This window comes from Saccopteryx bilineata, chromosome 4 (genome assembly GCF_036850765.1).
Source record: "Saccopteryx bilineata isolate mSacBil1 chromosome 4, mSacBil1_pri_phased_curated, whole genome shotgun sequence".
Taxonomy (NCBI): domain Eukaryota; kingdom Metazoa; phylum Chordata; class Mammalia; order Chiroptera; family Emballonuridae; genus Saccopteryx; species Saccopteryx bilineata.
This window is the reverse complement of record NC_089493.1, coordinates 101140806-101212894: the sequence shown is the minus strand read 5'-3', so window position 1 is coordinate 101212894 and position 72089 is coordinate 101140806.

Genomic DNA, 72089 nt, shown 5'->3' with positions numbered 1-72089 from the left:
ACTGTAACAAAAAGAAATTAAAATTGCATAAAAACTAGAGCATGCACCAAAAAACAGATTTTAGATTTGGAATCAGTGATGCAGAAATATATAGAAACAGTTCTAAAACCTTATGCAACAGAAAATGAAAAAAAAATTGTTTTCCAGTGTTATCGACTTGAATAGGTTGTAAAAATTTTTTTCCCTAAAATCAATTCAAACCTGCAGGATATAGTATAACTGTCATAGTAATTTATTTATTTATTTTTTTGTATTTTTCTGAAGCTGGAAACAGAGAGAGACAGTCAGACAGACTCCCGCATGCACCCGACCGGATCCACGACGCTCTGCCCACCAGGGGGCGATGCTCTGCCCCTCCGGGGCGTCGCTCTGCCGCGACCAGAGCCACTCTAGCGCCTAGGGCAGAGGCCAAGGAGCCAACCCCAGCGCCCGGGCTATCTTTGCTCCAATGGAGCCTTGGCTGCGGGGGGGGAAGAGAGAGACAGAGAGGAATGGGGGGGGGGTGGAGAAGCAAATGGGTGCTTCTCCTATGTGCCCTGGCCGGGAATCGAACCCGGGTCCCCCGCACGCCAGGCCGACGCTCTACCGCTGAGCCAACCGGCCAGGGCTGTCATAGTAATTAAGATACTCTTGTGCTTTGAAACTTTTTTTTTTGACCAAGCTAGCATCTGGATTTATTTTAACAATTGTAATTCCTTAGTTTCAGAACTTTTTCACATTATTCTTCATAACACGATTTTATAGTGTCTCTCAGTTTTCATGGTTTGCAAGTATGATGCCTACTGGACGTTTTTTACTGGAAATTACAGATTTTTATTTTACATAGTAAGTTTTTAGAAGGGACATAGTTTGCAAATCCATAAAAAATGAATTTATTTTCATTCAGACTTCTAAATTATTTTACGGTCTTTATTCTGCAAAGATGCATTTGTCTCCAGGGCATTCAAGGGTGCATTAGAAAACAAATAGTATATATGTTGCCACTTGTATGTAAGTTTTGAAGATATTTTACATGATCCAGAAAACAAGCCACAAAAAACAAAACAGAAATATTATAGTTATATTGTTCACAGGCTTTATCCTCAAACTTTACTGCCTTAATATTATTGTAAGCCTTATTTTCAGATTACTCCTTTTATATAGATTATCAACAACAGACCAGTATCACTGCGGTGCTATTACTAGTCTCTAGTATATACCATTTAACCCCTTCCTACTTAATTATGGTTTCTAAATGATGCTAATATAAAAATACTGTGACTTCAAAACATTGAAAATGCCTGGCCTAGCTGTTATAACATCATGTCCACAGGATACAGCTATATGCCTGTTTTATACTGTACTTATGTTTAAATTTAATGCCAACATTTCATTGCTAAGAAACATGTTAAATGAGGATGGAGATGCCATATTTATTGAAGGGCACATCTACATTGGCAGGTGTTTTCTGAATTAAACATTTGTTTCAGATAATATTTTATTCAGGAGCATTTTATCAGCCAAAATGTTTTCTCTCTTTTTTTTCCCCCGAGTTTTGAAAATTCCAGTTAGCTCACCAAATATTCTAAGCTGGAAATGTTTGGGGTAAAGTGTCCTTTTCTTTTGGTCCCAAATGCCTCAAAACTCTCATTTCCTCAGTGAAAATTTTATGTCCAAGATTGGTACTAACACATCATATTTCAACTCTTTAGGCATCAAACTTAATTTTCCAAATGTTTTTCTTCCAAAAAAAAAAAATAGGCTTTTAGATAGGAACTTCTCACTTGGAAATAGTTGAAGGAGTATGTAAGCTCACAGGTCAAGGTGAAAGGATTGGAAAAGCACCATTTAGAATAGCATATGTGTCTAAGGCAGTTTTTACAGTATTCTTAGAAAGATGACTGATTGAGGTTCTCAAAGAAACTGGTAGTACTGCAATGTCTGGAATTAACACAATTCTAAATCCGTGTAATTTGACTTTAGTTTTTTTTTTTTAATAAAGTTACACTTTGCATTAATTTGCATTGTTGCTACTTTCATTTTAGATTGTATTTTTTTTTCATCATCCAACTGTAAGATACCTTACTAATTTCTTATGTGGATTCCCTCATTAATATGAAATTCACAACTGCATAGATTAAGAATTATCTGATCATATATGGCTCATCCCATGTTATATCATTCTGTTCCTATAATTGATAGTGGTTTTAGCTCTGGCAATATTAGTAGATAAATATAATGAATCAGATAGTAATATTGGAAAAATAAAGTTTTATTTGATTTGATGGTGCAAGATTTAAAATTATTAGGTGCTGTTTTCTTTTTTGGCCATTTTAATAAGGTAGAAAACAGAAATTTTATATTTTTTAGTCCTATAAGTAGTCAATATTTATATCTAAATAGTGTCAAAATTTAGATTTATATCTAAATAGTGTCAAAATTTAGATTTATATCTAAATAGTGTCAAAATGAGTATCAATTGGTTTCTAATTAAATATATATATCTGAGAAAAATATTTGTATTTTTTTATTAATTATTTTGAAAGCTCTTTAAACAAAAGAAATTTCTGTTTATAATAACAACCTTTAGAAACACACGCCACAATACAAAAAACCCCCACAAATAACCCCCCAAAATATTGTTTTTAAGAATATATGAATACCAAAAATTGAACTAGTGATAGAATAAAAAACCTCTGAATTAATCTGTCCACAGAAACCTAATTGTTCTTAATTATTTTTTATATCAAAGACAAAAAAACAAAACTCAACAAAACACATGCGTGCTGTGAACTGAAGATCCCATGAAGAACTGAATTATTATCTATATTAAAGCATCGACAGAGATCTCAAGAATTCTCTATGATTTCAAACGTAACTCTACCTGAGTTGGTCAGTGCTGAGACCAGGGGTTACTTTGAAACTCTTAGCATCTGGTCCTTGATTTGCTGAAAAAATTTGAACATCTCTAGCTATTAAAACTTTATATTTAATATCAAGGATAATTTACTGATGGACTAAAGGACTCTTACTGCTCTCTGGTTTCAGAAATTATAATAAATTCTGCATAGGGCTGTATATTTTTAATCTCTATTCTTCCCTTCACCTGCTTCTTCACACCTATTATCTGGGCTGCTCTTTCCCAACCTGCTCAGGTGGGAAGAACCCTGCAGATGAACATACCCCAGTGCTTCCTGGAAACTATGCATCATTTTTTCTTCTGGAAAATAAGAACGACACTACCTACCTTCAAAACTGGTTAGAAAATAAATAAAATAATGTTTGTAAAAGTGTTCAGCCCAGCACCTTGTACATAGAAGGTGATACTACACTTTGGATCTTTCCCATCTATTTTTTTCCCTACACCTCCCCACCACCCTGTGTGATGAGAATTGCTGGTACCCTGGAGAGCTTTTGGAGCCAGTGGATGTTTAATGCTCTCAGTCCTGCTATATGGGGACTGCCTGACCCACATAGACTCTTCTCTGATGTCACTGGACTTTCAATGCCTTAGCTCTCAAGCTTCTGCATAGTTCTTGCTATTTGATTTAGTTGAGACCTGAAGCCTAAGCTATGTATTAGAAGCTATAAACAATTTCTGACACACAGCAAGTGAAGGTAAAAACTAAAAAACACAATAAAAAGTTTTAGTGTGAGAACCATGATGACCACTGAGACTACAGAAAAGTTAAAAAAAAAAAAAAGAATTTGGCCTAAGTAGTCAAAGCCCTTTGATATTTCCAAATTTTAATTGTGGCATGCTGGTAAGATACTTTAACTTGTTATTACCAAATAGAGTATTTGAGCATCCCAACTAGGTCAGGTGCAAAGATTTTCCCAGAACACTAGTGCAAGATATTCTATTTATTTATTTATTTGTTTATTTCTGTATTTTTCCGAAGCTGGAAATGGGGAGAGACAGCCAGACAGACTCCCGCATGCGCCTGACCGGGATCCACCCAGCACGCCCACCAGGGGCGACGCTCTGCCCACCAGGGGGCCACGCTCTGCCCCTTTGGGGCATTGCTCTGCGGCCACCAGAGCCACTCCAGCACCTGGGGCAGAGGCCAAAGAGCCATCCCCAGCACCCGGGCCATCCTTGCTCCAATGGAGCCCCGGCTGCGGGAGGGGAAGGAGGGGGGGGTGTTGGAGAAGCAAATGGGCACTTCCCCTATGTGCCCTGGCCAGAACTGAACCCGGGTCCCCCACACGCCAGGCCGACGCCCCACCGCTGAGCCAACCGGCCAGGGCCTAGTGCAAGATATTCTAAAGAAACATAGTCAAATACATTTGAAAACTACTGTTCTTCAACCCCCTTCAATTTTCTAGAGTCCTACTCTGACATTAACAGAGTGTCTTTTAGTTCCTGAAAAATAAAATTTGCTTAATATTATCTAATCCAGTGTCCCCAACAAATTATTGTTTTCTAAAACTCATTTAGGAAGATACTAGACAGCTTTAGTGAGAAAGCTAACTTTAAGAGCATGACAATCTTTGTATTTTAACTCGCCATTCTTCTTTATGTTAGAGGAGTATATATCATTAAACGCTCCAATTTTTTATTGAATCTATTTCCCTAAAAAAATCATCATTTTTAGGCCATTAGAACTTATTCAGAATTAAAAATGACATTAATTAGTGTTGACAGATAAAAGCAGTTTAACAGGAATGGAGGCAACCTATCATCACAGAATACATATTCTTTTGACTTGATCTTAGTATATGAGATGTGTTATTAGAAAAATTTTATTACTAAGGCTTATTATGTAACAGTTTTCCTCTTCTTTGTGGATTGAATGTAATTTCTTATCAGAAAATATTAATTCGGTTCAATTCTAGTCAACTCCTCTTCCGTGCCTTCCATTTGTAATGCACTGTGCAGGAATGCCTGCTGTGCCTGTCTCATGATTGTAGCTAGCTTGGTACACTTGGGGCAGCAAATAGTGGTTCATAAAGGTGTGTGCATACCCTGTGGCCCAAGATGTGTAGAAGAACCTGTGTGGGGCTAACTTTGTACTCTAGCGCATGAGCAGGGGCAGAGTGACTGAGGTGTCCTTGACCTTTTTGTACCAAGTGCAGCTCAGGTCCCTCTGCCCTTTCAGTGTCCCATTTCTTCGTGTGACAAATGAGTTAAACTAAAACCAAGCGTTTCTCAGGTCCTTTAATGTTACAATCATCCAAAGATCTCTTCAGCTGGTTAATCATTCCTTTTCATCATCATAGATCCTCAGAGCCTAATTTCGGTCACGGTTAAGCACAGTTAAATGAAGCAGAGTTAATTAATAGGCATTTCATATTTCATATTTCAAGTTGTTTCATAGATGAGGAGTTAAGTTCTGAAATAGGTGGCATAGAAATATTAGTGTGGGGTGTGTATATATCTGTGTCCAGATTAAGAAGGAACAAACAAGGACAGAAAAAAATGTCAAAAAGTAAAAAGAAAAAAAATTTGGAGGAGCATATGAAGGAAGGTGACTGTGGCCTGACCAAGGGTTCTTTAGAAGGGGAACCACAGTGTATATTTGTGACGGAGAGAGGTTATGCAAAGTGCTGAGCTGAAGGAATGTGTAAAGTGTGCATAGTGATGAAAGGTAGTGGTTTGGTACTGAAAGTGTCTGGTGGGAATGGAATACTGGCTGGGGCATGTTTTCAGTCTAAGTGACAGAAACGTAAGTAAGTGTGGTTTTGCTATTTCTGACCTGCAAGGACGAATGGTGTATATGTGCCAAGTAATGGAAAAGCAGATTTAAGTTCAATTTTGAATTTCAGAGGGGTTATCAAAATAAATACAGCATTATTCCCCAAGAAAGCTTCAGCAAACACATAGAGTACTTTATTCCTTTAAAAAAAATGATTAACGGCTTGATTGTTAAATATTAAACTTGACACTTTGATTAGCACGACTGTCAAAATGTTCTTTGTGTTCAGGGTAATTAAGCATTCGGTGAGAGCATATTTCATTTTTAAGGCTAGCTTTTTAATCAATATTACAGAAATACTAAACATATAGGAAAAACATATATAATTTGTTGATATACAAGTCAGAAAATTACATTAATGGTTTTAATTTACATTCCACCCTAGTCTTCTATTTTACAGGCAGAAAATGTGTGCTTCCTTTAATTGCCCAAGCAATTAGGCATTTACACTATCAAAATGAAAAGAAAATGACTAATTGTGTATGCAATATCTGTGCCCACCACTACCAGTGGCTACAGACAGTCCTGCTACCAAAATGAGAGCGTGGGATAAAGAGCCGGCCCCGAGTCATTGCCCTTTGTGAAGACTGAAACATGTTTTGCTCACAACTTCACTGGCTTTGAAAGTTCTATGTTTTTGACAGACATAAGCATTAGCCTCTAGTGCTCCTTACGATCTGAAGTACAAATTATTATCATTTAAATAAAGTGGAAATGGTGACAAAATTCTGAAGAATTTTATTATAAGATATATTATATTTGAAAATTTTCTCTGGAGTATTTTAGACCAATCATGTTGGAAATTTAATATGAGTGCCTGATTTTTAAAGTTACATTTCCTGCTCTTACAGCCCACCCAGAATTTGTCTCTAGTCATTTTACACCTCTTCAAATGACACCCAAATATTTACAGCCCCCAAAGAACCACAGGAGTTCCACTAAATATAGCACATTCACAAAAATTGCTGTGGATGTGAACAAAAGACGAGTCTCTGTCTTTCCATCTACAATGTCTGTTTCATTTGTATACCACTGAGTTTATGTTGCTTTTTCCTCACTGAAATATGCAAAATACACTTTCTATGCTCAATGTCTATCTTTCAAAGTAAGATTGTTAGAAAACAGTGTCTATTTGCTACTGAATATTTTTATTCAACCTCTCCAAATAAGAGCTAAAGACTTTTAAAGACCCTTACACAAGTTGAACACCCTCCGTGCAGATCAAATTCAGCTATTTTAAAAATCATTAATAACAGCTGTTAAGCACAAAAATCTGTGAGATTAAATTTTGTTATAACCATATACTGAAAATCTCTCATTTTGCTCAATCTATTTAAAAACCCAGAAGAGTAGTAAAATGCAGCCAACTAACTCTTAAATCTACTTTCCTTTCCCAGGCTGATATTATAGCCATTATTTTTGTTGTTTTTTCAAAAAATCTATCTACTCTTGCACTATGTCATAAAAAATTCTTCCTTCTTTCCCTTTTTTAATATTTGTATTCAAGACAAACAACAGGAGGTTGAAATCAGGCCATTTAAAAGAAACATCTGCTGACATTTATTCATATGCTACATGTTCCACTTTCATCATTGAATGTAATGATAAACACACATTCCAGTCAATAATGGCAATTCCCAGCCAAGCTTTACAAATGGTCTCTTTAACACCTAAATTGACAGCTCGGGAGATTTTGAGATAGAAGCTAAATATGGTACATTTGGACACTGTTTGCCTAAGTCTAGGATGTCTTGAAGATTTTAATCAGCAGACATACATTATAAAACAGAAGAAACTCTTGACTGTGCAGGTATTAGAGCAGTTGAGTTTGAGGCTTTTTGAGCAGGTTAAATGCAGCAAAAAAGAGAAGCCTTCCAAAACAAAGGGCCCCTTGAAAGAGTAAAGTGAAATAAAGGTATGGCCCAGGCTATGTAGAACATTGTTTCACTTAAGAGAGAACACTAAATTACATCTCATTTAACTTATAGATCTTAATTGTGGAATGCTAAATAAGTGAAATATTTATTTTGCTTCCCATGTTAATTGAAATAAACCCTGCTCTGAGTTTAAATTATTAGAACATGTTAATATAATATTAAATATGTTTCATTTATTGCTTGCAATGAGTGATTATGTCAGCTAAGGATTTCTTTCAAGTCTATGCCATAGGTTTTGATACATGTTTCTCACTTTTCCTCAGAGATATCTCACAGCAGAGTGAATTTACAACACTCAAGGTAATCATTAGGGATTTCATGAAAGGAATGAAATCAGCTTGAGTCACTACTGTGAGAACATATAAATACATGCTTCTCTAGGACATTAAGGATCCCATTTTATCTGTATCTTTTATGCATATTCCTTTACGTTTTAGTTCAGATTGATTAACCTTGTAACTGAATCACAGACTGTGTTTCAGCCAAGCAGAAAATCATAGCTTTAGCCAGCTCCATCATGTGTGAAGAGTTTTTTCTTTTCAAAACTTTGCCTTACTGTGGTTTAAAACAGGTCACTCACTACTTATCTAAAAAGAATCTAGACATTTAACAAACTATCTTTGAAACATAATGAGAGGTTTGTAAAGTTATCTCATACAATGTCATCTAAGAACAAGTGCTGCCAATCTGTAGTACTCCGATTAACGTTTTGTTTTGTGTTTTTTTTTTCTCTGAAATCAGCTCAATTTAGGAGACATCTTGAAATTGTTTTTTGTTTTTTTGATTTGTTTCTCTATACAGGACAAATGGAGCTAAATTTGGAATGTCATATTATGATGTTTTCAACTGCTTCCAAGGCATATTGAGCAAAGTAGCCAGACAAATGATAGTGCCTTATTATTGTTCTATGTGGAAAAATAAAAAATTCACAGTAGAAATTTATAGTACTGTGCAGTATTATACAGCATTTCTTGCTCACTGTAGGTGGAGGATAGGTCACAGGATTTCTCAGTAAGTATCATATAGATCTGGTTTGAAACCATGATTTTCAGAGTCATAACTCAGATTAGAAAAATTTTAACACCATAATGCTCTTTTTTTATAATGTCACCTCTGCGATGAATCCATTGAGTCTAGTTAAATTAAATTTTCCTCCACTGCCCACTCTCACATATTCATATCTTTACTGTGCAGAAAAATGATGGTGGATAAACCAATTTGTTAGAGCTTTTGAGCAGAGTTTAGAGGAATCAGTTGATTTATACTGATTCTCTGTCTTAAAAGCTTTCTAAACGTGAATGTTTGGCAGGAGTGTAACCCAGACCTGCAGCAACTATACTTGCGCAGAGTGTGCTTAATGGCAAAAGGAAGAGAAAGTAGTATGTGCTCTCTCCCAGGCCCCCAAAGCCAGAGCGGAGCGAAGATGGGACGCCAAATAAATCTGCCAGTGATTACGCTAAAGGAAATTATGATCTTGTTATAGAAACCATTAAAGAAAAACCGGAGTTGGTATGTAAATATTGTTGCATCATTATACCACTGAAAAAAACAACCTAGTGCAACATTAGTATGTTATGCAATTAACAAAATGAAAAATGAGCTGCTTGAATTTAAAGCTTTTAATGTTTTTCAAACAGATAATAAGCATTTTCAACACCATTGTACAACATAATAGAAAAGGTCTCTCAAGAGTGACATATTTCATCAATACTTACTATGCATCAAGAGTTGATATACATGACCATATCTCTGTTATTTGTTATTTTCTAAGTTATCAAATAGCAATCATGTAAAAACTAAAGCAGGATGAAGATAGAAGACTTGTGAGAAGACCAGGAAGTGATATTTGTGATTGTTTTAGAAATGTTTTACTGATTTTGAAAAAAGATCAGCTTGGATAGACAACTTTGTAGGATAGGCAAAAGTCCTATTATTAAGTCCATGTGAAATATTTTACATCTAGAAGAATTTTTAAAATATTAATATGATTTTTCATAGCCCTCGAATTATAAAATATAATTAATATTTAATCTATTATTTACTATTCTTATTGAGTCTCAAAAACCAGCAGTTTTAACTTAGTAGTCAATTATGCTAGTAAAATATAAAAATAATTTAGCAGAGTTATTTCCATGGAAAAACAAAAACTTCTCCAAAATATGCCATAAAACATTCTAATGCATTATATTATGCAGATATTGTGCAAGTAATATAAAAATTTATAATATATAAATTATAACTATACTATTTATCTTACTGTGCTAGTATTTGTAGCTGAACAAAAAAATCACAATTATTTACTGTTTGAACGTCAAAAAATTGCTCAATCAAAAACAATTTTATAAATATGAACTTAAATTACCAACAATGAAGCAATTTTACTTTGCAGATGATGAGTGATTTCAGTATCAAATTCAGAATAGTAAGGAAAAATTTATATGGGGACAATGCAACTTTTATCATTTCTAAATGGATATAATTTACTGTAGGCATTGGAAAGTTAATATGTTCTCTAAAGATTTCTTTAATTTAGTTGTTGCTAATTTATGCACACTAATACAGAAAAAAATACTGCAAAATTTTTCATAACAAAAAAACTGTGCATATCTCTGTGTTTTAGCTGGCATGTGGTTCTACACAGATGGTTTGGGGCTTTCTTTGCTGCAAAACAGATGGGCCTGCACTGTCCCTTACCAATCAAAAGAGAACTTGAAAATATAGGAATATCTTTACCTACATTGCGTCCTTTAATTCAAGAAATTAAAATGCCTAAAAGTATAAATAACTGCCTATGGAAAATAATTTTTGAAATGAGATGTCATATGTTGAAATTATACAGTAACCCAGTTCAGGTTAAATACGAAATATATTAAAAGTTTGGCTCGTACTCGATTTTGTTTGTAACATACAACTATTAACTTAAGGAATTTACAACTATGGAATGACTGTTATCATGTGTTCACCTTGACTAAAAAACACTGCTGTTTTAAAACTTGAAGTGCTGTTACTCATATTTCAATACAAAGTGATCATTCTAGGCAGCAGCATCTGTAGAACCAAGTTAGCAAACACATACGAATTTGTTATACTTATAACTGACATACTTTTAGAAATAAAATACAAGTGAAAACAAAGTTCTGAATTACCTTAATGCTTCAAGTATTACTTTATTTACAACAGAAATTATAAAGTATTTTTTACCTTGAATTAGAATTTCAATCTGCCTTCAGTTTTAAGGTTTCCTTTGAAATGTGAAAGTATGATTTCATGACTATTAAAAGCACTCTCTGTTTTGTATATATCAGTAAATTGTACAAAGCAATGTGGCAGCACACTCTCATATCATCACCATGTGAGAGACAGACATAGTGGGCTCATAACCTTAGATTACAGTGTGGCTTTTTGGGAGAGTGCATACCCCTTTTATCTTTACCATACAAATGAAACTGTCAACATGTAATGCTGTGACCAATTTTGAATATTTTGTAAATAACATTGCAAATAACATTTTGCTGAGTATAGTCAAAGCTATTGTTAGCTTTTAGAAGCTGGCATTTCTCTGTGGCATTACCCTCAAAGGGCAGTTTAGCTGTCTGGTCTACCTTTATTTACCCTGGATAGGTGGTTTCAGAGCACTACATACCTTGTATTTTACTTTTCTCCCAAACTATGCATTTATACATTGTATAACCTTTCCAAGAAATGAGAGGCAATGAAGCTCTAATGCTTATCTATAAAAAAAATAAATCTAAAATCACTTCTATATAGGTCTATAACTATATATCTATATATAAACATATATTTACATTTATATTTGCAAGTAGACATATAACTATATAGAACTGTATCTCTATATATCTATACATATATATATTCTTTCTATATATGTTATATAGGTCTTTTTTCCTTTCAAATATTTTACCAAAGAACATAGAAAAAAAGCCTTTTTCTACATCCAAGCAGCATATCTTAAATTGAATTCTTTTTTAAATGTTCAAGATTTCTAAAAGCAACTGAATAATTTTTGTTTTGTCTGTGTGAAACAAAAATAAGTGTTGCTTGTATTTTTTTCAATTACGTAAAAAACAGTGTCTCTCATAGCTCTGGGTCAGTGATTTTTCAACCGGAGTGCCTCAAGAATTGGTAAAGCATACAATACCTGACTATTTAGTCAGAGCACTGACCTCTTTTCTCTTAGCTTGTCAAATGAAACAATGATAACAGCCAACAATAGCCATCTGGTGTGAATGAATCAAAATTATATATAATTTTTGTCAGATCAAGAAAAAATATAATGTATTATACCTTTGGTCTACAACAGAATTTTACTAATTAGTTTATATGTGCCATGAGATGAAAAAGATCAAAAATAGCTGCTCTAGATAAAAGGTTTTGCAAGGTTCTTAAATATAAATAAAACTGTAAAATAAATATATTTAAGAAACTATTCTCAAGTACTCTTAAATACTTTAGCATCTTCTATATAAACAAACAATTGATATGGTAATTACAAATAATTTTTATTCATTCTTTAAAACCAGTTTCTAAAAATGTCTTATAGCCTAAACCTAGATCAAATTACTACAGTTGAGTGAAGTTAAGACTCAACTCTTAAAAATGTCATGTACTTTAGTTTTTAAATAATTTGAGTCTCCCTTCCTCCCTTCCTTCCTCCCTCCCTCCCTCACTCCCTTCTCTTCCCTTCCCTTCCCTTCCTCTCCCTTCTCTTCTCTTCTATTCCCTTCCCTCTTTCCTTCCTTCCTTCCTTCCTTCCTTCCTTCCTTCCTTCCTTCCTTCCTTCCTTCCTTCCTCCTTCCTTCCTTCCTTCCTTCCTTCCTTCCTTCCTTCCTCCCTCCCTCCCTCCCTCCCTCCCTCCCTCCCTCCCTTCCTTCCTTCCTTCCTTCCTTCCTTCCTTCCTTCCTTCCTTCCTTCTTCTTCTTTCCTTTTTTTTTACATTAGTAACATTTGCTGGAATAATTTTCCAGTAACATATGAGTTATGAAGTTCTCTGGCTTAACATTTATTCAATAGGCATTAAACCTACTAGAAAATCAAGAAGCACAATTAGCAAAATTTAATTTTTGCATCATTTTTCAGAAAGATATATGAATTGTTGGGCATATTCTAGCCATTGAGGGGACCCAATACAGACAAAGTTAAAAAAGCCTAAGGAACTAGATGGACATTTTATGCATTCTTCCTGGATTTCATAGACAGTGCATAAAACTCTTTAGCATTAGAAAATTTTGATTGTGCCATCAGCCATTATTGGCTTATATGGCTTTTCAATATCTATCTAGAAATAGATCTGTTGTACCAAAAATGTAAGAAATATCTATGCCTATTTCTTGGAGAGTTAGAATGTTCCAGAGCCTCTTTGTCATTTTTTAAGTATCCTCCTGCTAATTATGTGACCTAGATTCACTTTTCTAAGTGAGAAGAGGGGATAGAGAGACATACTCCATGTGTGCCCCAATCAATATCTAACTGGCAACCCTTGTCTGGGACCTATGCTCAGACCAGCTGCACTATCCTCAGTGCTGGGACTGCTGCTTGAATCAATTGAGCCACTGACTGTGGAAGGGGAAGACAGAGAGAAGGGGGAGAGGAAGGGGAAGAGAAGTAGATGGTCACTTCTCATGTGTGACCTGACTGGGATCAAACAAGGGATATCCGCCAGCCGGGAGATTCTCTATCCACTGAACCAAGTGGCCAGGGTCCCAAATTCAATTTTGCCAAGTTATATTAACCTGAACAGAAACTTATGATCCTTTTTTATTTGACTTATATTGTTTCTTACAAACAAATCGTCATTATATTAGAAAGTAAAATCCTACTCATTTTATTTAATTGTAACTATTACTTTTTAATTTTTAATTTATTGTGTTGACATTATTTCAAGGTCCAAATCAATACAATACCCTATACTCACTACATCATGCCCCCCCATGCTCCATGAAAACTATATGAAGATGCAAAGAGGAAAGCATTAGTGTTATTTGTTCTGTTATTGTTTCCAAATATTTGCAGTTGTAGTCCCTAGTGACAGGATTATATTAGCCATTAAACCACTGATACTAGGCCTGGCCAGGACTTTATCTCCCATTTTGGATCTGTGAACCAAAAAGATTATCAGTACGTCTAATTGGAAACTCTAAAGGTAAGTATGATAGATACTGGTTGCTCTTCCTTTACAAATCCTAGAATGAAAAAGACGTGAATGGGGCAGAGCCATCTCTGCTCCCCAGTTGATTTGTATCAGGAGAAAAAAAATAAACCTTTGTTCGAGAACCTCTGAGATTTAGGGGTTATCTGTTACTACTGCAAAAATTAGGATAAGTTAACTAATAAGGAAATAAAGAATTTCCAAAAGATATTACATCATTTCATTTTTTTTTACGTCAAAGAAACTCTGCCAGCAATGTGGAGGACAGATAGCCATGGAGAAGTCTGGGAACAGGAACCTTAGCTAGAGGGTATCAGAAAGAATGAGCTGGCGTCCCTGCTACTAAGTAATTGACAGTTTAGTGGGAAGAGAAACATGCAGATTGTTTCCTAGTTGATGTGGAGCTGTGAGTAGTGGGAGTCAGGGGATATATAGGTTTTATGCAGAAGATGAGTCTAAGGAGGGAGTAAAATGTAAATTAAAAAAGGAGTAAAAAGTGGTTAAGAATGATTAAGAAAGATCACTGTTTCCAGATTGCTGTGACAGATCATTGAGTTATCTAAATTTAGTGTTCTGTTTTCCTTATGATTAAAGATATTGTTTTATTTAGTATTTCCTGGACTTTACTTCAGGTTTTTAAGATCTATTCTTTTAATTAATATTCATTTATTAATGTATTAAATATTTAATATAGAAAATTTAGAAAGTATAGACAAGCCTCTTGCCCCCCAAAACTTCCAAAAAAAAATCTCTGAATATTACTACTCAATGATAACTTGGGACATTTTTGTGATTTTTCTAATATATACCTTTTATATAAAAATAAGTATATCTTATGAAAAAAGATCATACAATATTAATTTATAACCTAATTTTTCTACTATACCATTAGCAGTTTCTGTATTATTACATTTTAAACATTTTACATTGCTGAATAGAATTTCATTTATAGATTTAATATAATTCATTTAACCCATTTTTTATTACTTGATATTTAGGTTGTTTTTACCTTCCCCCCCTATTCTAAACAGTGCAATAGAGTTATATATTTACTGATATATCTTTGAAAGCATTTATGGTCTTTATTGAAATATACCTCTTGCCAGCTAGATTTGAAAATACCTATTTTTTTTCACTCAAAAAAGCTTTATAAATAAGTTCTCTTCATCTAACAGAAGAAATTCTTAAGCTGTAAGATGTGCATGTCATAATTAGTGAAGAATATTATATTAGCTGATCAAATGGTACTCTTTCTTCACTTATGAAAGCTGTTCTACTGGCTTATGATCCCCCTCTTCATCAAAGAGCTAAGGCTGTCTGAAGAAGCACAAATGAAGACAACACAGTTGCATTTGGCCACCTTATGCATGGATATGCACATTCTGGCAGTATTGTTTCAGATATCAGTTTAATTATTCCCCAGTCTGATTTCTATCTCTGTGGAATGGATCACCATGACAGGATTGTTGATATCCCCTTGGAAAGATTAAGGAGTGGCCATGGAACCTCCAGGAGAAACCAATATATGACTTCATAATCTTTTTTGTTTTGTTTTGCTTGTTTTCTCCTTTCCATGAGACCAGATCTGTATAATTGCTCCCTTTCACCTGGCTCTAGTTATATATATATAACTAGAATATATATATAAATATATATTCTGAATATATATATAAATTCAGAACAGAGCACAACTGCAATGGACAGAAAGTATGAGTTAGAAAAAGTCCTCTGCTGTTGTAAGTCCTCTGCTGCTGTAAGGCACTGAGATTCTGGACTCATTTGTTATTAAACATTGCTTATTCTCTCTTGATAATGCTTTTAGAGAACAGCCATGCATGAATGAAGATAAAGAGAGCCCAAGAGGCAGTGTGGAGAAGTGGATGAAGCCAAGCTCTCTAGGTGAACAACCTGTTTTTACTTCTTCATAATCTTAAAGACATTGTATACCTTTTCCAAGTTTTCTTACCCTCACAGGAAAATGGAAAGTAATTTTCACAGGAAATATTTCACAGTAAATTAATACTTACCCTCAAAAAGTAGTTATGAAGATTGAATAAGATTTTAAAAATAGTGTTTAATATTCTGATAATACATAAAATATTTTCAATATATACCAGCTATTATTTATTTATTTATTTATTTGGTGACAGAGGCAGAAAGAAGGACAGAGAGAGGGACAGATAGGGACAGACAGACAGGAAGGGAGAGAGATGAGAGACATCAATACTTCTTTGTGGCACCTTAGTTGTTCACATTGTGCATTTGTTCCTCATAAGCCTGATGTGAAGAACAGATATTTATTATATTACTTTGACATGGTTTCCTCTTCAAATGCATTATTGGATGGAAACTGTCAAGTATAAGTAATCCTTGAAAGTGTCAATATAAGACTTTACCTCTTATAGCTCTATGGGTCTCAAATTCCTAAAGTAATTTGAAACAACAAAAAAATTATCATCAACAGTAGCAATAATCAAACAATCCCACCTGCCAGCCCCATTCCCAGGTCCTCCTGGTTATAGTGAACATTGCCCTGTGAGCATAGGAAAAACAATTAGTCTTCAAAAACTATATGCATTCATTCAAATCTTATCTTTCTCTTTTTCTGTACCATCCTATCTCTGTTCTTCTTTTTTCATTCATGCTTGTTGTATTTTTTTAAATTTCTTAAATTAGTTGCAGAAAGTTATTTTCACAGAAATAGTGTCCAACTTAAGTATATAAAATATTTAAAATATAATTTATGAAAGATGTATATGATAGATAACCATAAAAATGTTAGAAATTAATAAAACCTAGTTTAGCTTCTTCATCAAACCACAATTCTGTTTTCATGACTTCAAAATCAATATGAATATGTGAAAAGAAGACTAGCTCAATATCTGAGTAATGGTGGACATCCAAGTGTTTTTTTGTATGACTATTGCACACTTAAAATTTTTTCCATGTCAATCTTATTTATAAAAACGTGTGCACAAATAAAACCAGATAGAAGGTGATGGAAGACAGTTTGACTTTGGGTGATGGGTATGCAACATAATTAAATGTCAAAATAACCTGGAGATGTTTTTTCTGAAAATATGTACCCTGATTTATTAATGTCATCCCATTAAAATTAATAAAAAACTCCCCAAAAGTGTGAATACTTTTCTTTCTGTTTTGAATTAGAATGAGTAAGGAGAAATCAGGAGAAACACTAAAATATTCCAGAGCCACTGAGCAAGCAGAAACCTGCAAACATGGTGGTTATACTGGCCTTCCAAATAACCAAACCATCTTAAAATGACTCAGAGTTTCCACGCAGGTAAGGGACGTTTACTTCAGAATGTCTCCACTTCATTGTCCAACACAGTGATACTATCAGAAGCAGATCAACAAATATTTACTGCCCTAGGGTACCAGCAGGTGAAAGGTGAAATTGTCAAAACAGAAACTTGAAGGATGAGGAATGAGTGAGAACAGCATAAGTGATACTATGAAAGCCACAACACATAGTGATACATATGGAGACTTGCTAAGAATACAGTGTGGAGGAGTCTAGGTAGGGGGTGTCAATGAGCTTGCTACAAAATTAACTCAGAAAACTGGTAATAGGAAGTGTAGAGAAGGATTGTAGAAGGCTTTGAATATCAAACCAAAGAGTCGGTATTTTGTTCTGGACACAGTGGGAAACCGCGAATAGTTTGCATGCAGGGGCTGACGTAAGCAGAGATGTGCCATGGGAAGATTGATAACCTGGCAGCAATGTGAAAAAGGGAAGTGTATGCAGAAGATTTCCCGACTTTCAGATGACAAGGTGCCATGAAGATGCAAAGGGTTTAAAATTTTTTTTAGTTTGTTAGCAGAATTTTATATTTCCAAAATTTTTTAGCTTTAAAATCTGTACACATACCGGGAACATAATCTTTAGCCTTAAAATAAAAAAAAGATTTTTTTGAACTCTAACAAAAACTAAGGTCTTAATCTCAAATCTTTCCATTTTATTTAATAAAACTTTCCCCCTGTGGTTTGTAACATGACACAAAAGCTTGAATTGTAGAATGATATAAAGTTCAAAAGAAAAAAAATACTATAACCTAGAAGGCCTTAATTCAGTTTCTGCCTTACCATGTAAAATTTTTTAAAAATCCAACACAAATACTTCATCATACAATCCCATAGTTACTTCACCAGTAGTTAGGAAAGGTCTGTAACCTCAAATTTATATAACTTAGAGAAAATGTATTATTATCACAGCCTATTTTTTTCTTTTTGAAGAAAATATATCTTACTATTTCTCTTGAAAATTTGATATTAATATTAACCTATGTCTTCTTATGATATATAACATTATTAATCGTAAGCAAGTAACTGGATCTCAGATGGACCACTGACATTCTCTAGAACTGCCCTCAACATAATTCAGACACTTTTCAATTTAAGAAATGTTGTTTGAGTTCTGTAGATACATAATTTAATTTTAAACCCCTCTAAGTAGGATCAAGAAAGATAGAAGCCTTCTTTAAGCAGATAACTATAATTCCCATAATCTTTTCATATCATCTCTTAGAACATATTTAAATTATAAATGCAATAGAGTGATTTCAAAGATATAAAATTTCAAATACAATTAAGGCAAGTGTCAATTTTTTTTCTGTGTAACTTACCTAGTTTCTACAAAACTCCCCCTAAGAAATATTTTGTCAATGTACAATTTAATAAATTTGACTTGTGATTTGAAGTGTTTAAAACAAAGCAATTTTTTTTCAATACAAGAGAGTTTTCTGCTGTACTGTATAGAACTCTTTTTCAGTAAAGAAATCTTATCTAATCCTGTTTCATCCTTTAAAACTGCCTACGTGCTAATCTCTAGGGACAAATTTAATACTTTGCAACAAAGAGAATATATCCCTTTTCAGTTTGAATAGAGGAATTGTTAGGACACCAGTGAGGTATGAATAACATTATAATGCTGCCATTTACTTGGCAAAAGAAAAAGAAAGTCTCTTGTTGCAACCAAAGAAGAAGGCCTCCTCCTTTGGGTTAAATTTTTTGACCCCTGGTCTATCCCCAGACACCTATGTTACTGCGCTATTTGGGTCTTCTACCTCTTGCGAAGTAAACACTGAGCAAATCTAAGTAAACAGTTTGTTTTAGTTGAAGATAGAAAGACTCCATTTAATTGAGTTTTGATGATAGATGTGCTCCAAATGGTGCAAACAACTTTGACATGGTAAAATAATATTGTCTTATGGCATGTGTAACACTACATAAAGAATCTTAGCTTAGCACTTTCTGAGTTTACAACATTTAAGTGAGAAAATGACAAAAGAAAGCCAAACTGTCAGAAACAGAAAAACCTTTAACAACCCTAAAATACAGACTATAATTCTCCTCTTTATTCATTTGATTTTGAGTATAATCTTTGCAACAGAAGGAAGGGAATGAGAAAGCAGCCGAACTTTGTACTTGTGAAACTTTATTTTTCTGTGGTCCACTGCATAGAGCTGAAAATAACACCTCAACTAACACTTGAGCATTGATTATATGATAGGTTGTGGGCGAGTAGTTGAGGCAAGTCAACATGTCAAGAAAAGTAAACTCTAACTGGCACACTCAGTCAATTCTATTTTGTTTACTATTACCATTTATGGGTTAGATTACATATAAAATGTATTGTCATTAAAACCATGCATAGAATTTAAAAGTCAAAATCTTATATCATCAGACTCTATGTAAAACATATTACTCATTTGAAGTGTTTATTACTAACCAGCTTATTATGAAATGGCAAAATGCAGCTGTAAATTATCATTAAACTTAAAGACATATTTTCTTATCTTTGCAGTATAGGTCATCCTTTTAAATGCTTTTGATAAATATTTTATATAACCTTACTAAACATCAGTTATATATATCTTTTTCACAAGTCTTCTTTTTTTTTTTTTTTTAGGTGAGAGGATGGGAGATAGTGAGGCAGACTCCCGCATGTGCCCTGACAGGGATCCACTCACCAACCCCATCTGAGGCCCGTGCTTGAGTACTGAGCTATTTTTAGTGTTTGAGGTTGATGCATTTGTACCTACTGAGCTATTCTTAGTGCCAGGAGCCATGCTTAACCAATCAGGCCACTGGTTGTGGGAGGGAAAGAAGGAGAGAAGGGACAGAGGGAGGGGAGCAGAAGCAGATAGTTGCTTCCCCTGTATGCCCTCACCGGGAATTGCACCCAGGATGTCTCTATGCCAGGCCAATGCTCTATACACTGATCCAACAACCAGGGCCCAAACAGTCTTTAGAAATAAACTTTACTAACATTCAGAAGAGTCAGTTGCTTGATTTCACTTTAGTCATACAAGTTAGTTAGTCTTATTTTTACCATGGTTTCATATATACACTATAATTCCCTTTAAATGCACCTAGACTAAGACCCAGTAGTTCTAGAAAAATTAAAATATATGTTCATAAACAGACTTGTTAAAAATGATAAAATGTTCATCAACAGATGAATAGGTAGAAAATGCATGTGCATCTTTACAATGGGATACTACTCAGCAAAAAAATAAAATAAAATAAAATAAAAGAAGCAACAAGAGACTAATGATACACAACACAAATTGATAAATGTCAATATTATTATCCTGACTGAAAGAAATCAACAGAAAAGAGAATATGCTGTATGCTTTCATTCATATAAAATTTAAGAACAAGCAAAACTTAACTGTGGTGATAAAAATTATAAACGGGCTTCCTTGGAGCACTGACCTAAATGGGACATGAGGGAACTTTCTGAGCTGTTGGCAATGTTCTATACCATGAATGAGGTGATGGTTATATGGCGGTACAGTTTTCAAAAACTCTTTGAAGAGTATGCTTAAAATATGTGCATTTTCTTGAATGTAAATTAGAAATAAAAAAGAAAACAAGAATCTGTTTTTAATTCTATATTGACCTCCTGATTAAACACACACACACACACACACACACACACACACACACACACACACTTTATTCAGTGAGAGGAAAGGAGGCAGAGACAGATTCCCGCATTCCCGCATGCACCATGACTGGGATTCACCCAACAAACCCACTAGGGGGTGATTTAGGATGTTCTCTGGAGCCAACTTCAGTGTAACCCAGAGCCAACTCACTCCAATCGAGCCATGGCTGCAAGAGAGGAAAAGAGAGAGAGAGAGAGAAGAAAGAGGGAGAGGGGTAAAGAAGCAGATGGTCGCTTATCCTATGTGCCCTGACCAGGAATCAAACCCAGGTCATCTACACACTGTGCCGATGTTCTACCCCTGAGCCAACAGGCCAGGGCCTAAACCTTTATTTTTAACAACCAGACTTCTTAAACAAGTTAATTCTATTTGTATTCTCCATTTTCTTACCATCTTATCAGCTTTAAACACAATTATCTACTACAGTGAGGCCCCACCCATATAGTATTCCTTCTAGGCACAATTTTCTTTCCCTGGATGATTTGGCCTGGCTAATGCCTTCTTGTACTTTAGGTTTTAGCCCAAACATCACGATCTCTTCACCCTTTGTACCACATTGAATTCTATGTATACATATTTCCACAACATTTTCTACTTTTACAATATAACATTTATCGTGTCTTCATTTAATTACCTACTTAAATTATCTCTCTACATTGAACCATATGCTCTGGGCAGGGATGCTTATTTTGTTGACTCGAATTCTCAGCATCAAGCAAAGTACTTGGTGCATGATCTCTAAAAAACTATCAAATGAATAAAGAAATAAATGAAGGAATGATGTTTGATCATTTCTCCTTTGATTTCTTCCCATTTCCTCTTCCACAGTTCTAATTTGAGCTCTCACCATCTTTTCCCTAAGCCTTGGCACTGAGTTCCTAACAGATCTCTCTGCCTTCGGTCTCTTGTCTTTCTAACCCAGAATTCACATTACGACAAGAAGCATCAAAAATGTTCATTAAATCAAGTCATTTTCTCTCTTTCTTCAAAATCTTTAATTACATCTGGCATAACTTTTTCAAGATAAACTCTATGTTTCTCTGCACTTCTTCTTCACCACTTGCTTGAACTGTTGCAAACCTCTTAACTGGTCTCTGCCTCGAGCACCTTTTTATTCTAGTGCTTCTTCCACAAACTAGCAGCTTTGTCTCCTCTTAAAATATACAGTATTTGATTGATCCCTTTTCTCTTTACAATCATTTATTGACCTGCTATTGTCTACAAAATAACATTTGCAGTTTATTACCTGAGAACACAAGACCCTCCATAATGCAATTTTTAAAAACCATTTGTGCATGCTATTCTTTATTTTTCAAGAGGGTCTGCTTCTCCATTCCTCATCTTGAAATACTCAGTGAAATGTCATGCCCACAATTGGCCTCCTCTAAGCCCCAGGCATGGTTAATGTCCCTGCTTGTTCAATGTGCTACCCTATGGCTTAGTTCATGTTTCCACATGAACAACACTTCTATGCTGTATAATAATTTTCTCTTTTCTTGTTTGTTTTTCCTTGTTAAGACTATGGATTCTTTGTAGGTAACTACAATGTATTATTATTTTATTTTTATTCCCTGTACTTAGTACAATGCTTGGAATAGAGAGGTGATCAATAACTATCTGTTAAATGAATGATCAATCCATACCATTTTTGAATACACTTGGCCTCTTCACATGCTGTGCTTTTGCTTCGGTGGTATGCTCAACCCTCCCTACAGTTCTGTGATTAGTGAAAACTTATATGTCTTAAAGACTCTGATTTGACTGATTCCTTTTATTTGATACTCTCCTTGCTCCCTTGAGTAAGAATTAATTATAACTTTCTGTGTGTTCCTTTAGTGGCTTTGTTTATTTATCCACTTTTAACTTAATAAACATAATGTTGTCAACTGGCTGTATGTTAGGCACTATATATGCTATGAAGCTCAGAAAAGAGAATGAGACATGATGGCTACCACTGCAAAGTTCACAGTCTAATGGTGAGATATATTTGTGAAAATAAAGAGACAATTCAACCTGTTAAATGCTATAATCAAGGTGAGAATAAAATGCTATAAGATCAGAGAGCTTGGAGGAATTAATTTGACATGATTCAAAGGGAATGATTCATAGAGTGGTTGAGATTTGAGCTGGTACTTGAAAAAGGCATAGGAGTTTGACAGGCAAATGGGTGGTTATAAAGATATCCCAGGCAGAAGAAACAGCCATTGTAAATGCATAGATTCATGAAGAAGAACTCTGGCAACTGATTCACTCTTTTTTTTTTCTCCACAATGATCTCTTAAACTCCTTGTCTGAGAATATAATACTTTTGAACTCTAGCTAACAACTTATTAACTCTCAGCACCAGAGATTCCCTTTAACCTTTCTAATGACTATACCTTGTATCTGGTGTCACTTAGAATTGTAAAAACTCCAAAATTCTTAATTCTAGTGTTCTTCTCTCATGCTTTCAATTTTTCACTTGTTTCTCCACACCTGTTGTCTGTATTTGTCATGATCTTAAGGCCCTTTAACTCATGTTACCTCCCTTGTGGGTATACCCTCCATTGACTCTTTTCTGTAACAAATGTGTATTAGGTAAGTAATTTTAAGATTTAGGGAAAATAGTCACTATGTCACTAATAAAAAATATTATTGTAAAAAGTTGAACATTGTAAAGTTTTGTTTTGGAGCTTTCTTGAAGCAGTAGTTAGGCTTATCCGGATGAAGAACATGATTTTCTATAGTTACTTGAATTTATGTTTCAGTAGCCCAGGAACTAGCTTGAGTCTGAGTGAAAAAAAGCAATTAGAAAAAATTAAAAACTCGAAAACACTGGTAGATTAAGACATATGCAGCTCCATGTTCATTACAGCATTATTCACAGTGGCCAAGACATGGAAACAACCAAAGTATCCTGGGATAGAGGACTGGATAAAGAAGATACGGTACATATACACAATGGAATGCTACTCAACCATAAGAAATGATGACATAGTGTCATTTATGACAACATGGCTGGACCTTAAAAACATTATACTGAGTGAAGTAAGTAAATCAGAAAAAGCTAAGAATTATATGATTTCACACAAGAGTGGTATATAAAACTGAGATTCATGGATAAAAGTGAAATGGTTACTAGGGGAAGGGAGACGTGATGGAGGGGGTGGGGAGAAGGAAGTAAAGAGGGACAAATATACAATAACAGAAAAGAATTGAACTTTGGGTGATGGGTATACAATATAATCAACAGTTCAAATGCTATAGAAATTTTTACCTGAAACCTATATATTCTTATTGATCAATGTCACTCCATTAAATTTAATTTTTAAATAAAATAAAAATAAATAAATAAATTAAAACCATCCTTTGGACTTTCTTGCAGTCCCTCTTGGGGATTATAAACTTGGAGTGAAAGCACTGAATTAAAAATGAGTGTACTATATTAGATCAAATTATACCTACTTTAACTGGATTACTTGAGTAACTTTCAATTCTACAACATAATGTTATATGATTGTATATGTAATCCATATATATTTATTAATTTTAACTTTTGTGACTGTCCATAAAATTTGGAAAACTACCAAAAGAATATGTTAAAGCTGATATCCCAATATTTTAAGTAACCCATTATCTTAAATAGATTGTACTTTAAATATACTAAGTGTTAGTATTGTTTTAAGTGTTTGGCAGACATGGTATTTTAGAGTGAACCGTGATTTAACCTGAGACAATTTGGCTTTCAAGCCTGGGCTTGCAACCTACAAGCAGCTTTGACAGAAAACCCTACATCACGTCATCCCAGCTCTGATACTTACCACCAATGTTGTCGTGAGTATGTTGCCCAACATCTGTGAGTCTCAAGATTCCAATATGGAATGGAGGTGATACAGAACCTAACTCCAAAGGTTGTTATAGACATTAAATGAGATTATATAAGTGTCACCTTTTATGACCCAGACTTAGAAATCACTAAGTCACTATGACTGCATTTTATTCCTTGTGACAATTATATAAACCTGTCCTGACTCAGGAAGGGAGAGGCATGATATACTGACTCTGCATGGGAAGTGGCAAGGTTCTGGAAGAGCATGTAGAAGTGGAAGTATTGCTATGATTATTTTTGGAAAATACAATCTGCTATGTTCATGCTGATTGCCAAGAAATTTTAGCGGCAAGAAACATACTCCCCTTGGTCTACATATGGCTATAGTATAAAGACAGCCACACTACCTTTTACTATGACACTTGGTTCTCCACATAATTTGGGTAAAATCTCCAACTCAAAATTTTAGGCTCTTTCATTTTATTCAAATAGAAAAATTTAAAACTTTTTCTGTATTTAATATATTACCTTTATATGTAAGAAAAATATGTCATTCTAAGTTTATTCCCTTCCTTATTTACTTAGACCACTTGTTCAAGACCTCTCTTGATAGTATCATCCCTGATCCCTTATTCTTACATTCAGTTCACGCAACCGATCTCCAAACCTAATGCCATTTCAGGGTGGTGTTTTCTAGAAATTGCCTTCACTGTTTCTTTTCTTTCTTTTTTTTTTGGTCTGACTGTTCATATCATTTCACCCATGTTTCAATTATAATAAAATATGCTCATAATACCCATATTTCTATTGCCATATCTACTTTAAGCTCTTGTCCCTTTTGTCCCCAACATACTATGTAATCTCAGAATGGAGAAAATAACTGAGTCTAATACATGGTGTTCAAATTTAGCTAATTTTTTCCCCTATCCAAACTATTTATTTTATATTCACCTTCCTGTTATGTTGTTGACCACATCTTTTCATTCAAAAATATTTGATTTTCTCATCTCCAATGTGCAGTCTACCTTTTATTATTCACCATCACCAGTTAATTCTACTCTTTCAACCTCTTATTCTATAATGGCCACTGTTCTGTCCCAGTTGTCTCATCATTACTCACCTGGACTCCTTTATTCACTCCAGTCCTTCCTCCCACTTTCCATTGGAATAATCTTTATAAAATATATGTCTTATAATATCACCCTTCTTTAACAAATTATAATCAATTCTTACAACCTTCTGAATAAATTCCAAAGTCTCTCTCATTTCTAACAAGACCTGAATTTTCTAGGCTATACCTAACTTTCCAAATACCCAAGAATTTTCTCTTTCAAATATGCTGACCTAGGACTCTGGGTCTTTGTTTAAGTACATCCCCTTTCACCTTTACTTAATAAACCCTAAAGTCCTTTTGACATTTTAACAAGTACTTCTTCCAGGAACTCTTAACTGTTAATGTTGCAGTCTGAGTTGTTGCCCCTGACTGGCTTACACAGAAACACGTAAAAGTATTTACAAGTTAAAAGATTATGCTTGGCACTGGCAGGTGGCTCACTGAGTAGAGCATCGGCTCGGATATAGATATTCTGGGTTTGAGTCCTGGGCAGGGTACAGAGGAGAAGTGATTATGTGCTTATCTCCACTCCCTCTGTCCCTTCTCTCCTTCTTTCTCTCCCACCGCCAGTGGCTTGATTGGTTCAAGCATGGCTCTGGGAGCTGAGAACAGCTCGATTGGTCTGAGTGTGTTAGCTCAGTAGTTGAACATTGCTCTGTGTCTCATTATTTTTATTTCTCTAAGCCATTGCTTTCTGTCACAATGTAATAGGTTAACAAAGATATTTTTAATGAATAAATAAGTAAATTCATTCTTACCTCAAATATCCTACCTCTTTTCCACTTTAATTGAACAAATCACTAGTAAACTTTATAACAAAATTACATTATATGTATTTACTTTTAATTACATGATATCATTTTACTTCACTGTAAATTCTCTTAAAAGTATCTTTGTTAGTGTTTGCTTCAATATTTATCACCATGACAGTACTGCATAATAAATAACTACAATAACTCAGTGGCATTAAATAATATTTTATTGCTCATGCCTTTGGGTTGGTCACATGGGCTACTCTATTGATGTTTGCTGGGCTTAATCAAACATCTACAGGGTGGGTGGTATTTGGTTACTCTAGGAGGCCTCAGATGTTATTATTGGGGCCTCTCATTTCTGCTGCAAGTGTTTCTGGTTCTTCTACTGGACTAATCTGAGAGACTGTCCTTTTATGGAACTTGTAGAGGTATAAGAGAACAAGTCTCAAGATGTGAGCCCATTTCAAGCTTCTGCTAATGACACTTCTACCATTATGTTGGCCAATGAATGTCACATTATTAACTCCAAAAGTGGCAGATTATGCCCCCCCCCTTTTCTTAGGAAAGAGAAAATATATAGAGAGAGACAAGGACAGACAGGCAGGAAGGGAGAGAGATGAGAAGCATCAACTTGTAGTTGTGGCACCTTACTTCTTCATTACTTGTTTTCTCATATGTGCTTTGACCATGGGGCTCCAGCTGAGACAGTGATCCCTTGCTCAAGCTAGTGATCTTGAAATCAAGCCAGAGTCCATGGGGTCACATCTATGATCCCATGCTCAAGCCAGTGATCTTGTGCTCAAGCCATATGAGCCTGTGCTCAAGCCTATGACCTCAGAGTTTTGAACTCAGGTCCTCAACATCCCAGGCCCATGCTCTATCCATTGTTCCACTCCTAGTCAGACTGTCCCCTTTATTACCATAAAAGAGCACTTCAAAATTGCATGGCAAAGAATCTAAAGATATGGAATATTTAAGATTTTAGATCAATATTACAATCTACCACAGAACCAATCAATAAATTTACCAGTAACTATTGTTGGCAACAATAATAATACAAAACAATTGAATGAAATGATATACACGTTATTTGAGGCAAATAGATTAATCATTCCTTGTAGTACTATTTGAAATTTATTTATGTTTTTAAATTTTTTATTGAATTTATTGAGGTGACATTGGTCAATATAATCATACAGGTTTCAGGTGCACAATTCTGCATTGTGTGTTCACCACCCCAAGTCTAGTCTCCATTACCATCTATGCTCCCTCTACCGTCTTCCACACCTTCCTCTTCCTTTTTCCTTCTGCAACCCCCACACTGTTGTCTTTGTTTATAAGTTTTTTTCCTTTCTTAATCCTTTCATCTTTTCACCCAGCCTCCAACTCCTATCCCCTATGACAGCTGTCAATCTCTTCTCCATATCTATGAGTCTGTTTCTATTTTCTTTGTTAGTTTATTAGATTCCACATATAAATTAAATCACACAGTCTTTTTCTTTCTCTAGCTGGCTTATTTCACTTAGCATAATAATCTTCAGGTCTCTCCATACTGTTGCCAAAAGTAAGATTTAAATAAAAAAGAAATATATGGCCAAGAGCTTTATATATACAGAACAAAATATATTTTATTTTTAAAGAAGGAAACTATAAGTATCAAAAAGAAATATTTTAAAACACTTTGTGGAGGAAAATGAAAAACTTTGAAATATTGCTAAGATTTTAAGGAAGGAATTCTATATAGAACAATTTTTCTTTTTTTCATGATGTCCTTAATTTATAACATAAATTGCTTAGTATTCTTTATCTGGAAATTTGCAGACATTATTCCTAAATTGGTCTTGATGTGGTGATTGGTGCATTACAAGTGAATAACAACAGTAAATAATTCATAATCAAATCTCCCTTGAAGACATAAGTAAACATATAAATAACTATAATAAATTAGAACGGAACATGATGACTTTGATTTGATTGACAAAACTACCTGATGCCTTGTCTCCAGGGAGACATCATCAGGCATGGTGCAGATTTTCCACTGCAAATTAGAATTCTGTGCACGACTTTGCTCTGAAGCTCAATTAACTTTGAAATTTAAAAATACTTTAGGGAACTAGGTTTGGGTTGATGACAAGGAGAGTTATTAGTTTTAACCATGAAATAGAATATTTACAAACTGTGTGTAAAGACCAAGATAAACTAAAATGAAACTGAACTTGCAGGAAATGCATAAGATAATTTGAAAAAACAAATCCCAAATGTTCTGATAGCAGATTTATTTTGATTTCAATTTTTGTTATTTTGTGTCTACTTTTTAACATTTCTGTTGCTATCTGGCTTTTTATGTCTTTATTAGCAAAATTTTCAGTCTTACATAAGCATACTTTGGTAAACATAGAGGTATTTGTTTCTGCCAAAAAAGAAATGAAGAGGAATAAAGTTTTATACCAAATTACATCATTTGTAAAACAAGCCACTTGGAGCCATTTAAAACTGAGTATTTAATGTCTATCTCCCCACTCCACTATCCCTATTAAATTTCATCCCAAACTCTGCTGTCCTTTTTTCTTTCTCTACATGCCCCTCCAGGATGTGAACCTCTTTTTAACTATGGTTGAAATCAATGTTTATCTTTTTGTCTATTCTCTTAGCATCTGAGATGGTGCCAAAATTGCTACATTAATTTAAATGGCACACTACTTTAGAAATAGTAACTTTTATTCATTTATTCAGAGAAGTTATTAATGAAGCAACAATGAAGTTTATTCAATTTTTGACAAGTGCTAAAAAAAGTTCTAAGGGCTTGTTTATATTTAAAACTTGTTTACGAGGTTACAGAGCATTTCCATTTATCTACCTAAGAATGTATTGCTTAGAGACTCATTCCATGAGTGTTCATATCATTTATAAATAATAATCAGGAATATCTCCTAGCTAGAGTGTAAAATTCTATAGATTTGGCCCTGGTTGATTGTCTCAGCAGGAGAGTATAGGTCCGACATGTGGAAGTCCTGGGTTCTATTCCTGGTCAGGGCACACAGAAGAAGAGACCATCTGCTTCTCCACTCCTTCCTCGCTTCTATCTCTCTCTCTTCCTCTCTTGCAGCCAAGGCTCAATGGTTGAGCAAACTTGGCCCTGGTCACTTAGGATGGCTACATGGCCACACCTCCCTTGTTGGAATGACTCGGTTGCCAAGCAATGGAGCAGTGGCCCAAAAGCACAAACATCACCCAGTAGGGGGCTTGCCAGGTGAATCCCAGTAGGGGCACATGCAGGAGTCTGTCTCTGCTTCACCGCATCTCACTTATTAATAATAATAATAAAAATCTTATAGATTCAAAGGTGATGAAAAAACATTGGTTAAACACAGTAATGTCTGGATTGTGGTTGCAGTTTTATCTTATTTAAAATTTACCGGTAACCTACATTTTCCTTAGATTCTCTTAGTCTTATTTTTATTCTTAAAAAAAAAAAAAAAAGAGTAAGCATCTGTTTTTCATGGGTTTGTTGTGAAGAATACATTTTAACATGTTACAATGGAAAAATTCAACCATAATCACATATAGGGAGAACAATAGGAATAACATCCTTTAATTCATCCCCAACCTTAATAGATATCAATTCATTACTAGTTTTTGGCTTCTATGTGCCTATCTACTTCTATCTTGACAAGTATTTATTTTTATTTAGAAAATTAAATTTAACAGGGTGACATTGATCAATAAAAATACATTCTACAATTATTTTTAAACAGATCCACAATTTTATTATGTCATCTGTAAATATCTTAAAAAACTAAAGTCCAATAAAAAATCACAGTGCCATCATCACAAGTAGAAATAATTAAAAGGTAATTGTTTCATACATCAAAAAATCAGTCACTTTTTTTTTTTTTTTGTATTTTTCTGAAGCTGGAAATGGGGAGAGACAGACAGACTCCCGCATGCGCCCTACCAGGATCCACCCGGCACGCCCACCAGGGGCGACGCTCTGCCCCTCTGGGGCATCGCTCTGTTGTGACCAGAGCCACTCTAGCACCTGGGGCAGAGGCCAAGGAGTCATCCCCAGTGCCCCGGGCCATCTTTGCTCCAATGGAGCCTCGGCTGCGGGAGGGGAAGAGAGAGAAAGAGAGGAAGGAGAGGGGGATGGGTGGAGAAGCAGATGGGCGCTTCTCCTGTGTGCCCTGGCCGGGAATCGAACCCGGGACTTCTGCACGCCAGGCCAATGCTCTACCACTGAGCCAACTGGCCAGGGCCAAAAAATCAGTCACTTTTTAAAGTCTTCATTTTTGATAAATTTTTGTAAGACTTTATTAAAATCAAGATCAAATTAAGGTTCGATCAATTTATATAATGCAATTAAATGTTATATTAAACTATAAGTCACTCTTTTTTTTTCTTCTCTTTTTTCTATTATGCACTTTGTTATAAAAATTGAGTCATTTGTATTGTATAATTGTTTCCTTGTGGGCTTAAAATGATGTTTTGTCTTTTTTATTTCTAGCAAATTATACTATAGCTAGAGCTTTAGCAAGATTTAAATTTTAGTTTTTTTTATGTTCCAAAGTTGTATTCCTAATATTATCTTGTAAAAATTTTCTTTTTTTTTCTACAAATAATTGTTACTAAATTTCTTTTTCTTTTTTTAAAAAATTTTATTTAGACAATTAAATTTAACAGGGTGACATTAATCAGTAAGAGTACATAGGTTTCTGGTAAATGCCTCTATAGCAGTGGTCCCCAACTCCTGGGGTACTGGTCTGTGGGCCATTTTGTACTGGTCTATAGAGAAAGAATAAATAACTTACATTATTTCTGTTTTATTTATATTTAGGTCTGAATGATGTTTTATTTTTTAAAAATGACCAGATTCCCTCTGTTACATCCATCTAAGTAAGACTCACTCTTGATGCTTGTCTCGGTCATGTGATACGTTGCTGTTAAAATTAAACCCATAAACTAGAAAAATGAGTGAAAAACAAAATTCCATAGAAAATTCTTTTGCGAAGTAGAAAAAGGTCAGTGAGGAGACAGAAGAAGAACCTATGACCTCGAAGAAAAAGAAGGCTTCATTTAACAGACAATACCAGGAGTCCTACTTGAAGTATGGGTTTATCGCAACTGGTGATTCTTGCACACCAAGGCCGCTCTGCATAATATGTGGCGACCAGCTAAGTAATGAGGCAATGAAGCCTTCAAAACTGCTTCACCACTTGGAGACCAAGCACTCTACTTTAAAAGACAAGCCTTCTGAGTATTTCAAAATAAAAAAAGCATGAACAAGAAGGACAGAAACAATTACTGGTGGCCACTACATCAATAAATGCAAGTGCACTGAGAGCATCATCATACTTGGTGGCTAATTGTATTGCTAAGGCTTAGAAGCCCTATTCACCATTGGTGAAGAATTGATCCTTCCAGCCACTAAAGACATTTGTCATGAACTTCTAGGAGAGGCTGCGGTTAAAAGGTAGCACAGATGCCTCTTTCAGCTACCACCGTCACACAACGCGTTGAGGAAATAGCAGAGGACATTGAATCACAATTGTTGGAAAGGACTAATAAATCACCGTGGTATGCTCTCCAGGTTGACAAATCTACAGATATTGACAACAAGGCAATGCTACTTGCTTACATGCGTTATCTTTATCAAGAGGATGTGCATGAGGATTTGTTATGTGCATTATCATTGCCAACCAAAATCACAGCTGCAGAACTATTTAAATCGCTGGATGACTATATATCAGGAAAACTGAAATGGTCTTTTTGTGTCGGCATATGCACAGATGGAGCTGCTGCCATGACCGGAAGGATGTCTGGTTTAACTGCTCGGATTAAGGAGGTTGCACCTGAATGAGAGTCTACGCATTGTGTCATTCACAGGGAAATGCTGGCTAGCTGAAATATACCACCGGAACTTAACAGCGTATTGAATGATGTCATTAAAATTATTAACCACATCAAAGCACATGCCCTTCACTCGTGCCTTTTCTAGCAGCTTGTGAGGAAATGAACGCGGAGCACAGATACCTTCTCTTATACACAGAAATAAGATGGTTATCCCGAGGGAGGTCCCTAGCCAGAGTGTTTGAATTATGAGAGCCGCTGCAGAGATTTCTCTCAGAAAAAGTCACCACTAGCAGCACATTTCAGTGACGAGGAATGGGTTGCAAAACTCACTTGTGCGACATATTTAACCTCCTCAATGAACTCAATCGGTCACTTCAGGGGAAAATGACAACTGTCTTCAAGTTGGCAGATAAAGTAGCTGCATTAAAAGCCAAACTGGATTTGTGGTACGATGCGTGAACAGGGGTATATTTGACATGTTTCAAACATTCACGGGAATTTTGTAAGAGACTGAGCCCAAACTTTCATTGTCTCAGTTGGTGCATGATCACCTATATTTGCTTTTAAAAGAGTTTGCACACTACTTCCCAACCACAAAAGACCCACGAATTGCCAAGGAATGGATCTGCCATCCATTTGTCAACAAACCAGGTGAATCCAGTGTGTCTATGCAAGAAGAGGATCAACTTCTGGAGATCGCAAATGACGGTGGCCTTAAAAATATGTTCGAGACTACAACTCTGCTGGTGTTCTGGATTAAAGTCATGGCAGAATACCCCGAGATAGCCACAAAAGCACTAAAAACCCTGTTGCCATTTCCGACATCCATTGTGTGAAGCGGGATTTTCTGCAGTGACAGCAACCAAAACAAAATTACGGAATAGACTGGACATAAGCAACACACTTTGAGTGTCATTGTCTCCCATTACCCCTAGATGGGACCGTCTCGTTGCAGAGAAACAAGCTCAGGGCTCCCACTGATTTAGCGTTATGGTTGTTGAGAGATAGACTACTCTCTCATTCTATATAAACATTATAATAAATAACCTTTAACTTACAATATTCATAACAATGGTGAGTTATATTTTTCATGCACTTTATATTTGTTTTTGTGTTGTATCTTATTTTTAAGGCATGTTTAAACATTACCATAGCTACTGGAAAGTGTTTGGAGGCAGAGAGGATGTTACTCATGTTATGTTGTTGGTGCAATGTTAAGAGGATGCTTCTAATAAAGTTGCATACGAGTACACAGTGGATTCATGTTTATTTTTATTGTCGTAGGTTTGTGATTGGTAGTGAGCCTGAACCTATCATATTACATATTGATGTCAGACATGAAGTGTTGTCAGACTAACAAATTTAAATACAGCCTGAATAATGAGGACATGCTCGTTTCTCCTTTAACTTAGCCCAATAAATATCATAACTTTGACAATGATATGTATTTAAAAATACTACAGTTTTTATGCCAGTCACCTATTATTTTGTGCATTTATTCATCCCACCCTAAAGGCCGGTCCATGAAAATATTTTCTGACATTAAACTGGTTTATGGCCCAACAAAGGTTGGGGACCACTGCTCTATAGCCCTTACCCATCACCCAAAGTCAACTCATTTTCCATCACCATATATTTGTCCCTCTCTACACCCTTCCCCCACCCACTGTCCCATGTCCTACCCTTTCTGGTAAGCACTTCACTTTTATCTGTGCCCGTGAGTCTCAGTTTTATATCCAGCCTTTGTGTGAAATCATACAGTTCTTAGCTTTTTCTGATTTACTTATTTTACTCAGTATAATGTTATCAAGGTCCATCCATGTTGTCGTAAATGATCCTATGTCATCATTTCTTATGGCTGAGTACTATTCCATTGCATATATTTACCAAATCTTCTTTATCCAATCCTCTGTTGAGAGACACTTTGGTTGTTTCCTTGTCTTGGTCACTGTGAATAATGCTGCTGTGAACATGTGGGTGCACATGTCTTTACATACCAACGTTTTTGAGTTTTGAGGGGAGATGCCCAGTAGAGTGATTGCTGGGTCATATGGTAGTTCTATTTTTAATTTTTTGAGGAATCACCATACTGTCTTCAATAATGGTTGTACTACTTTACATTCCCATCACCAGTGAAAGAGTGTTCCTTTTTCTCCACAGCCTCTCCAACACTTGCTATTACTTGTCTTGTTGATAATAGCTAATCTAATGGATTTGAGGTGGTATCTCACTGTAGTTTTGATTTACATTTGTAGAATTGCTAGTGAAGATATGCATCTTTTCATAACTGTTGGCCATTTGTATGTCTTCTTGGGAGAAGTGTCTGTTTAGTTCCTCTCCCCATTTTTGAATTGGATTGTGTGCTTGTTTGTTGCTGAGCTTTGTGAGTTCTTTATATATTTGGATATTAACTCCTTATCTGAGCTGTTATTTGCAAGTACCATCTCCTATTTAGTTGGCTGCCTATTTGTTTTGTTGTCAGTTTCTTTTGTTGTGTAGAAGCTTTTTAGTTTGATATAGTCCCATTCATTTATTTTTGCCTTTAATCCAAAATTTCTTTGTCTTTTCAACTAGTACAAAACCCTATAACACACTAAACAAGATTATACATCATAATGCTCTGAAACATACCTTCCTATATGTTTTATTTATGACCAAGAAATGATTACCTGGTTGTACACATGCTTCCCTGTGGCCCCACCAATAGAACAAGTACAGTGAGTAGGTAATTATGTTGTTTTTCTTCCATCTTTGCTCCTTCTTCGTGCTTCTTAATTATCTTTTTAGAAAGTTTTAGTTGTCTTTTACCATTTGATTTGATCCAATTAATCCAATCATGTGCCATAAATGATATTTTAGTCAACAATAGACCCACATTTGTGAAGGTGGTCCCATAAGGTTACAGTGCAGCTGAATTTCCTGTAAGAAATGGAAGGATATGTGGTTCAGGGGGACTTCTTTTTTCTCTAATGGGAAGAATATTTGTGGGGCTTGGCAATAGAGCTCCTCTCATTCATAGCACCTCAACTTGAATATATCGATATCATACCAATCAGTCAGCCACTGAGCTGTTTTAGCAAAGGGGAGCCTTTGCCCAGTGCAACATATTCTGAGGGCTCTGCAGCCTGGCCCTCTCATATCTAGCTTGATGGTCTTCAGAGTCTATTGCTGTAGACTTTTTGTTGGTGACCTAAAATTTTACACAAGGACTACAGGAGTTACCAGTATTAAGTTCACTGTCATGTCACTTCAGTGAACACTTTCCGTGCTAGTGTGGAGCCAGCCCATTCCTGTACTTTGGAAATGTTTTTAGGTTGTAATAATGTAAAACGTAGTTATGTTTTATATCTGTTAAAAATTTAATGCAAAAGAGAACCCCTTGTGCCAGATAGAGTCAATGAAAATGAAAATAATTTCCAAAGTCAAAATACTGTGTTCTCAGTTCTATACTACCTCCATGTTAAGCACCTTTATAAAAAATGAGTACCACACAATTCCCTAGTCCTCCATTGTTCTAACATGCAATAGCCAAAACCACATGGCCATGAAAATCCGCTATGTTAGTTTTTCTTTTTACCTTGATGTCATATTTCTACTGGTCCACCTTTTAGTCCCTCCTGTCAGTCATTATTGTGGTGTTCTATACCTTACCTACCCAGTGCCTCCTTGATATTTCCAATCGATTCAGCCCACAGCCCTGTTCATGGAGCATCATTGAGAGCTTCAGTGTTTTATTTTTGACTGTGTGGGAAGCAGGTAGTGGGTTTATGGAGCACTGTTTTATAAAGTTTACAGTCATGAACGGTAATGTCCTAGGCCTTCACATTCACTCACCACTCTATCCCCTAAGTCACCCTCAGCAACTTCCAGTTTTGCAAACTCCACTCACGGTAAGTGCCCTATACTTACCACATTTTTATCTTTTATATTGCATTTTTACTGTACCTTTTCTATGTTTAGATACATCAATATTTACCATTGTGTTACAATTGCCTTTAGTATTCATTACAGTACTATGCTATACAAGTTTGTAGCATAAATGTATATAGTAGGCTAGATTTGTGTTAGTACACTCTGCGAATTCACAAGATAAAAACACCCAATGACACATTTCTCAGAATGTATCCCTGTTGTTAAGTGATCCATAACTGTAGTGCTTTATAAATTATAAAGCATAATGGCAAAAGAGAGCATCTACCATCAGTGTACTATCTACAACATTGTGAATGTGGTCTTTGTACTCCTAACCTATTCCAGCTCCCTGTCTCCTTCCTCACATGGAAGCATTGTTCCTTTTCTTTATAAAAAAATAGTTTTATTTCATATATATATATTCATTCAAAAATGTTTGTCTTTTTTTTAGGTTTATTAAAATGGTATACTTTGTAGTAATTTGCTACTGAATGTATTTATTCAAATTATGTTTCTAAGTTTCATCCATGTAGTTGTCTAATTAATTTTTCCTATTGTATATAATGCCATTTATTTATTTATTTATTATTATTTTATCATTGTGCATTTGGGTTGTTATTTCTAGTATTACAGTTTCATCCATTTTGCTGCTGACGTTCTTATACCTGTTTCTTGTTCTACATGCCCCCAGCTGTCTCTAGGGTTTATATTTAAGAGCAGAATTCATGTCATATTATGAGTACATGTTTAATATTACAAAGTAGTACAAAAATGTTTCCAAAGTAGTTTACCACTTTATGCTAAGATCAATAGTATATAAGGGTACATATAAAAAATCCATTTTATTGACCAATGACATAATTTATTTTTGGAATTACCAAAATTCATATTTGAGAAAGTAAGTTTCAAAGAATATCTCATTGTAGACTTGTTTGAGAGTGCTGATTAATAATAATATTGTACATTATTTTGCATGGGTTTTTGGCCATACATGTTTAAACTTCTTTAAAATTACTGTTTTTTATTTTTATACTTTTGTTTCTGTTTTAGAGAAATCAGTTATATATTTTAGATTACTATTTTGTCAGTTGCAAATGTTAAAATTATTTTCCTCTATTTTATGAAGTGAATAAAACACTCTGGGCTGATGCTCTACCACTTAACCAACTGGCCAGGGCAAGAAATAAACATTTAAAAATGAAAAAAGAAATTAGCATCTTTATGATATAATGTTTTTTTTTTAATTTGTAAACATAGGATATCTCTCCATTTATTAGGTCTTCATCCAGTAAGATCTTTCATTCTTTTAAGTATGTTCCTCTGTTGTTTTCTTCTCCTCCTCCTCCTTCTTTTTCAAGCAGGCCCTATAACATTTCTTGTAATACTGGTTTGGTGGTGATGAAATCCTTTAGCTTTTAAGCAAAGAAAAAAAACCTCAGAGACACAGACAGTAATATAGTGATTACAGGAGGGAAAAGGAGATGGGGATAGTAAAAGAGAATAAGGGAGAATCAATGGTGATGGAAGGAGATTTGACTTGGGGTGGTGAACACACAATACAATATACAGATGAAGTGTTGTAGAATTGTACACCAGAAACCTATGTAATGGCCCTGGCCGGTTGGCTCAGCGGTGGAGCGTCGGCCTGGCCTGCGGGGGACCTGGGTTCAATTCCCAGCCAGGGCACATAGGAGAGGCGCCCATTTGCTTCTCCACCCCCCTCTCCCTTCCTCTCTGTCTCTCTCTTCCCCTCCCGCAGCCAAGACTCCATTGGAGCAAAGATGGCCCGGGTGCTGGGGATGGCTCCTTGGCCTCTGCCACAGGCGCTAGAGTGGCTCTGGTCTCGGCAGAGCGATGCCCTGGAGGGGCAGAGCATCGCCCCCTGGTGGGCAGAGCGTTGCCCGTGGTGGGTGTGCTGGGTGGATTCCAGTCCCGCGCATGCGGGAGTCTGACTGTCTCTCCCTGTTTCCAGCTTCAATAAAACAAACAAACAAACAAAAAACAAACAAACAAACAGAAACCTATGTAATTTTATTAATCAGTAGCACCACAATAAATTCAGTGAAAAGGATATTTCAATAAATTTTATAATTATCCCCGCAAATATTTTAAACATGAATTTCTTCTTCATTAATAAATATATTTTGTTTCTATTTCTTTCTCATTGATAAATACATTTTGTTTCTATTCTAAATAATATTTTCAAAACTTATGACCAGTTTTGTAAAAGATTTTATTTATGTTATTTAGAGAGAGGAGAGAGAGAGAGCGAAGAATAGAAGAGTAGGAAACAACAAGTAGTAGTTGTTTCTCATATGTACCCTGACCAGGCAAGGTTTCAACCGGCAACTTCATCTTTCCAGACCAACGCTTTATCCACTTTACCACCACAGGTCAGGTTGATCAGTTTTGTTTTGTTTTTTTAATGTACAACATTAAAATTGATTCTTTCATATTTATCTTGTCTTTGACACTTGGGTGAACTTACTTTTAATAATTTGTTCATAGTTTTTTTGGATATTCAATGTAGACAATTATATCATCTGACAATTATGACAGTGTTGTTTCTACTTTTCCAATTCTTAGGCATTTAGTTTTATTCTCTTATCTAATTACTCTACCCAAGATCTATTAGGGTAATAACATATGTATTCTTGACCTGTATATCCTGGGCTTTAAAGGAAACTAGCATTGCTGATACACTTGGTAGCAGAAGAATGGGAACAGGGGAAAGATACAATGTTTAGGGAAAAATAATTAGAAGAGATAGGTAAAAAGTCATATCCAAAGAAGGAGAAAAACAACCCGGCCCCTCAGATTAGTGATTTAGGGTTGTTAGTTTGCACAGATGATAGGAGAAAACAGATCATTAACAGCATTAATTTTTTTCTGATGTTTCAGCACTTGATAATCACTTCTCAAATTCATATTTCTTTAAGATATATAAAATGAGCATATTTTAATTTTGTTGTTTCTTTTTAATATCAGTTTATTACTATCCTCCAAAAAAAGACCAATAAAGTTTTTTTATAAAGATTTGAGAATCTTTACAAAGTGATAGATTAAAAAATATATCATGTCTTTTAATTCATAGCAGTCATTATTTTTATAGATATTTAAATTGTCCCTTGTTGGCCAGTGGTAGCTTGTTTCATATTAATTCCTGAGACCATTAGAGGTAACCTTGACGGACTTTGATAGTAACTTGCTTTTTAGTAATTAAGATGATCCAGATGCATATTATACATTTCTTGTTCTAGATCTAGAATCAGTTATTTCTCTAAGATAACTTGATTCCTTTCAGTCAGAAATTGCAGTTAACAACCAGGAGTTAAGCGTAAACATTGTTACTAGATTGGTCTCTGTTTCAAGATGTTTTTGCTTTAATGGACAAGAGTAGGAAATACATATTACCTTTATTATATATAATACATCATAAATTTTGTTGGTTAATTGCAATTCATATTCATGACTATCAGTTTTTTACTTAACCCCATTGATCTTATAATTACATTTTGTTTTCATCATGCTTAAATAATAGTTTTTCCAGAACACCAGTATAATTACACATTGCCTTTATCTCACAACACAAGCACAATAAATTCCAGAATAACAATATTGACACTCATTGACTAAAAATAGTTAAGACTTTTTTCTTTTGTTAATTATATTGTCTTTAGAATATACCCCATTAAGAATCTTTGGTAAAACTATAAATTACTTGGAATAGTTCTTCCTTGTGTTTGTGCTATCAATTTGACATGTAAATCTGACTTTCAACTTTTAAGAAATAAGTTTGTTTTTTTTCCCTTTTTTCCCAAGTGAGAAGAGGGGAGGGAGATAGAGAGACAGACTCCTGTATGTACCACGACTGGGATGACTGGGATCCACCAGGCAACCCCCTTCTAGGGCTATGCTCGCAACCATCTATTTTTAGCACCTGCAGGGGAGGCTTGAGGGAGCCATCCTCAGAGCCAGGGGCAATACTCTTGAACCAGTCAAGCAATGGCTGTGGGAGGAGAAGAGAGAGAGGAAAGAGAGGGGCAGGGGAAGAGAAGCAGATAGTCGATTCTCTTGTGTGCCCTGACCAAGAATCAGATCTAGGACATCCATTTATGGAGCTAATGCTCTAAGACTGAGCCAACCAACCAAGACCAGGAAATAGTTTTTGAAATGGATTTTTCTTTAAAATTATTTAAAAATTTTAGGTGGGTTCAAAGTCAATTTTGAAATTTATAAAACAAAGCATATTCAAAATGTTTAGTTTCTATCCTTGTTCTCACTGTTCTCTCTCCTCCTGGGGAAACCTTTATATATTTAATTTTATGCTTGTTATTATACACTATATATTTAAAATTTTTATTATATAAATTTTATGTTACTATAATATTGTAAAGTAAATTTTATAATAATTTTATAAATGAATATACATATATTTCTTCCTTAAATAGTAGCGTACTACAGATATAGTTTTTCACCTTGATAGTTTTCACTTATCTTGCAAGATCAATTCATAGTAGTGTACAGAGATATTCCTCATTACTTTTTATAGCTGCACAGTACTCTATTGTATTGATGTACATGGCCTATTCCCAGTTTGATGAACATTTATTTTGTTTTCAAGTGTCTGTCTATTGCAGAGTGCTATAAATAAAACAACTTGTATATATTTTACCAGTGTATGTTGGAATAGTTTTTTATATGTGGAATTGCTAGGTCTAAGGTAAATATATTAATATATGAAATTTTATTAGCTACTGTTAATTATTCTCCTTAGGGGTTATGATATTTTGCATTCCTACCTGCAATGTAGATATTAGAATGCCTATCTCCCAACAATCTCACATATATGTGATGCTATCAAACTTTTGTATTGTATTCAGTTTGATAGGTGAGAAATGGTCTTATTATACAGTTTTATTGTAAGAAAGATTGAACATTGTTCATAGTCACAGACAATTTCAAGTTTTTGGTCCATTTTCTCTTTATTATTAGAAGTTAATAATATATTAAGGATACTGCCCCTTTTCCTGTGACATAATTGCAATTTTTCCCAGTTCACTTATCTTGTTACATGGTTTATGGTGTGTTATTTTTGTAAAAGATTCTTAAAATTTAGCAAGATTTGTTATTTTCCCCTTTATTCCTTCTGGATTTTGACCTATAGTCAGGCAAGTTTTTCCCAACTACAAGTTAAAGAGTAGTTAATCTATGCTTTAACCTAGTACTTGTCTTTGTTTATTTTATTTTCTAACAGCAAACTCTGATTCATTTGTAATTTATTCAGATGTGTAATGTGAAGAATTGATCCACTTTTACTGTTTCCATGTTTATTTACTCGCTCTATTAATTAAGGAGTTTATTTTCTCTCTGCTTACATGAGATACTGTCTTATATATTGAATTTTTATACACAGTTGAGTCTATTTTGTCTCTTGCCCTTCTCTTCCACCGACAGCCTTCTGTCCTATTTCTGCTTTCTTTTTCTTGGTATTAAAATAGACTCTGTTTCCTCACATTAAGGATGATGTTGTGCCTGTTTAATGTCTTCAGAATTCTCAGAAACACAAACATAAACATGTATGCACAGACTTTATGGCCTTGAAAGATACATTTTTATGTAAATGTGCATCTCTTGCTCCATGTGCCTTTAACATATGACCATAGATTCTACATCTCACTCTAGAATGGAATTGTTCGGTATTCCCACATGTATTTGTTCCTCAAAGTTGAAGAACTTTTGTTATGCAATCATTAAAAATATATTATCTAAAACAATGATGAAATTGCTTCTTATGGCAGACTGAATTGGTATACATTTAATAATGCACCTATTATAATATCTGTTATTAGAGCTTTGAGACTAGTACTTTGATCCATTTTGTTCTGCAACAGATAACGAGAAAGATGCTCTACATCTGCAACAAATTTTCAAAATCACATTTAATTGAAAGATAGCAGTTAGCAAGTTGTTTATCATCGCTATGGACATGTGCATGCTCTGGTTATTGTTGTGCTCTTCTGTTTTCATGTGATTTACTGGAAAACAACTTTTATTAAACATGGCAGAAGAAAAAAAAGAGGAGAAAAAATCTTACAATTTTAGAAAAAAATAAAGTAGAAAATGATTCTGAAAACTTTATTACAAATAGCACAATTATGCTAAATGGAATTAATATATTTACATTTTTTCAAGGTTTATCATGTTCTATTATAAAACAATGAAGTACAATTAATAAATCATCAGTTCATTTTTCTTTTATTTGAAAAATGCTCAGGCATATTTTGGCATATCATTTTTAGTGGAGTAAATATCTCTAATGTATAACATTAATAAACGGTGATAGACTTTACTATAAATATTGCATATTTTGCCAAGAAAAGTTACATACAAAAACAGAGCATTGCAAACAGCAACTTAGTAATTCTTTTGGTAGTAGAGACGTGGGCCTTCTGTGTCATTTTAAGTATCTTTGCACTTCTTGACCCCCTGTACTTGGAGGATATTGTTTTTTATACATCAACAGTTTGCTGGGTTTAAGGGAGTAACACCATATACGTGGTGTAGTGAAAGCCCAGGAAACCAATTGAGCAGTTTTTCCTTTTGTGTTTCAATTGATGAGAAAGAATTGAGAACCAAGGAAGAGCTGTGACCAAGTTTTCATGTGTGCAGTCGTTGCCATATATTGTTACAAAAAAGAAATTTTAAAAGTCAAGGCACTGGGATGAAATACTTATAGCATGAAAAAACCCAACCAATCAAGAGTTTCTGTGGACTAAATTGTCTTGGATTCCAACAACCTTAGAGTTGTTATTTGAAAACAAACATTTAAACAATAAGCCTGACCTGTGGTGGCGCAGTGGATAAAGCGTTGACCTGGAAATGCTGAGGTCGCCAGTTCGAAAACTTGGGCTTGCCTGGTCAAGGCACATATGGGAGTTGATGCTTCCAGCTCCTCCCCCCTGTCTCTCTCTCCTCTCTCTCTCTCTCTCCCTCTCTCTCCTCTCTAAAATGAATAAATAAAATAAAAAAATTAAAAAAAACATTTAAACAATAAAATATATAAGAATTCAATATATTATATATTGTTTCCCAATTTGTTTCATATATCAAAGCAGCTACCAACTTTGTTTTATATGGGCAACTTCACAATTAACAAACTACGTTCTAAATTTTTTTACAAAAATTTTATTTATGTATTCTATGTCAATTCAAAGAAAGCTAAAGCCATTAAAAAGCACGCAACAGTACTGCACAATGAGAAAACCCTATCAGCTGCCATTTCTTTTCCTCTGCTGCTTCCTTCCATGTGAAAATTTAGGAGAAATATGTCCAAAGATTAGAATTTTTAATATAAAAGGAGATAAAATATTTTGTAATTTTCTTAACTTAAATAAAAATAACAGAATGTTAGTCTCTAAATGCTATTTCTACCAATTTAGTATATATTTAGATTGAGTTTTAAGACTGCATATTCCTTATTTCTGGCTACAAAACTCTTAAACATATTAGGAATTTCAAGGCAATAAAGTAGAAAATAGATGACATAAAAGTAGATGAGGTGAAGTAAATGAAATTTCTGGGTTTCATAGAGTGAAAAGTTGCACATCAGATTTATTATGAACAGTTTTGAGAAGAACTCACTGACTCCCGGTTTTTTAACCCACCACATTTCCTTTTAAATGGCCTCCTTGCTTCAGGGCTTAACAAATTCTTTGGAGAATCATTTCTTCAGACTAAGACTCTTCTTTGTCTTTTTAAAATACAAATGCAATTAAAAAATAACATGATAACTTGATTGTAAGTAAAAATCAATCTGTATTTTCAAATATAAATAGTAATCGTCAGTTCAAGTATTTTAAACTTAACTGATAAATTGATGGGGATATTGGAGTATCCTGAGTATGAATTTCTGTCTAAAGAGGGATAACTTCAATGGGATGTTGCAGCAGAAATACACCTTAATTTGGAAATGCACAAAGAAAGTTCCAAAACTTTGCTCCCATGATTATCAATTCCATCACATTCAGTCTCTTATTCTCCTTTGGTCTCATGTGTTTTGTTCTTTTTAATTTTATTTATCTTAAAATATATTTTTTAAAAAGCTTTATTTTTATTTTTTTATTTTTCTTTAGTGAGAAGCAGGGAGGCAGAGAGAAAGGGGGAAAGGTGGAGAAGCAGATGGGTGCTTCTCTTGTGTGTTCTGGTTGGGAATCAAACCTGGGACTTTCACACACCGGGCTGACACTCTACCACTGAGCCAACTGGCCAGAGCCAAAAAGGAAAGCTTTTTAAAGATAAGAAAAAGCAAGTATTTTCACTTGAAATATTTTCTGCTACCATCTAAGATTTTTTTTTCTTTCACTGGCAAATTTTGTACTGAGTAATAAATGCTCACTATCTCCATTTTATTTTTTATTTATTTAAAAATTTTTATTTTATTTTATTCATTTTAGAGAGGAGAGAGAGAGGGAGAGAGAGAGACAGAGAGAGGAGAGAGAGACAGGGGGAGGAGCTAGAAGCACTCCCATATGTGCCTTGACTAGGTAAGCCCAGGGTTTTTTTTTGTTTGTTTGTTTGTTTTTTTAATAATTTTATTTTTTTAATGGGGTGACATCAATAAATCAGGATACATATATTCAAAGATAACAAGTCCAGGTTATCTCGTCATTCAATTATGTTGCATAACCACCACCCAAAGTCAGATTGTCCTCTGTCACCTTCTATCTTGTTTTCTTTGTGCCCCTCCCCACCCCCTATCCCTCTCCCATTCCCCCCTCCCCCCCGTAACCACCACACTCTTATCAATGTCTCTTAGTTTCACTATTATGTCCCACCTACATATGGAATAATACAGTTCCTGCTTTTTTCTGATTTACTTATTTCGCTTCGTATCATGTTATCAAGATCCCACCATTTTGCTGTAAATGTTCCGATGTCATCATTTCTTATGGCTGAGTAGTATTCCATAGTGTATATGTGCCACATCTTCTTTATCCAGTCATCTATTGATGGGCTTTTTGGTTGTTTCCATGTCCTGGCCACTGTGAACAATGCTGCAATAAACATGGGGCTGCATGTGTCTTTATGTATCAATGTTTCTGAGTTTTGGGGATATATACCCAGTAGAGGGATTGCTGGGTCATAAGGTAGTTCTATTTGCAGTTTTTTGAAGAACCACCATACTTTCTTCCATAATAGTTGTACTACTTTACATTCCCACCAACAGTGTATGAGGGTTCCTTTTTCTCCACAGCCTCTCCAACATTTGCTATTACCTGACTGGCTAATAACAGCTAATCGAACAGGGGTGAGGTGGTATCTCATTGCCGTTTTGATTTGCATTTCTCTAATAGCTAAAGAAGATGAGCATCTTTTCATATATTTGTTGGCCATTTGTGTTTCTTCCTGGGAGAAGTGTCTATTCATATCCTCTTCCCATTTTTTTATTGGATTGTTTGTTTGTTTGTTGTTGAGTTTTATGAGTTCTTTGTATATTTTGGATATTAGGCCCTTATCTGAGCTGTTGTTTGAAAAAATCATTTCCCATTTAGTTGGCTTTCTGTTTATTTTGTTATCAGTTTCTCTTGCTGAGCAAAAACTTCTTAGTCTGATGTAGTCCCATTCATTAATTTTTGCCTTCACTTCTCTTGCCTGTGGAGTCAAATTCATAAAATGCTCTTTAAAACCCAGGTCCATGATTTTAGTACCTATGTCTTCTTCTATGTACTTAATTGTTTCAGGTCTTATGTTTAGATCTTTGATCCATTTTGAGTTAATTTTTGTACAGGGGGAGAGACTGTAGTCCACTATCATTCTTTTGCATGTGGCTTTCCAGTTTTCCCAGCACCATTTATTGAAGAGGCTTTCTTTTCTCCATTGTGTGTTGTTGGCCCCTTTATCAAAAATTATTTGACTATATATATGTGGTTTTATTTCTGGACTTTCTATTCTGTTCCATTGGTCTGAGTGTCTATTTTTCTGCCAATACCATGCTGTTTTGATTGTCGTGGCCCTATAACAGAGTTTGAAGTCAGGTATTGTAATGCCCCCAGCTTCATTCTTTTTCTTTAGGATTGCTTTGGCTATTCGGGGTTTTTTATAGTTCCATATAAATCTGATGATTTTTTGCTCTATTTCTTTAAAAAATGTCATTGGAAGTTTGATGGGAATTGCATTAAATTTGTATATTGCTTTGGGTAATATAGCCATCTTGATTATATTTATTCTTCCTAACCAAGAACAAGGTATATAAGGTATATTCTTCCATCTCATTATATCTTTTTCGATTTCCCTTAACAATGGTTTATAGTTTTCATTATATAAGTCCTTTACATTCTTTGTTATGTTTATTCCTAAGTATTTTATTTTTATTGTTGCAATCATGAAGGGGATTATTCTTTTGAGTTCCTTCTCAGTTGTTTCATTGTTGGCATATAGAAAGGCTATTGACTTCTGTATGTTAATTTTGTATCCTGCGACCTTACTGTATTGCTTATTGTTTCTAGTAGTCTTTTTGTGGATTCTTTAGGGTTTTTGATGTATAGGATCATATCATCTGCAAAAAGTGATACCTTTACTTCTTCTTTTCCGATATGGATGCCTTTAATTTCTTTGTCTTGTCTGATTGCTCTGGCTAGAACCTCTAGCACCACATTAAATAAGAGTGGAGAGAGTGGACAACCCTGTCTTGTTCCTGATTTAAGGGGGAAAGCCTTCAGTTTAGTGCCATTTAATATGATGTTAGCTGATGGTTTATCATATATGGCCTTTATCATGTTGAGATATTTTCCTTCTATACCCATTTTGTTGAGAGTCTTAAACATAAAATTGTGTTGTATTTTATCAAAAGCCTTTTCTGCATCTATTGATAAGATCATGTGGTTTTTGTTCTTTGTTTTGTTGATATGGTGTATTACGTTAACCGTTTTACGTATGTTGAACCATCCTTGAGATTCTGGGATGAATCCCACTTGATCATGATGTATTATTTTTTTAATATGTTGTTGTATTCGATTGGCTAGTATTTTGTTTAGTATTTTACCATCTGTATTCATTAGAGATATTGGTCTGTAGTTTTCTTTTTTTGTGCCATCCTTGCCTGGTTTTGGTATGAGGGTTATGTTGGCCTCATAAAATGTGTTTGGAAGTATTGCTTCTTCTTCAATTTTTTGGAAGACTTTGAGTAGAATAGGAACCAAGTCTTCTTTGAATGTTAGATAAAATTCGCTGGTACAGCCTTCAGGCCCTGGACTTTTATTTTTGGGGAGGTTTTTAATGGTTTTTTCTATTTCTTCTCTACTGATAGGTCTGTTTAGGCTTTCTGCTTCTTCTTGACTCAGTCTAGGAAGGTTGTATTGTTCTAGGAATTTATCCATTTCTTCTAGGTTGTTGAATTTAGTGGCATATAATTTTTCATAGTATTCTACAATAATTCTTTGTATATCTATGGTGTCCGTGGTGATTTCTCCTCTTTCATTTTGGATTTTGTTTATATGAGTTCTTTCTCTTTTTTCCTTGGTAAGTCTTGCCAAGGGTTTGTCAATTTTGTTGATCTTTTCAAAGAACAAGCTCCTTGTTCTATTAATTTTTTCTATAGTTTTTCTGTTCTCTAATTCATTTATTTCTGCTCTGATTTTTATTATCTCCTTTCTTCGGCTGGTTTTGGGTTGTCTTTGTTCTTCTTTTTCTAGTTCCTTAAGGTGGGAAGTTAAGTGGTTCACTTGGGCTCTCTCTTGTTTGTTCATATATGCCTGAAGTGATATGAACTTCCCTCTTATCACTGCTTTTGCTGCATCCCATAGATTCTGATATGTCGTATTGTCATTTTCATTAGTCTGTATATATCTTTTGATCTCTGCACTTATTTCTTCTTTGACCCATTCATTTTTTAAAAGTATGTTGTTTAGTTTCCACATTTTTGTGGGATTTTTTTCCTCTTTTTTGCAGTTGAATTCTAGTTTCAAGGCTTTATGATCAGAAAATATGCTTGGTACAACTTCAATTTTTCTGAATTTGCTGATGTTGTTTTTGTGGCCCAACATATGGTCAATTCTTGAGAATGATTCATGTACACTGGAGAAAAATGTATACTCAGTCACTTTGGGATGAAATGTTCTGTAGATGTCTATCATATCCAGGTGCTCTAGTGTTTTGTTTAAGGCCACTATGTCTTTGTTGATTCTCTGTTTGGTTGACCGATCTAGAGCCATCAGCGGTGTATTGAGGTCTCCAAGTATGATTGTATTTTTGTCAGTTTTTGTTTTAAGATCAATAAGTAGCTGTCTTATATATTTTGGTGCTCCTTGGTTTGGTGCATATATATTAAGAATTGTTATGTCTTCTTGATTCAGTGTCCCCTTAGCCATTATGAAATGGCCATTTTTGTCTCTGAGTACTTTTCCTGTCTTGTAGTCAGCATTATCCAATATGAGTATTGCTACACCTGCTTTTTTTGGATGTTATTTGCTTGGAGTATTGTTTTCCAACCTTTCACTTTGAATTTGTTTTTATCCTTGTTACTTAGATGAGTTTCCTGTAGGCAGCATACAGTTGGATTTTCTTTTTTAATCCATTCTGCTACTCTGTGCCTTTTTATTGGTGAGTTTAATCCGTTTACATTTAGTGTAATTATTGATACTTGTGAGTTCCCTATTGCCATTTTATATCTTGCTTTCTGTTAGTTTTGTGTCTTGTTTGATCCTTCTCTTTTGTTTTTCTATCTTTTGTTTTTATTTGGTTGTATTCCATACATCTTTCCTCTGTTGCTATCTTTTTTATCTCATGTGCTTCTGTGGTGGTTTTTTCAATGGTGGTTACCTTTGAGTAATGAAAAGGGTCCCTACCCTGTTCATTGTAGCGAACTATTTTGTGAGTACTTTTGCACTCCATCGTCCTTTGCTACTGTTAATCTCCATCTTCTCCCCCTCTTTCTTTTTGTTGTCACAGTTTAAATTTGGTTTTATTGTGTTCTTCTTGGAGCTTTTACTTGTGGCTCTGTTTTTTTTTGTTCTTTGTATCTGATTGGAGAACCCCCTTTAGTAATTCCTGGAGTGGGGGTTTTCTGATGATAAGTTCCCTCATCTTTTCTGTATCTGTGAATGTTTTTATTTCTCCTTCATATTTGAAGGATAGCTTTGATGGGTATAGTATTCGTGGCTGAAAGTTCCTCTCTTTCAGGACTTTAAATATTGGGGTCCACTCTCTTCTAGCTTGTAGAGTTTCTGCTGAGAAATCTGATGATAATCTAATGGGCCTTCCTTTATATGTTGTATTCTTCTTTTCCCTGGCTGCCTTGAGAATTTTTTCTTTGCTGTTGGTTTGTGTCAATTTCATTATGATATGCCTTGGAGTAGGTTTGTTGGGGTTAAGAAAACTTGGAGTTCTGTTTGCTTCTTGAACTTGAGGCTTTAGTTCTTTCCACAGGCTTGGGAAGTTCTCATCTATTATTTGTTTGAGTATGTTCTCTATTCCATTTTCTCTCTCTTCTCCCTCTGATATACCTATTATTCTTATGTTATTCTTTTTGATGGAGTCAGATAATTCTTGTAGGGCTATCTCATTTTTTTTAATTTTTGAGTCTCTTTCTTCTTCTCTCTGTTGTGCCTCAAGTTGCTTGTCTTCTATTTCACTAATCCTCTCTTCTATCTGACCTGTTCTATTAGCTAAGCTTGTTACTTCGTTTTTCAGCTCGTGAATTTAGTTTTTCATCTCTGATTTGTTTTTATAGTTTCAATTTCCTTGGACATATATTCTTTGTGTTCATTGAGTTGTTTTCTGAGCTCCCTATATTGCCTTTCTGTGTTTTCTTGTATATCTCGGAGGATTTTTAGGATTTCTATCTTGAATTCTCTGTCATTTAGCTCCAAGGTTTCCAATATATTAAATTTTTTCTCCATAGATTTTTCCTCATCTAGCTGTGTTACCTCTCTTTCTTTTGTATCCATGATATTCGATTTTCTCTTCCTTAATGGCATCTGAGGGTGGTTTTGTTGATAGTATTAATGAGATTTAATAAAGAATAAAAAGTTAAAAAAAAATAACAAAATCGAAAAGATTTGTTTTTTTTAAAAAAAATTAATAATGAAATAAAGAAAAATAAAATAAAATAAAATTTTTTTAAAAAAGGAAATTGTTCCCCCCCTCTTTATTTCCTCTCCTCTCCTCTCCCCTCTTTCTTGAGAAAATCTTGTGGTGGACTGTGAGTTATAACAAACAATGCCTGTGATGGAGGGCCTGAATTGGGGAAAAGTAATAAAGGGGCAAAAAAGAGAAAAAGAAAACAAAAAAAAAAAAGGAAAAAAAAAAAAAAGAAAAAAAAAAAAAAAAGGAAAAAGAAAAAAAAAAAAAAAGAGCGTATGGACCCACAAAAAGCAAATAAGGAAAAAATTTGGGTCAAGAATAAAATGATTTGCTTTTAGGTGTTGGTTTTCTAAGAGTTATGATGAGAGGAATAAGAGGAAAATGGAAAAATGGGGGGACAAATTAAAAACTTACTATTGTATTTAGTGGAACAAGAACTAGATAATATGGAGAGCCAGGGATGGGAGCACTGCTAGTGAGTTAAAAAGGTGAAATAAAAACCCCCCAAAATGCCACAAACATAGGTTTGAGTCCCAGATAAGATAATTTGTTTGTTATTGAGGTTTGAATGAGAGGAGATGTAAAGGAGAAAGGGAGAAACTAATATAGAAGGAGAAAAGAAAGAGAGAGAGAGAAAAAAAGAGGGAACCACTAAAAGAAGAAAAAAGAAAGGAGAGAGAGCGAGAGAGTTAAGGGTTTTGGAGTGCAACCCTCATAGAGAGAAAGGAAGAGAAGAGAAATGATAATGGGAGATGTAACACTTATGGGTAGTGTAGTTCAAGGAGAGGAGAGAGTAAGACTGGTAGAGAGTTAATCGGCCAAATTGGAGGAGGAAAAAAAAGTCTCAAGAATGAAGATAAGAGAAACAAACGAACAAATATAATAAAATGGGATAGGTTATAAAGTCTGCAGATTATTCTTGATTTTGAGAGGTTATCTTCTTGCTTTTTCTTTTCTCTCCCTCTTCCTGGTCGGTGACTCTGTACCCCGGGTTCTGCCCCTTTGGCACGCTCAGGTAGAGGTTTGCAGTTGATAAGTCTCTATGGCAATGTCATGTATTGTGCTTTATTCTCGTTGGGAGTTGAGGCTCATTAGCATTTATAGGCTCCAACAGTGAGAGAGTCCGTGTTCCTGGAGCCTTTCTCCTAGTCTTTCCTTCCTCAATTAGTAGCCTGATAGTCCAGGTATGGGGTTGCTGCTGCCTCTGCCTGAATAGTAAGAGGCTCAAATTGCTGGCAACTCCCCACTCTATTTCCACTCAGCACAGGGCTCTGGGTAAGGCTCAGTCAGTCAGAGCTGCTAGCATAATCAGGCGGGCTTTCCGCCCACTCGAAGACCTCTGGCTCTGCCACTCTATCCGGTAACACAAGCGGGCGCCCACTTCCGGGGCGCTTGGAGGAAACTCTCACTCACTGTCTGCAACCAGGATATCCGGCCAGCAGTCTCATGCTCTGAGTGAAACCCCCAACCGCAGGGAAAAGTTGCAGCGTTGGAATTGAGTCTCACTCCGTCCCCGTGTGCGGCTTTTGCAAGGCGCTGGGGCGGCCCGAGATTCCGCTTTGGCCCACACAAAGGCCCCTGACTCTGCCCCTCTGTGCGATAACACGGGCGCGCACTGCCGAGGCACTCGGAGGAATCGCTCACTCCTTATCTGCGCGCGCAAACCAGGATATGAGGCCGGCCGTGGTTCCCTCTGAGTGAAACAGCCTCCAGCACGGAAAATCTCCACCGTTGGGATTAGTTCTCACTCCCTCCCGTGCGTGGCTTTCCCAGGGCGCTGGGGCTGCCCAGAGACTCTGCCCTCAGCCCACAGAAAGGCCTCTGACCCTGCCTCTCCGTGGGGCAACACGGGCACCCACTTCCGCGGCTTAGGAAGAAATCTCTCTTCCACTAACTGCGCACCGACCAGGAGACCGGGTAAAATGGCCGCTCCGCTTGTCTTTCTTTGTTTGGGTTTGGCGCGAGTGTTAGCTTGTATTGCCTGGGTTGCCACAGGATCAGATTTTCCTCGGCTTGGATCTCTGAGCCACAGCCTGGTTCGGCCGTTTTTGCTGCGGCGGCCTGGATCTATTCACCCCCTTTGCCCGCCTCAGTTTCTATATTCACAGTTACCAGAGAAAGCCGCCCTGTTTAGGTTAGTGAGGAAAGCGGAGCATTTCTTACTCCCTATTTCCTTCGGGGTTTGGTTATATATTTAGCCAATTTTTCACTCAATCATACCTTTGGGTGTATTGCGAAGCATCTGGAAGCTCCAAGTATAGGTTTTTCTGTTTCTGGTTGAAGATCTTGTTGAGTTTTGGGGGAGATTTATCGGTATCGCTTCCTACTCCGCCATTACTCTGACGTCATCTCCCTATCTGCTTTATTTTTAAAAACATCTTTAATATTTAAAATTTAATTACTTGCACCTTAATTTTTTTGTAATCAATTTTCAGAAAATATTTTTTTTGCAGCTTTTATTTGTTCATCTTAATCCTCATCCTCAAGTTATTAAGTCCCCTTAAATGATCATGACTTTACTTTTATTGCCTATGTCTGTATTTAGGGGCAAACTAGCAGATGCAGGTAGATATGGTAGCTTCATTTTGTTGAAATCATCTATATATCTGGAATCTGGCAAGTTTTTATTCTTTTGCTCTGTGTCCAAAAAAAAAATCTTTCGCGCTCAGCTCCCTCTGTATGCAAGTAGCAATCCTCAGTTTCCTTATGTAATTTAAATCATAATTATTACATGCAATATCTTTATTTTAGCTGATTCAATACACTATACAATGGCAAATTACATGGCAAATTATTTATAACTTCCATATGCATCAGCTTATTAAAAGTTGTTCAAACAACTGGAAATAATAAATGTATACCACCTGGTGTCATTTTAAATGTTCTAACATCTACATTTTAAAAAGTAAAAAGAAATTAGTGAAATTATTTTGTCTGTATTTATTTAAACATATTTAATTGTGTATATTGAGATCTTTGTTTCCCAGACATTTAACCATTCTATAGCTTATTAATGTTACCAAACCTTGATTGGACAACGAATGCACACCATCAGCAAGATTCAAAAGTTTGATTGGGTACCAAAAGTTATTTTTATTTTACCTCTTTCTCACTAAAGTCATCAGTCTAAAATATAACTTGAAATTGAGCTAGCAATGTTTTTTCCACATGTACTCAACATCATCTACTTTAAAACCATCTGGGAACTTTATAAAATAAAGGTAGATTCCTGATCTTCCCTGAGATTCTAATTGAGCAGCTATGGAATGGAGCCCAGGGATTCATCTTCAATTGTGATATACAGTGAAATTTGAGCACTACTGGATTAGAGGTTATTTTAATAAACTAAATGAATTTTGAATTTTAGCATTGGTCGAATTTCTGTTTCTATTTGGTTCAAAGATTAATGTTTAATTTTCACTTCATGATTTGTCCCCTTATTTTATGGTTGGGTGAACTTTTCCTTTGATGTCCGAATTAGACATGTGTGTAGAAGCAGAAGAAGCAATAATTAAGGTACTACAAAAACCTTGTTAGTTGGCATTTTAGTTAGCTACAATGTAGGTTCTTTAGAAATAAAATCTTTAAGAAGGTAAATACTGCACCCATCACAGGTTATTTATAGAGAAATTTTAGCTAAAGCCTGACACATTACTATATCTATTTTTAGATTATACAACGATTTCTGCTTTTATTTTAAATTTCCTACCTGTCTATATGTTTTTTTTTAAATGAGACATTTTAAAAGGTAATATTTTTAAAAAAAGTTATTTTAGGAAGAGATCCATTTTTGATAATTTCACTTGGTAAATAATATTAAAATAAGTCATATTTCATTTGCAACTTTAGTTACTTTAATATTTTGAATGTAATTCTGTTTAGCATTATTTACATGGTTGCTCATAATGTATATATCCTTGTTTAAATCTCATTATGTTTTTAATTGTTTTATAGTTGTCATTCCCACTGTTTTTCCTCCACATGTGTTAAATCTGGAGGTTTTGCCAAGTGGAAAGCCAAAGAGAATTAAGTATACTAATTATGGCAAGAGTAATTATTATGCATATCTGCATTGTATGGAGTTATCTATGGACTTTCAACACTGCCTTGAAAATTCTGCTATGTTTTTTTAATTGATTTTCTTTCCCACATTCTGAGAAAATTAATTTATGTCTTATTTTTTGTGTGTGTGTGTGGCAGAGATAGAGAGAGTCAGAGAGAGGGACAGATAGAGACAGACAGACAGGAAGGGAGAGAGATGAGAAACATCAATTCTTTGTTGTGGCTCCTTAGTTGTTCATTGATTGATTTCTCATATATTCTTTGACGGGAGGTTACAGCAGACTGAGTGACCCCTAGCTCGAGCCAGCAACCTTGGGCTCAAGCTGGTGACCCTTACACAAACCAGATGAGCCCGTGCTCAAGCTGGCGACTTTGGGGTTTCAAACCTGGGTCCTCCACATCCCAGTTCGACTGCGCTACCGCCTGGTCAAGCTATGTCTTACTTTTCTTCTACCTTCTACCTCACTCATACATTTATACCTGCCCATCTTTCACTAACATACAATTCATGAAGAAAAATGGAAAGTAGATTAGAACTAATCCTTTCATTTTCTGCCTAAGAAGTAGGCATATGCCTACCCCCATAGTCACTCAAATTATTTGTTTTCTTATATTAAAATGCACGTGGTGTCTCTAAACCCATTAAAGGACCATTCTTCCACTTGTAAATTGGATTTGATACCTTCTCATCTACTTGGTGATGTGATTCTCATGGGTAGCCCCTCTCCCTCATGCATTTTGCCCCTGGTTTTTACTTTTAATCTCCCTGTACCGAAAAAAATTTTTTGTAATGTGTGTTCAGTTTATTCGTTAAATGTCACATTAAATTACCTCAAAGAGATTTTTCTATCACTCTATTTCATAAATATTAAAGTTTGTTTCTTTCTCCACACCCACCCTGGTTAATCTCTATCACTGTACCCTATTTTCCTCTTTCTCTTTATGTTGTAAAGTACCTGTACCTCACTTTCATGGGTTTACATAGAGACTCCAAGTCCAGATAAATTTTGAAGGGTTTTATTAAAGGAGGATATTTATTAAATATGCTGCCCGCTTATGACTAACACAGGGCATTGTAGACCCAAATCGTGCTTGCCAAATACATTTCAGAGGCTGGTTATATACCCCTGATTACACACAGGCTGGGGGAGCATGACATCATAGCACAAGCTTATAATATTTGTTTAGGGAATTCATAGAAACATTAAAACTTTCAAGGTAACACAATCAAAAACATTTACAAATCTTTCCGTGTCTATCTCCCCTCCTTTGCCTAGAGGTATGTTCCTCTCAGGATTCCAGAAATGGAGGAAGAGCCAAAATCAATGTAGGATGGTATGTAAATTCTATCTCTTATTGAAAGAGAAAAGAAGTTCCTCAGACAACCTTTATTCTATAGTTAAAACTAAATGACCCATTGTCCTTATTGTTAGATTCAGGGATTACTGGGGCTGCCAAAGAGTGTAACTATTGAAGGAACAGTAAGTGCTGATATGGCTCCTGTGAGGCTGGGAACAAAGAAGGTCAGAGACCCTTATCAGAAGTTTAGGTTTGAAATTCGCCACTAAGCTAAAACCGGCCCCTGTTGCTATGACAGCCCCTGTTGCTATGCTGCGTGTGACCTCCCTAGCCAATAGTTAAACTGCCACATCTGCTTCTGTCCTATGCTTGCTCACTTAGGATATATAAGGGCCTGACTGTAAGCTCCAGGTGCGGTTTCCATTTGTAGCTCCTTGTGGGCACGGTGTCTCCGGACATCTTGGGAGTTCACCCCTGCACAGGTTAAACTGGCCAATAAAGTAACATCTTAACTCCTGAAAGTCTCCAACGTTTGTTCTCATACCCGGTGGATGCTACGCTTATAAGTCAAGAAGCTTCCACATTCTTCTCCCTCCCTCCCCAAAGAAAGGACAGGACAGAAAGCCTGACCTTTCCTCCTAAAATATCAATATTAATTTTGCAACTTTTTGGTACCTTACCACATTTATGCATCATTGCTTACTTTGTATTTATGTGCTTTCATTTCCAACTACAAGCTCTACAAGTGCAGGGACCACATCAGTCTTCCTCACTTCTGTTTCCTAGCTGTAAGGATAGGAGCCTCCATTGTGGCCACTCACATGCAGGTTCCCATTGGATTAGGGCAGATGGTAAAGAAATGGTGGAGTTGGATGGAGGATGGTGAGCCATTCTGTTTATTGGTGTTTCACCAAAACAGGCAAACCAGAAGAGAAGACAAGGGAAAAGCAGAAAACCTGATTTTCCCATCAAGGGCAAGGGATCAGAGAGGCCCCTGCAATGGTGATAGCAGGAACCCAGAGAGAGCAAGCTGCTGATCTGCCCCACTTCATAGTATAGAAATCAAAACTTTTAATCCAACATACAAACAAGGAAGTCTCTGATACAAAGTCACTTATCTGAGGCATAATGGGATTCCTCATGAGAGTGCACCATCCTACATCATGCAATCAGTCAAGGGTGTGGGGAAAAGCTTAGTCTTAAAACTAAGGCTTAGACTATAACAACCTGGCCTGCTTACAGCCTGTCCCCCACACCCAATACAAACTATGAGTGAGCAAACACATACATCATATTTACAAATTTATTTGAACAACAGATGGTAAAAGAAGTAATAAAAAATCAAATGAACTGGGCATCCTGCGATGGATACCCTATTTAAGTATAGAGGACCCACCAGAGGATTATATTTCATGGGAGGGCTCACAGGACATATCATTCACCCAAGCCATCAGAAATATGTCAGTGAGGACACCAAGATCACTAAATATTCAGTGGTGCCGTACCTCGTCAGTCCAGACTAACTATAGGATAAACAGTTACAGAGCTGGGCTCTTAATATATTTGGGGTGATGGGGGCTCAAAGAAATAGTCAGGTGGTAGTGTTTAAACACCAAAAGTATCTTAGCACCCCATTTAGAGTCCAGGGTTTCGGGGATTCCTGGATAAGAAACTGTTCACAATGTGGACCTGAGTCAGTGGACCACTCAGTGGTCATTTCCAGGTTATCAACTGTATATAACTGGAATTGGTATATTTGGCAGTTGGAACAAAACTCACATTAGATTCTTTGTGCAATAAAAGCTACCATAGTAGGGGTGAGCGGGAGATTAACAGTGGCATTAAAGACCTAAAAGTTACACTTGTGGTAGGCCTTACTATATTCTTTTTATGTTGTAGTATTTAACATATTTCTATTTATTTTCTGTTTGACATTACAGAAGCTCTATCTTGAAAGATAATTGTAGATTATTACAGATGTAACCAAGCAGTAGTCTTGCTCATGGTTGCTCTGGTTGATGTGGTATCAGTATCAAAGCCAATTTAAGGTCCTAGATACATGATATGCAGCCAGTGATTTGGCAAATTCATTTTTCTCCATGCCAGTTAGAAAGTAGATCAGAAATAGGTTGCATATCCCCATTGTATATACTGTATGTTAACCCTTCTGCTTCTGTCATAATATAGTCCAAAGAGATCTGAACTGCATGAATATCACATAGAATGCCACAGAGATCCATTTTAACAATGTCATTAAGCTGATTGGATACAATGAGCAAGAGGTTGCTAGAATGCTGGAGAGTTTGGTAAGATACCAGCACTCTGACGGTGAGAGATAAACTCTAGGAACATTCAGGGATCTGCTACTTTAATGAAATTCATGAGTACAGTGATCAGAATGGTGCCAAGATCTCTTCTAAAATAAAAGATAAATGGCTGCATCTTGTATCCCTTACAATAATAATAATAAAAAAAACCCAAAAAAACAAAAACAGAGTTCCTGATAGCTCTTTTTGGCTTCTGGCTGTAGCACAGTTCACCCTTAGGAGCCTTGCCTTAGCACAGTAGTGGGGGACATGGGAGGCTGCCATCAAGTGAAGCTGGTATGAGAAAATAGCTCTGCAGAAGTTCCATCCTGCAGTCCGTCAGCCTTGACATCTGGGCCATATGACACAGCTGCCTAAGATGTTGGAGGTGTCAGGAGTGGGAAAGAAGCAGTATGGAGATTATGACAGAATCCAGTTATGGGGGAAGTCAACATGGGCTCCTAGAATCTGGAACAAGGTTCTGCCATCTGTGGCAGGGATCACACACTCTTTGAGAGACATGTCATCGGGCGCTGGTAGAGATGGAATGATTGACTTTGGAACAAATGCCAAGTGACTGTGCTTCTGGGGATAGACATGGTAAGTTAGATTTGTCAGACCAGCTAAATCAAAGTCAGATGGACCCAGAGGCAGCCCCTTCTGATTCCATCAGAAATAGGACATCGGGATTGAGCCCCAGAAAGATCAGACATGGAAGTAAGCTCATGAGAAAGTAGCCATAACCCTACCTCACCCACCATGACTGCACTGGTGTTCTTTTCCCTGTTCCAACCTGTGTGTGGTCTCTTACAAACAGCTAAAGGAGCAGGAAAGAGCCTAAACTTCACACATTGTAGGAACTTAGTAGGTAATAAGTGGATGCAATTTATTGGATAAGCTTCTACTTTTGTGTAAGTATATAATGATGATTCCTGTTCTATGGATGAACAAACTGAGGCCAAGTGAATTAAGTAAAATCCATTACCTGTAGGTAATGAGTAAGGGGACTGGAAAACAGATGTCTGACTTGTGCTGTTAATGTGCTTTCTATGACACCCTCCTGCTTTTCATGTTTACCACAGAGTGTTACCTTCATTTTGGAAAGAGAATTAGGTTCATTATTAGAAATTAAATTATAACACAGTTATTAATGTTTCACATTTAAAATGCCATGCCCCATTTGCTAACCTAAAAACTGATATCCACATATGTTGGATCACTTTTTTTCAATTAGTTGCAAAAATGGATAGAGATTGGGAGGAGCTGTGAGTTTATGCATACTAATGAAACCTTAAAATAAAATGTTTCCATGTGCAACTTCCAGTCTTGTTTGATAACTTTACTTGATTGAAAATTACTTAAGATGAAATCATAAATTACTTTAAATTTACTGTAAAGCCTGTGAACCACCTATATTAAGAGTGAAGCTGATGAAGCTTCATCTTGAATGGAGCTAAGTTGAGAAAACAACATGGTTAACATTTCAGATGTATCTTCAGAGAGAATGTAGACAGTATGTGTCTACTGTGTCCAATACTGGGAAACATGGCAGAAACATTTCCACTATCAATATAATTGCTAAAGTTCCATTTAATACTCACAATTTCCACTGGTTCTACTCATATATCTTATTGTGCATATTCACTCTTTTTCTGCTATTGCTGATTCATTCTTTCATTTAACAAACCTTTAGCTTATTATATGTTAGACCCTATACCAGTAGTTCTCAACCTGTGGGTCGTGACCCCCTGCTGCCCTATACTCTTATAGAATAATTCTTACCTGCATTAGTAATAGATAATATACTGTTAAATTATGACAAGATAACATTTTGCAGATAAAGAAAATGAAGCAAAGAAAGGTTTAGTAATTTCTACAAGTATCACACAGCTTGTACATAATGGATTTTCTATTCAGACCAGAAAGTAGAGTTTTGAAACCCATGCTTTTAACCACTGTATTGTTTCTCACAATGTTCATAGTGTTGTATTGTTCCTCTTCTCTGATTTAAGATATCACTAGTATATTTCTGAAGGAAACATACAGAAGTCCATCAGGAAAATGAAACATAGTGGCAAAAAAAAAGAAAAGTCTTGGGGTCTGTTACTTCTTTTTGTGGTCCCATGGCAACTTCTCCAGGGCCTCAGAAAACTATTCATTTATTTTTTAAATATTTGTTCCTTTTATCATAAAGTACATGGAAAGGATTTGATAGGTTAGTGTCAGGGTCAGCTACTGTAGAATTTGGCATCATAGATATGAATATTATTAAAGACATTTCTATATGTGACTTTGTGATAGTAACAATTTAAATAAAATATGATTGGACACGGTTATTTTGATATGCAGCAAGGCTATTTTGGGAAAAGATTAAATATAATGCATTTGGGATTGTTTTTGTAAGACCTTTTTTTATTTTTTTTTTATTTAGTCATTTTAGAGAGGAGAGGGAGAGACAGAGAGAGAGAGAAGAGACAGAGAGAGAGAAGGGTAGGAGGAACTGGAAGCATCAACTCCCATATGTGCCTTGACCAGGCAAACCCAGGGCTTTGAACCAGCGACCTCAGCATTTCCAGGTTGACGCTTTATCCACTGCGCCAACACAGGTCAGACAAGACCTTCTTTTTGTCCGTAAAATTTGGGTAATGAAAAGTTTATTTAGAATTTTTCAAGAAGGTAGATATAATATGTAATATGTCTAAGTTATATGCTCTGAAATAAAACAGACCAATAAACGAATATTCCAAGAACATGGTGGCTGAAGCCTACTTGGGAAGTCTACCTGATAACAACCCAGTATGATTTTGGAAGGGTGGCTCTATCCCCTTAAGGTCACTGTAGCTTTATCACAACAGTAGTTTAATTTATGTGATTTGTTTTAATAGATTCAGCATCTTATATATTAGAAATTAAAATCTTCACATTATTGAGCTAATGGAGACCTGAAAGGGCATTAAATTAAAAGTAACTGGAAACTTTTTTTTTCTATTAAAGGCAGAAATAACTCCATAGTTCAAGCCAGTAAGAAGCTTTAACTGTTTTCTAATAACTGTATTGGGTGTGCTTGTCACTGATAAGATCCTTTGAAATTAACTCAACAAACTGAGTTTGCTAAAATAAAAAATAAACAAAAAGTCTGTCACAGTTTGGACATCCTGGAGTGGGAATCCTATGATTACTTCCAACTGGTCCTAGGGTTTCAGTTCCCAGTTGTGTGCACTCACACCCATCTGCTTCTGTGGCACTGTGACAGTTCACACTCTTGTTAGAGCCCTGACTTGCTTAACTAAACAGGGGTTTCAAGTCAATGTTCAAATAAAAAAAAAACTTTTCTACTGAGCTGTGATCTATTAAATTACACCCTCTATTTAGTATAATCAATAACAATTCAACACTTTTGAGTTCATCCATAATTCAATTCATCAACAAGACCACTTTTCCTTTAAATAACCTTTTATTTAGGATTGATTTTTACTTACAGAAAACATACAAAGACAGTACAGAGAGCTCCCACATACCTCATACCCACTATACACGATTATTAGTATTTTACATTAGTATGGTACTTGAAACAATTAATGAACCTATATTAATACATCAGTACTAACTGAAGTCTATACTTTATATAGGTTGACTTACATTTTACCTAATACTCACTTGTTTTTCAAGATCCTTACATTTAGTTGTCATTTATCTTCTTGGACTTTCTGGACTTTGTTTCTCAGACTTCAGACATTCTTTGTTTTGGGGGACCTTGACAGTTTTGAGAAGTACTGGTGAGGTATTTTGTACAATGTCCATAGGTGAGGTTTGTCTGATGATTTAATTATGATTAACTTGAGGTTCTGAGATTTTTGGAGGGAGATCATAGAGGTAAATTGTCATTTTCATCATAATATATCAAGGATACATACTATAAACATGATTTATTACTGGTGATGTTGACCTCAATCACCTGGATGAGATAGTGTTGAACAGGTTTCTCCACTGAATGTTACCTAAAATAAAACCCTGTTTATTTTATGTTCTGTAGACTGTGGGAGAAAGTCATGATGCGAAATGCATAATTGAGAAGTAGAGAATTACCCTCTACCTCTTTGAGGATATAGTATCTTCATCATGCATTTGGAATTCTTTTGCATGGGTGATTTGTCTTTTATCTCATTATCTATCTATCTATCTATCTATCTATCTATCTATCTGAATGACTCATGAATATTTATTTTGTATTTTGGGCTGTAATCCAATACTATTTCATTTATTTTGTTGCTCAGGTTGTGCCAGTTTTGGCCATTGGGAATTATTTCAGTAGGTTCCTATTTCCTTTTGACATACCCCATCATTGTGTGTGTGTATTTCAACATTTCCTTATTTTCTGGCAGTATAATATACTTGAACCTTATTTTGTTTATTTCTGGCCTAGTCCTAGAATCAGCCATTTTTCTAAGTAACTGATTAATCTTATTGGAGAATGCATTAGAAACCAAGATGTAAGTGCTAGTTATACTCATTACTACTGGGGTCTCATTAATGGCCTTTAGGCCTTTTCAGCTGACAAAGCCAGGGAAAAACATGAAATAACCTGTGTGTATATCTATATCAATTCATCTCTCTCTATATATATGTGTGTATATATTAAGTTCAAACTGTTGTCTTCAATTCTTATCTATTACCTCATGAATCATTCTAGCTTTTACTTGCTTGTCTATAACTTCCCATCTCAATAGTGAAAAACCTGGCTTCCACCATCCACTTATCCAGTACAAGTATATATGTATAGTGGTTTCAAAATTGTTAACCTTTACCAACTCTAGGGTATAATACTTATGTACAATTTCTTTTGTTTTTAGTTCTACAGAATCCACTCATTTCAGTTAGGTAAGCACTTTTATTTTACCTCCTTTGGTGAGATTATTTCATATATACTGCTCACAAAAATTAGGGGATATTTCAATGATTCATTGTTATATTTACATGTCTCCTAATTTTTGTGAGCAGTGTATTTGTAATATAGTAAGATGTTTTTGGTCACTAATTATATTCACCTTGTAATCACCTAACTTCCTAAATGTTTTATTTTAAATTTCATAAAGTTCACTTTGTATTGTTAAGTTCTATGTGTATGACAGACATACAGTGTCATATATGCCCTATTACATATCATACAGAATATAGTTTTGCCCTAAAAATCCTCTGTGTTTTATCTATTTAACCCTCCTCCATCCCACTAGACTACTTTTCAAATAGCACTTTTCTCTATCCAACCATCATTTTTCTCTTGAAATATTTTATATATAAAGATGCTCTATATCCAAATTTCTGTTATTATTTTATAATTGGTAACATAGAAGATTGTATATATATATACATGTTTGTATAAATGTGTGTGTATATCACTATACAGTTCCTTGTTGTTTGATTATATAGATATGTATGTTCATATAAAAACCAACTAACTTTTGGGTTCTAGATTGCATTAATAAGAAGCTAAAAGATACTACTTTGTAATATATAAGCAGACAAGCCTCTTATTTCATATAATTTTTATTTCATAGTCATAGACTATATTATGGGAACTAGGTCACTGCACCATCCTATTTAACTTCTCTTTATTAACACCTCATAAATTGAGAGAAATCAATGACCCTGTATGAACAAATGGTTGCTGCTAGATGTTTGATAGGTGGCTGTTAGCTAAAAATCTAGAGTAAGTGAAAGAACAAGCTTATTGGTTTATATAAAAACCTAGATGAAATTTTCTAATTTGGCTTCACAGATTTAATGTTTGAAACTTGAGTCTTCTTTATTTTTTGCACTCATTTATTTATTTATTTTTTACTGACACCAAGAAAATATGTCTGTTTACTAGAGAACAAATGCCATTTCCTTAAAACATTTTAAAAACATTCAGAAGTTTGTAATTTATTATGATATTAGGGTTTCTTTAGATAGGAGTTCTGCATTTCAGAGGATCCATATGTGACACACACAGTGAACAATTGGGAACACTAGCTGATAATGATATGATCATTTTTGGCAGTCTATTTATGTACTTCTGGCAGAAGTGTAGTGATACATTAGTCATTTTCACAGAGAATATACTGGTCCAAGCCAGTCTCTTATTTTGGGTGCCATCTGCACCTTTTTTTTGTCAGTAAATTCAAAAACAAAATACATCCATTGATGGGTACTATTTCAATTTTGTAATCATTATTTGAGGCAAACTATACTATTCTTAGAGTATAATAAGTACTATACATGACTAAAATTGCTCTGGGTATCCTTTATTAACTAGAATACCTGTCTCAAATTGCTCCAGGAAGTTTTAACACTTCCATTTAATTTAAACTGTCCACAGTGTATTATCTCTGGAGCTCTTGTTTAAACATAAGAAGAGACAGTGAGTTCTACTTTTTGCTTCATTAATTATGGAGTGACTCACTTGACCCTCATTGTTTCAGTTCTTTCACCTAAAGATACAGTAATAAAGACACATGACATTTGAAAAGATAGCTATATTTCTGTTAAGGTTAACAATTTAAGTTAATCTAAATTTAAAGGCTGGTGATAACATTATAGAAGCAGGCCTTTCAAAGTTTGCTGACTCATTTTAACTAAATGTCTAGGTTAAAAACATAAATTATGCACAATTTATAAAATTTTTGAAGAGAGAAATGTTATTTTACTCATAGTTTTAAAATGTTAAGCACTCATTAGGTATTTGTTATGCTGAATTTAAACACAGATGGACTTGCTATAATTAGTTAAGAAGAGTCCCTGAGATGGTCAAGAAGAGTTAACAGATATGTATTGTTGTAAAATAAGATTAAAATAGTGTAAGGCCAGCAGCCACCACCATCTTGGCCATTCACATGCAGGTTCACATTAGATTTGGACAGACAGTAAAGAAACAGTGGAGCCAAAAAATGGTGGACCATTCCTTTATTTTAGCCTTGCAACTGGCCTGCGAGTAAACACACAGTGGGAAAACACTTCCCTTTCCATTCAGGAGTCCCAAAGCTACTGACTCATTTGATTTTTCTTAGGATCAAAAGACCCCACCAGTCTCAGTCACCTCTGGTTCCCCTTCTGCTAACATGGCTTCTTACTCTACAAAACTGGTTTCTCTCTCCTTCCCTTCCATCTTGGCTTCTTCTTCTCCTTCTCCATCCTTCTAAAAAGCTACCGGGGCCTGCCAAGACCCCTCCTCCAGCACACATTAGCATAACAATGGCCCCTCCCAAGCAGAAATGCAATCTACAATCAACTGCCCTGCTCTGAGGGTAAGCACACTTGTGGTTTTCAAGAGCCATTTTTAACAATAAAAGTGAGCAAATTCAAATAACACAAATTTTACAAACTTATTTGCCCAACAAATAGGATTTCTCATCATTGTTATTTTAAAGTGGTAAGAAGAGAAAACTATTATTTACTTCCAGATTAATTTGAGAGATATTGTGGTTCTGTTGCCTTGGTTAGCGGTCATAACAAAAGGGGTTGTTCAGAATAATGAGTATCATTTAAGTGAATGCTATATAAATGTAGTTAAATTTTCTAAACTATATTAGTAACTCAGGAGAAATCAAATTTACTAATGATAACTAAAATCTGTTGAAAGACTGCTTTGTATAAGGTACATTAAACGATTACCTCTATATTTCATTTGATCCTCAAATAGCCCTTTGAAATAATTTTCTATTTCCAGTTTACCAGTAGGCAATCCAATGCCTGGTATGTTTTTGCACAATTATGAACTGTGCAGTGAATAGCTTTAAGAGATACATCTTAGGTCTATTACACTTCCTTTAGTATAAATGTGGCTTGTTAATATATATAAAGTGCTTTATTTTACTGTCTAAATATACTAGTGAAAGGCCAGATGTTTATCCAGTGATTTAGAATAGATGAAATATTGAAAAATGATAATAACCTGTTTACTAACTACAATGAACAGAACAGTATTTTATATATTTTAGATCACAATGGTATGGCATTTTCAGTCTAGTATTTATGATCTAGAACCTCATTTTAAAGATAAACTTCTGATTATTTGTGGTTTCTCTAGGTATTTCAGGGGGCCAATTGCCTTTTTCAGTCCCTAGGATAAACTATTGAGAAAGAAATGTGTCAGATCTGGTTGTCCGAATGTTTAGTGAGTAGTTATTTCTGCAGACTCCTGTTTAAACAGCCACTCCTCTAAGCTGTGCAAATAATGACTCTTAGACCCAGAACCCCTTGGAATAAATATGAAATCTAACAATGGACACATTTCAGCACATACTGTTTATTCATTATAGTATGTTTTAATACATTTAGCTCTGTAAATGGTAAAGAATATATTGTTGGGTAAGCAATTGACCAATATGGGTTTTTTTCTATACAGTTGATGCAAAGTCATTGGTTATCTATTGAAGGCAGATTGGTTACAAAAAAATCCCAAAATGAACATAAGGGTACATATATTTTTCAAATTAGTGTTTTAAGTTTCTTCTAATAAATACCTAGAAGTGGAATTACTGGGGCATAAAGCAGGTTTTCATCTTTTGAGGAATCTCCATACTGTTTTACACAGTGGCTGCACCAGTCTGCATTCCCACCAGCAGTGAAGGAGGGCTCCCTTTTCTCCACATCCTCACCAGCACTTGTCATTTATTGTTTTATTGATGGTAGCCTTTCTGACAGATGTGAGCAGAATCTCATTATGGTTTTAATTTGTATGTCTCTGACGATTAGTGACAATGCAGCATTATTTACAATAGCTCATATATAGAAGCCTGCCCATCTATGGATGAGTGGATAAAAAAGTGGTAGTACATATAGACAGTATAAATAAGACCATAAATAAGAATGAAATCTTACCTTTTGTGACAGCATGTATGGACTTAGAGGGTAGTATGCTAAGTGAAATAAGTCAGTCAGAGAAAGACAAATACCATATGATTTGACATACATGTGAAATCTAAAGAAAAAACAAGCAAACAAACAAAATTAAAATAGATTTACAGACACAGAGAGTGGACTGGTGATTTCCTAAGGAGAAGGGTTTGGGAGACTGTAAAAGAGGTGATAGGGTTAAGAAATACAAATTGGTAGTTACAAAATAGTCATAAGGATGTCAAATATAACATAGGGAACATAGTCAATAATATTGTTATAACTATGTATTTTGCCAGGTGGAAATAAAAGAATTTGGGCAAGGTTGGGATCAAAAGACAAATGGTACCAACTACTGTTGCTTGTACTTTTTTTTTAATATATTTTTTTATTTATTCATTATAGCGAGGGGAGAGAGAGTGAGAGAAGGGGGGAGGAGCAGGAAGCATCAACTCCCATATGTGCCTAGACCAGGCAAGCCCAGGGTTTTGAACCGGCAACCTCAGCATTTCCAGGTTGACGCTTTATCCACTGCGCCACCACAGGTCAGGCCTGTTGCCTGTACTTAAATGAGGTTTATGTGAGTAAAAAAGGTTTGATGTCTTTTAAATTAGATTAGATCCTGGGTAATACTAGTATGAAGGTTTACAAATATCCCATGTGTAATTATGGTTCTAAGATAAGCACATTGATATAGATAATAGATATCTAAATATAGGTAAACTATAGAAGGCCCTGCCTAAAGTGACATGCATCACTTAGGGCTACGTACCCTTTATTAAGTCAGAAGCAACTATAAGGTTAATCTTTCATTCTGTCTGATTCCTTCCCAAGTGAATTTCCTATTGTTCAGAATCATGTGTTGAAGTATGTAGGAAAGCTTTATTTTTTTTTAACATTTTTTTAAAATTACAGTTGATATACAATATTATATTAATTTCAGGAGTGTGACATAGTGATTAGACCTTCATATTACTTACAAAGTGATCAACCAAATAAGTCAAATGCCCATCTAACACCAAACATAGTTATTAAAATATTATTGACTATATTCTTTATTCTGTACTGTACATCCCTGTTACTGTTTTTATAACTGGAAACTTGTATTATCTTAAATTCCTTCCCCTCTTTCACCCAACCTCCCAACCTTTCTCATATCTGGCAATTAGCAGAATATTCTCTGTATCTATGAGTTTGTTTCTGTTTTGTTTGTTTGTTGATTTTGTTTTTTAGGTTTTACCTGTAGTGAAATCATATGGTATTTGTCTTTCTTTGTCTGACTTATTTCACTTAACATAATACCCTCTAGGTACATCATTGTCACAAATGGCAAGATTTCATTCTTTTGTATGTCTAAATAGTATTCCACTGTGTGCATGTATCACTTCTTTTTCTATTCATTTATCAGTGGACACTAGAGCTGCTTTCATATCTTTGCTATTGTAAATGATGCTGCAATGTACATAAGGGAGCGTATGTCTTTTCAAATTAATGTTTTAGAATTCTCTGGATAAATACTTACTAGTAGAATTCCTGGGTTATATGATAGTTGTATTTTTAATTTTTTGCAGAATCTTTATACTTATTTTCATAGTGATTCCACCAATTTACAAACTCATTAACAGTGAATGAGGGTTCCCTTTTTTCTACATACTTGTCAACACCTGTTTGTCGATTTACTGATGACAGAAAACTGACAGGTATGAAGTAACATCTCACTGCGGTTTTAATTTGTATTTCCTTGATGATTAGTGATGTTGAGCATCCTGTCATATGTCTATTGGCCATATATAGTTCCTCTTTGGGAAAATGTCTATTGAAGACCTTTACCCACTTTTTAATAGAATTTTATTTGTTGTTAAGTTGGAAGTTCCTTATATATTTTGGATATTAACTCCTTATTGAATGTACCATTGGTGAATATCATCTCCCATTTAGTAGATTTTCCTTTTGTTTTGGTGATAGGTTCCTTTAGGGCAAACACTCTTTAGTTTAATGTAGTCCCATTTGTTCATTTTTTTTCTTTTGTTTTCCTTGCTGAGGAGACATATCCAAAACCAAATATTATTAAGTGCACTGTCAGGGAGTTTACTGTATATATTTTCTTCTAGAAGTTTTATAATTTCCGGTCTCACATTTAAGTTTTTTAATTCATTTTGAGTTTATTCTTGTAGCTAGCATAAGAAAGGATTCAGTTTCCCCAAAACCATTTATTGCAGAGATTGTCTTTATCTCATTCTATATTCTTGCTTCCTCTGTTATAGATTAACTAACCAGATGGTTATGGATTTATTTCTGAGCTATTATGTTTTAATAACAACCTGTGTCTGTTTTTGAATACTATGATCTTGTAGTATAATTTGATATTAGGTAGACTGATTTCTCCCATTTTGTTTTTTGTCAAGATTGCTTTCACTATTGGTCTTTTATGGATCCATAGAAACTTTAGGATTACTTGTTCTAGTTCTGTGAAATATGCCATTGGTATTTTGATAGGAATTGTGTTGAATTTATTGGTTGCATTGGGTAGTATGGCATATATCCTTCCATTTATTTTTATCTTCTTCAATTTTTTCTTTATTGTCATATATAGTTTTCAAAGGTGTTTTTTGTTGTTGTTGTTTTTTACCTCTTTGGTTAAATTTATTCTAGGTATTTTTGAGGTAATTGTAAATATGATTATTTCTTAATTTATCTTTCTGTTACTTAATTTTTGGTGTATATAAAAGCAATTAATTTCTGAATATTAATTTTGTTTCTTGTTACTTTATTGAATTCATTTATCAGTTCTAATAGTTTTTTTTGTTTGTTTGTTTTTTTGTATTTTTCTGAAGCTGGAAACAGGGAGAGACAGTCAGACTCCTGCATGTGCCCGACCGGGATCCACCTGGCACGCCCACCAGGGGGCGACACTCTGCCCACCAGGGGGCGATGCTCTGCCCCTCCGGGGCGTCACTCTGCTGCGACCAGAGCCACTCTAGCACCTGGAGCAAAAGGCCAAGGAGCCATCCCCAGCGCCTGGGCCATCTTTGCTCCAATGGAGCCTTGACTGCGGGAGGGGAAGAGAGATAGAGAGGAAGGAGTGGGGGGGTGGAGAAGCAAATGGGCGCTTCTCCTATGTGCCCTGGCCGGGAATCGAACCCGAGTCCCCCGCACGCCAGGCCGACGCTCCACCGCTGAGCCAACCAGCCAGGGCCTCTAATAGTTTTTTGAGTCTTTTTAGTTCTCTTTATATAGTTTAATGTCATCTTGTAAATAATAACATTTTTACTTCTTTATTTCTAATTAGATTACTTTCTTTTCACCTAGTGATGCTTTAAAAACACTTCTTCATCTCCTCAAAATGAGAATTAAACCTAAAAGCAGTTAATTTCCCTTCTGATATCCAAGGCCACAACAATTAACATAACTAATATATATATATATATATATACATACTAGTACAGTAAAATTATTCATACTCAACATATGCTGCATGATGAGGCTGGCAAGTAATGAGCACTCCTAAATCTTCATGTGATATTATTCTATAATTGTATACTTTATGCACTCTATTCTAGTTTCTTAAAGCTACTTGTTTAAATAATAAAATATTCTATTGATAATTTATCAAAATTACCATATAGTAAACACAAAAAGTAATAGAGAACTTTTCTTCCTAACATTGTAGATAAACAAATATACCAATAAAAATGCACTGCCTTATAATCAAGGGTCATTTTAAATTCCCTTGTTACTAGGTAAATTTATTTCTTGTCTAATGTTTCACAAACTCTGAACCCATTTCTCCATTCTGAAACTCCTGCAAAATTTCTCTGAAGCCCTAGAGAAAATCCAATGTATTTTTACTCTGATTCTCAGATTTGGAATGTGTTTTGAAGTGCATAGGAGAGATACCTTATTCAATTGTCAAGTTGAAGAACTGTTTCCATGTCATGAGAAAGCCTGCATAATTTCAAGTGCTTACCTGTCTTCTCAAATATCTATGCCACCCAATTTATTTACCCATTATTTTGGCTCTTGAGATAGATTTTCACCATCGCATGGCTTTTCAGTTCTGATGTATAACTTGCTTACACCAAAAACACAAGAGAGCCAAAGAATAGTAGAGAAGACTGAGCTTTCCGAAGTATAAGCATTCCTAGGAGACTTTACTTTGATATTTTGACAATTTGTCTTCTCAAGAGAGAAAAGTTAAATTGAAGAAGGATAGAAAGAAAGAAAAAAAAAAGGATAGAAAGAATAAAAGAATTAATAAATTAAAAAAAAGAGAGGGAGAAATTTAATGGGCTTTATGCTGAATCTCAATAATTAATGGTTCATGTAATAATTAAATAGTTTTTCAAATATATCATTACTTAAAGCACTAATAAACATCTTTTAAGGTTCTAAGTCCAAGTACAACCTAAAGATAAATTACAGTACTTTCTATTCAACTTCAAGTATATATTGCTAGCTGCTTTTTGAGAATGATATTAGAAAAAAATGATATTTGAAAAAACTCACAGGACAAATCTAAATCCTATTCTATACTTTTTAGATATGCCAAACCAAAGATTGATAATCAAGATAGTTTCTTAAGTAATAGAATAACAAACTTTTCTTCAATAAAATTAAGTAACATGTAATGTTATTGATTAAATTGTAATCAAACCTCTAATTTGAAAATTACTACATATGGTGTCTATATGTTCTATAAATTTTTATGTGATTTTTAAAAACTGAGGCTCATTGTTTTTAACTTATATGGCACATGTTTACCAGTGATTATTTTTAAAACATATTGAAAAAGAGAGGGCTTTTTTAATGCATACAAACACTAGTTTAAATAAAATTTTATTAGGAAGTATAAAGCTATGGTACATTAACTTATGATGATGAATACTGGCTTACAAAAATTTAAACTGCATTTTGTATAACTTTTTATAGTTAAAAGCTTGAGAATTGAAGTACCTATACAGTAGGAGAGTACCAATGAACACCTATACAGATATCTGCTATAAGAACAGAACAACCAATGTGCTTGCTACACGATAGAAGCAAAGTGAATTACCAATTATAAATGGTGCTGAACTTTATTGAGCCAAGAGAACACTATACTGGAAATCTGTATTTAACAAAGGCAAATTACTTTGTTGTAGCCATGTGCCTGAGCTGTCTTATGATTGATTGCCAGTCAAGGCCTGCCAGTCATCATCTAAATGAAATGGTATTAATTAGATGTTATAGCCTGATCAATATTTAGAAACTTGGCCCTGGCCGGTTGGCT